Source organism: Camelus dromedarius, chromosome 2, assembly GCF_036321535.1.
Source record: "Camelus dromedarius isolate mCamDro1 chromosome 2, mCamDro1.pat, whole genome shotgun sequence".
NCBI lineage: Eukaryota > Metazoa > Chordata > Mammalia > Artiodactyla > Camelidae > Camelus > Camelus dromedarius.
In genome coordinates this window covers 119,061,856-119,132,207 of record NC_087437.1, presented here as the reverse complement: position 1 = coordinate 119,132,207, position 70,352 = coordinate 119,061,856, and the positions used below count along the sequence as shown (strand labels likewise).

General features: G+C 52.2%; 1 protein-coding gene across 1 annotated transcript; it reads left to right on the top strand.

Annotated features, from left to right (window-relative positions):
• The first annotated feature begins 20,157 nt into the window (after positions 1–20,157).
• RIPK4 (receptor interacting serine/threonine kinase 4) lies at positions 20,158–44,702 on the top strand. The gene is made up of 8 exons (XM_064476133.1): positions 20,158–20,361; positions 29,409–29,700; positions 34,086–34,234; positions 35,735–35,784; positions 37,910–38,068; positions 38,826–38,929; positions 40,294–40,555; positions 42,257–44,702. Exons 1-8 carry the CDS (start codon positions 20,180–20,182, stop codon positions 43,414–43,416), a joined length of 2,358 nt encoding a protein of 785 aa, XP_064332203.1. The 5' UTR covers positions 20,158–20,179; the 3' UTR covers positions 43,417–44,702.
• Positions 44,703–70,352: the final 25,650 nt, after the last annotated feature.

Here is a 70,352-nt window from a genome sequence, read left to right as displayed (position 1 = left end):
GCTCTTTTTATAACCTCCAAAGACTTGCCTTTGAGGTGGAAATGGAGTGGCGTAGCAGACACCCACTCAGCGGGCACTCAGGACACACTCTTGGGAACATGTTCCGGCTTGTCCTTCTTGTCCAAGAATGTTTTCCAAAAATACAAGGTTTTGATCTGGTGAAACAATAGGTTCCAGAAGACAGTAAGTCAATTGCTATTTTTTTGGAAGCAGATGAAATATTCTTGCCAAATATTTTTTCTGTGGTCGGATATAATTAGGACGTTAAAAGTAGGAAGTTTCGAAGGTTTTTGACTCATAGTAATAGGCTTGAAGGTGGCACTTCCTTTTGAATCTGAAGTCAAGGGATGACTGTGTAATGGGATGTATGACTCTTCTGGACAGATTGGCAGACAAGTCCTCAGCTGCTCATTGCAATTTAGCAGCTTTAATAACTTCTTTTAGGGTTTCACTGAATTGACAAGACTGTGACATCCACCTCCTTGTGCCGTTACTGTACAGTGAAGACTCAGACCGTGGGCATTAATGCTGACGTCAGGTGGGTCTGGGACCCTGGCAAATGCCCTTGTGGGCAAAATCCACAGCCTGGCCTTCCTCCCAGCTGCACCCGTGAAAAACCACTGTGAGCAATTCTCTAGAAGCACTTTTTTTGAGTTAATTATATTTAGATTTGACTTTTTTTAGGAAAGATTTAGAAATGCATTACTAACCGTTAAGACGAGAAAAAATGGAAGGTCAGAAATCAGAGGTTTTAGAAAGGTTTAGGATTTTTTTAAAGAGAATGGCATCTTTTTCTATGGTTATTGTTTGTCACTCATTGAAAAGGATTTTTTTTCTTTTTTCTTTAGCAATCTATTGCATTTGCTTTTGGAAGTCATGTAGTCAATAGCTTCATCCTAGCTTAAAAATTCCTTGACATCTTTACGTTATTGAAGATCTTTTTCTAGATAGGAGGCTAAGGAAAGACATTTTACCAGAAATCTAAGGTGTTAGAGGCATTTGTCTTGTGTCTCATCACAACTTCGGGTGACCTATGAGTGACACCAACTCTCGTGTTGACACATTTGGAACAGTCTCAGATTATGTAAGGAATCAGGGTGACATTGGCCTCTCTGGGTCCAATAGCAGGAAAAGAATTTAACACTTTCCTTCGAAAGTATTAACCCTTAGGAACGTTCCTGATTTTGTACTGATCGGGGGCAGCTTGAGGTCCTTACAAACTGCTTGGGTCCCGGATATCTTGAATACTGAATTAGAACGGGCCAGATCATCCTTGACTTCATCATTTCCACGCGGGAATTGTGCGGGAACAGCATATTTCAGTCAGGCCATATGTGACTGTGCTCTCGTGACCTACAACAAAGTCTGCCGCTGGCCTAGCTCAGCTTTCAAAACGTAAGGCCCTACTATACTTCAATAAAAAAATAAAAAGAAATTTAAGGCCCTGTTCATGGGAAACTTCTCATAGGAAATAATGAAAGAAGAAAACATTTTTTTCTTTTCAGTCCCACCCACATTCACATATACAATTCATGTTCAAGATTTTCAGTTACTATTTTAGAGCGGGTTTTTATTTTTAATTATCATTAGCATGTCTTTGCAAATGAGTATTTAACCGTACGTTAGTGCACATGGGTGGAAATGTCTCCTAAAGTACTTCCATGTGCTGATCACGATTACAATCCATATTAGAAATGTTTGCACTGCAATTTCCTTTTAAGTATTTCTGTCTGTGCTCAACTCTACTTCCTGCGCAGACTTGACTGGTATTTGCTTTTAGCTGCTATAGATTTTTCAGGAAAAAATATGAATTATATTATAAAAGAATATTTTAATAAACCATACTTTACTAACGAGTTTATGTTTAATTTTGGAGTATGTATTTGTTAGTGTTCCAGCAAATACTTCGCTGGTAAGAGAACTCCGCAGGGCTGGGCCAGAAGGTGCGGTGAGTCGGAGCAGCGCCGTGTGCTTTTCCTGGAGGCACAGGTCACTTGATGGATATTTTCAGACTTACATCCAAAATGACATGTCACTTTGTAGCCATGTAATGTCTATTCTGAAAGGGGTACGAATAACTCAAGTTTTATAATTTCCTTAATTAGAGTCTTCCAAAGCTGAGCAAAGAAAAACCGAATTCATTTTTTGAAAAGACCAAATTGACTCTTCATTTGCTGAGTGTCCTCATGATGAGGTTTTTAATGGTGGTTTTCATTTGTTGGCCACTGGCCCATGGTTTAATGCCAGGTAGTTTAGCACAGAGAAATGGATGGTTTCCATAGTAACTACCATTTCTCTCTCTCAACTTTTACCCCATCTGCAGTTTCTTGCAACGTGGGACAGTCCATTCTCCCTGTACCTCTGAGCTGGCGGAGAGAGCCCCTGCCAGCTGTATGACCCATCCTGTACCTTGTCAAGCAAGGAAAGGAGGACGCCAGCACTCATCCCAGAACATTGTTGACGAGACCATCCTGGAAGCGTCGGCCCGCTGGAGGCTGCAGGTTAAAATATTCTTTTTTTTTTTTTTTAACATTTTTATTGATTTATAATCATTTTACAGTGTTGTGTCAAATTCCAGTGTTCAGCACAATTTTTCAGTCATTCATGGACATATACACACTCATTGTCATATTTTTTTCTCTGTGAGTTATCATAACATTTTGTGTATATTTCCCTGTGATATACAGTGTAATCTTGTTTATCTATTCTACAATTTTGAAATCCTAGTCTATCCCTTCCCACCCTCCACCCCCCGGGAACCACAAGTCTGTATTCTCTGTCTGTGAGCGCCGACCAGGGCGGAGCGCGCAGCCGCACAGAGCAGCGGAGCTACCGGCGGCGCAGGTAGAGGGAGAGCGGCCCCCCGCCTTTCGGGCAGGAACACAGCCCCTGACCGAGGTGCTGGGAGGGGGCACGACCCGCCCTCCTACCTGGCCAGTCTGCAACATCTGACTGCGGCATCCGGAGGGGCAGCGACCCGCCCACCCACAGCAGAGGAGAGCTGCACCTGACCCAGTGTTAGGAGGAGGCGCGATCTGCTTGCCGACAGGTGCTGGGAGCAGCACAGAGGAGGGCGCCAACGGAGGGCCTCTGAAAACAGCAAGCTGAGCTTCCAAAACAGGACGAAGACAGAAAGACTTCACATTAAAAGCACACAGACTCCAGGAGAACACCGACAACCCCCCCCCCCCTTTTTTTTTTAAATCTGTTTTTACCTGTTCTATTTTCTATTACTCTCTTAATTTTTACTTCTTAATTCATTTCTATTTCTCTTGGGTTTTGATGCCCTGTTATTGATTAGACACAGGTTTCAAATACATCTATTCATCTCCCCCCCCTTTTTTTTAAAGGTTTTAAAAGGACGTCTCAACCCGATTAATACTCTGCTTCAACTCGCTCTTCTATTATTCATTATACACTGTTTTCAAACCCTCTTTCTCCCTTCTTTTAAAATTCTTTCTCTCTCTCTCTTATTTTTTTTCTTTTCTTCCTAAGTTCTATTCCTAAATAGGCATTAGATAGATAAAATGCTTAAGGTCCAAAATAGACAACTGATACTCCATAAACCACAGTGCCAGAGAGGTATGAGCAAGATGAAGAAGCAGAGAAACCTTTCCCAATTAAAAGAACAAGAGAAATCCCCTGAAAGAAAGATCAACGAAATAGACATCGATAGCCTACTAGATCAAGATTTCAAAAAAGGAGTGATCGAATTGCTGAAGGAATTAAAAGAGATAGTGTTTAGAGATATAAAATATGTCAAAAATGAAATTGAAGCTATAAAGAAGAGCCAAGTAGAGTGGGTAAACTCATTGACAGAGATGAGGAATGATCTAATAGCTGTGCAAAGTCGACTAGATAATGCAGAGGAACGAATTAGTGATCTAGAAGACAGGGCAATAGAAAGCACCCATTCAGAAGAACTACAAGTTAAGCAAATAAAAAATAATGAAAATAGCATAAGGGACCTATGGGATAATATAAAGCACCCCAATCTTCACATAATAAGGGTCCCAGAAGGGGAAGAAAGATCAAAGGGGATTGAAAAGGTTTTTGAAGAAATCATGACTGAAAACTTCCCAGACTTAAAGAAGGAATCAGCTATCCAAGTACAGGAAGCTCAGAGGGTCCCAAACAGGAAGAACCCAAATAGACCCACATCAAGACATATCATAATCAGGATGGCCAGAGTCAAGGATAAAGAAATGATTCTAAAGGCAGCAAGAGAAAAGCAAAGAGTAAGTTACAAGGGAACCCCCATAAGGCTCTCAGCTGATTTCTCTACACAAACTCTACAGGCCAGAAGGGAGTGGCAACATATATTCAAAGCCCTGAATGAAAAAAAGATGCAGCCTAGGATACTTTATCCAGCAAGGCTATCCTTTAGGATAGAAGGAGAAATAAAGAGTTTCACAGACAAAAAAAAAGCTGCAGGAGTTTAGCAACACTAAACCCATGCTAAAAGAAATATTGAAAGGGCTATTCTAAATAGAAAAGCAGCAGGATGCTACAGAAATGAGAAACACACAACTGGAAAGGTGATAACTCATGAATTACAAATCAAGTAAACACGAAATTATAAAAGAAGACATACAAATCACTGAGAGTGGGAGAGGGAGGCAGGGAAATAGAGAATATTTTTTTCTTTCTTTTTAAAATTTTTTTAACAGTAGGATGGGTTTGAGATCATGTTACTATCAGTTTAATAAAAACAGTTATAGTAATGGGTTAATAGATTTACAAAAAAGGGTAACCACAAGCCAAAAATTTACAAGGGAGTCACAAAAATTAAATAAAATCCAAGATAATACAAAGGAAAATTACCAAACCACAAAAGGAAGAAGAAAGGAACAAAGAGGATATACCAATTCAACTGCAAAGATAAGTTCAAAATGGCAATAAACACACATCTATCATTAATTACTGTAAATGTTAATGGACTAAATGCTCCAGTTAAAAGACATAGAGTGGCAGACTGGATAATAAAGCAAGAACCTTCAATATGCTGCATACAAGAGACCCACTTTAGGGAGAAGGACACATATAGATTGAGAGTGAAAGGATGGAAAAGGATATTCCATGCAAATGGAAAAGCCAAAAAACCAGGTGTTGCAATACTGATTTCAGACAAAATAGACTTTAAAACAAAGGCCAAAAGAAAGATAAAGAAGGACATTTTATAATGATTAAAGGAATGATACAAGATGAGGATATTACACTCGTTAATATATACGCACCCAATATAGGAGCACCTAAATACATAAAACAATTACTAACAGGGATAAAGGGGGATATTGATGGGAATACAATCATAGTTGGAGATTTTAACACCACATTAACATCACTAGACAGATCTTCCAGACAGAAAATAAACAAGGCAACAGAGAAATTAAATACTACAATAGAAAAACTAGATTTGGTGGATATTTTCAGAGCATTACACCCCCCAAAATAGGATATACATTCTTTTCAAAATATTCTGAACCACTGCTTTAAAACATGCCACAGAGCCCTGTGAGTAGTTGGGGTTTGCTGGAATCAGAATGTGTATGTGTTCAAGACCATGGACATCACTTTAAAAATCTTTGATACTAAATTATATGTAAGTAACGCAAATATCAAGGTTGCTTTGCGAAGCCTTTTGTTTTGCAAATTGAAGAGTTAAAGCCTTGGCTCAGAGAAGCCGGATCGTTTCACTGTTTCTACTGATTCCTTCCCCGTTAGCTCAGCGAGCTGTCGGTGGTGCACTGCGGCGTGTGTAAGGGTCGCAGCTCTGAGACAAAAGGACCTGGAATTGTGGTTTCTAAGATGACAGGACAGGACCGAGGAGAAGACAGTTGGGCAAGAGTCACGAGGCTGGTTGTGCTCAGGGAACACGGGTGACAAGCCGGAAGGCACACCCGTGGTACGTGCCGTGACCATAACTGTAACTGCAAGGGGAGTCTTCTTAATAGCCTGAAGCAACGGGTAGTTTGTGATGTACTGAATCCAAAAGAATCTCCACGGGGAGCTTTGAGAGCCCTTTGGCTTTCAAGCCTTTCATGGCAGGGACCTCTCCTTGAACGCTAACCCTGGGGTGTGCCAGGCTCTTAGGGAACTGGCAGCCCAGTCGCTGCCGCCTCCCCCGGGCGCCGGGGCGGCGGCGTTTACCGAGCTAGGACGCACTCGGCTCCCCTCCCTCGCGCGCACCTCTGTCCTTTCTGCACACTGTCGAGTTGTACGTGGACACACGCCAGTGACGGAAACAAACGATCTCCCCAGAAAGTGAAAGGATCTAAAATTGACCCAAAAATGTGGGAAAATGGGAGGCTTTAAAAAAAAAATCATTCATGTATTTTAAATGTGTAGTTAATTTAAATGTTTTTGAAGTATTTTTAATTTTTTTTTATTTTGGAGGGAGGTAATCAGGTGTACTTACGTTTTTTGATGGAGGTGCTGGGGACTGAACCCAGGACCTCGTGCAGGCTGAGCACACGCTCTACCCTCCCCACTGAAATGTTAACATGAGTTTACTTTAGTGTTAATTAAAATTATTAAAATTTAATTAAATTAATATACAAGACGAACTTACCACTATTGGGTCATAAATTGTAACAAAGCACCACAGTAATACTGATGTTGATAAGAGGGGAGACAGTGGGGGTGCAGGGGCGGAGGTGGGTGAGAATTCTGCACCATCTGTAATGTTTCCGCAGACCCAAAACTACTCTAAACACCCAAGTCTATTAATTTTGTTAAGACATACATATGTGTGTACATATAAAATAATGCATGTATGTCTATATGCGTACACGTGTATGTATGTACATATGGATGGGTGTGTGCATGTGTGTATGTATGTGTATGGCTGTGTGCATGTGTGTTATGTGTATGTGTGCGTGTGTGTATGTGTATATGTGTATGTGTATTGTGTGTGCATGTGTGTATGTGTAGTTGTGTATGTGTGCACATGTGTATGTGTGTATGTATGGGTGTATTGTGCATGTGTGTGTGTATGTGTGTATGTATGCATGTGTGTATGTGTATATGGGTGTGTGTGCATGTGTATGTGTGTATGTGCGTATGTATGGGTGTATGGGTGCATGCGTGTGTGTGCATGTGTGTATACGTGTGTATATGTATGCATGTGTATGTGTGTGTGTGTGAGTGTGTGGCATTAGTGGGAGATCGAAGTGGCGGAGCTTCTCTGGAGAACTGTTTGTCAGCATCTTTTAAAGTTAAACATCCGTCTCCCCTACAGTTTAGCAATTCCACTCCTAGATATTGACCCAAGAGAAATAAAATCATACTGCGGGGGGGGTGTCAATGTGGGTGCCCGCACCAGGCCGGGAGATGAGGGGTGAGAAGACAAGGGGGTTTATTGCCTTGTCCCCTGGTTTTCGTTCTCTTACTAATTCTCACTTTATCCACATGGCCCATGCCGTAACCCAGTCCCGGGAGTCTCCCTGCGCTCTGACGTGCATAGTCCCCCACCTTCCCGTCCCTCCACCCTCTCTCTCTGCCCTGTCTGGAATTGCTGTGAGCTGGACGCTGGACCTCTTCTGCTGATCTGCTCCACTTTTCCCTTCCATGTCTTCTCTCTTTGCCTTTTGTTGAAATGTCTAGAAGCGGGGGAGGGTTTAGCTCAAGTGGTAGAGCGCATACTTAGCGTGCACGAGGTCCTGGGTTCAACCCCCAGCCCCTCCTTTAAAAATAAATAAATGAATAAACCTAATTACCCCCCACGGTCCCCCTGAAATAAAATAAAATAGACAGAAACCAAGAATAAATTCTGAAGCAGAGAAGTACAATCAATAAAAAAAATTTAAAAAAAGAACTTTCTGGAAGATTTCCTTGGTTTAAAAATTTTTTAGTTCTATGATCATGTGTTAATGTCTAAGAGTTCTCTCTGGCTCTCTAACCACCTTCCTCCCCACCCCCACCGCCAGCCCTGTTCTAGCTTCACGGGTGCAGCATCTGGTTCCCCTGGGCTCACCTGCTGAGCCTGTGTTTAAGTCCACCATCACCCTCAGGTGTCTCTGAACTGCCTCTGTTTCTTCTGAGTCCCCCTTTTCTGATTGTTTTCTGCCTCTTGCGTTGGAGGCTTTCCTCAAATCTCTGCCAATCCTGAAGGTTCTTTGGGTGTAAATCTAGCCTCACCAGTCACTTCCCAGACGCCCAAATGCCGTGTGAGAATGTGGGGTCTTCTGTGTGGTGGGCAGTGAGTGTGGGGTACGTCTGCCTGACAGTGTCCTGGGGGCGCTGGTGCAGCTGAGTGGAGGGGACTCTGGTTCAGATACACAAACACACACACACACACACACACACACACACACATACAATAAAGAAAAGTGCTTTAGACCTTAGGAAGGAAGGCAGTTAAGGATAAAGTTTTATAAAAATGCACTAATTTTTTATGTGTTCTGCAGTCACACCTGTGAACTATTCCTTCTTCCCAAGGATGGGTCTTGTATTTGAGCCATATTCTTTCACAATAAACATTGACTTCTCTCTCAGCAAATTAAAAATGGGCATTTCAATAATGTCTTGTTTGTTTAAGCTTTAAATTACAAATGAAATGAGTGGTCACAAAGCAGAGGTGGGTCTGAAAATAATGCAATGACATTCACTGAAGTCCCTTTCCTCTGAGTTCCCTCCAGCTCTACAGCCGCATGTGCCTCCCTGAGTCAGCACATGGGGACATCACATGACCGTTTTCTAGGCCAGGCAGGCGTGCCTTGACTTCTGTCACCTTCCAGAACTTCCAATCAGGAGTCAGAACCGGAGGCACTTACTGAAAGCGTGAAAACCCTGATTTCTGCAGGATGGTTGTTTGTTGCACATGTAACTTGGACCTGCCGCTGTTTCTCAGCTTTCAAGTGCTATGTTATTACAGAAGAGTGAGTATGTTTTGCTGATCTTTAGAATTAATAGTGAAAAATAAAAAATGATGATAATCTCATTACTCCTTATGGATAGCAGTAACTGACCAGGTGGGGAGGGTGCTGGCATTTTAAGAGACTGTAAGTAAACTTGGAAGAATCTATTTCACCTTTTATTTCTAGACTGGCCTGAAGGTTCATTCCATTAAACACAATGCCTCTCATTTTGGTACAAATGGGAGTTTTGTGTTTATTTAAAAATAGTTGAGAGAAAGCAGAGGAGGAGAGACCTTTGCTGTTTGAAGGAACAGTCTCCCAAACATGCACTTAAGTTACAGTGAAGAATAGCCCGATTAGAGCGTGTTCGCATTAGCCACTGTCATTAATTTTGCCGATAACTCTGTGCTATTATTCCCTTCCGAGTCCAGAGCTCCTTAACTTCCACCCTCTCACACCGAAAAGCTCCACTCTCCACAGCACAGGAAGCCACCGCATCTGAGCATCACATTTGCTTTTTCCCTCAACACACCCCAGTCCCAGATCAACACCACCCCCAGCACGGTGACCGGAAAGGTCTCAGATTGTCTTTCTTTCTCATTGTTCTTTTTGTCCTCGCATGTTTTCCGCTAGGAGTGCCTTTCACATTTCCACATTTCCACATTTTAGAGTCACCAGGAATAACTCCCCTGTGGTTGGTCAGGCCTCCAAAAGGCTGCACATTTTGTTTGTCTAATTTTATTTTTGACATTTAGCTTTTTTTTTAAGCTAATTTGTTTCGTAAGTAAGTGAAATATTTGCACAGTTCCAAAGTGAAAACTTAACATAAGACACGTACGAAGATGCTGCGTTTCCATCCCAGGTCCTTGCATTCTCCCCACCTGCCTGTAGGTGCCCTTCAACAATACTTATGCCTTATTCTCCACTGCTTATTTTTAAACTAGAAGTAGATAGATAGATAGATAACATGATAAGTTGATGGCAGTTGATAGATGAATTATGATAGGTAGATAGCAGATAAATAGTTGAATGATGTTGATTGACAGGTGGATTGTGCTAGTTAAACAGGTAGATAGTTGATAAATTTTTTTAATTAAAAAAATTTTTTTGAGGGAAGGTAATTAGGTTTTTATTTATATATTTATCTTTAACGGAGGTACTGGGGATCGACCCAGGACCTTGTACATGCTAGACACACACTCTACCACTAAGCTGTACCCTCCACCAATGAATTGTTGGTTGATAGATGGCTGATAGTTAAATAGTTGAACGATAGCTGACTGATGGATGGATTATGGTGACAGGTAGTCCCCCCCATCCTGGATAGACAGTAATGTGCACTCTGCACTCCCCTCCCCCTTGCTGTGTTCCCTGCGACCCCCTCCCCCAGGGCTGCATCCAGGGATCGTCTTCCTCCTGCTTCCCGGCTGCCTGGTGCTCTCTTCCATGGGGACCAGTGGCCACAGTCCACCCAGTACCCCTCAGTGGGGGTTTGGGTTGCTGCCAATGCTTTGCTTTAACAAATTGTACAGTATTTGAACAGAAATGAGTGTCGTTACATAAATGCCTGTGACATGTTCTTTCACTGAATGTAACAGAATAGTGTCCTGCTTGTCCACGCCCACGGGGAAATGCACCAGATTGGACTGATGGCAGATTAGACTTTTGGGTGAACGCCCACAAAAGTAGCCCAGACTGAAAGAAAAAAGACAGTCAGAGCCGACACGGGTGTAGGGCAGGTTGTGCGGACATGGTTCCAAGGACATGTTTGCCCATTCAATTCCCACAGTCCTGGGAAGTTGAGACCCTCCTTCCACCTTCCTCCTCCTACAGAGGGAGAAACTGAAGGCAGACAGCCCAGCCGCCCACCCACCAGGAGGTGGCCCAAGCCATGGCACCACGCTGCCCACCGCCGTCCCGACCGAGAGACCCAGGAGGCAGAGCCAGGTCACCGCCACCCGTGCTGACGGCAGCGCCTGGTACAAGAATCTGCCACGTGGGTGAAGCACCCTTTGCTTGGGAGCCGGGCTGGCGCATCTGTAGGGCGGCTGGTCCTGATTCCCAAGCGCCCGCGGCTGCAGTTCCCAAGCTCGGCCCACAGGTGGCAGATGCTCACCTTGCGGAGAGGCTGCCTTGAGATTTTTGGCAAAGCCACCAGGGTGTGCGTGAGAAGCAGTACCCGAGAATTCCTGTCCACATAGACATCTTGGAAGGAAAAGTCTTGGCTGGCGTGGTCTGATCCGGAGCAGCGAGAAGAGAGACGGGCCGCGGCCTGGTGGGTGTGATCTGTGGCTGGGGGGGGGCAGAAGGCGGCCTCCACCGCCCAGCAGAGCGACTAAGCCCTCTGCACTCAGGAGCAGAGCCGGAGGCCAGCCCGACCTTCAGACGCCTTGCTTTCAGATCGTTTTAATACAGCTCAGGTTGCTTCAGAAAGAGAGCTTCTGATTTCTCTTCTTTTTGTCAGAGGACCTGCCTGGACAAGTGCAGTCTATGCCCCGACTGTTCACCTCACTGACCTTGAACAGTAGCTTCAGGCTTCATTGTAGCAGCTTAGAAATGGCTTAAAAAAACACAACAACAAAATAAGATCTAAAACTATACCCTGTAGAGGGAGGAGCTATCCCCTCCCCCGGTTTTCAAGGTTTTAGATTTCATATTTCCTCAGTATGTTTTGTTATCATAACAGGTATTGGAACGAAGTTGGTCCAGAGTTGGACCTTTACCTCTGTCTTCTGTCTTCAGAGCAACACGACAAGGTTGCCTTTTGCTTGTGTCGCGATTTTAAAATTCTAGGCCCATTTCATTTCATGGGCACTTGTGTCTTGTGCTGCAAACCAGCAACTTAATAAACAAAACTGCTGCCCATGTCAAACTCCCACCGCCTCTACTGAGAGCGGGTGTCAGCGTTACAAGTTCTCCACGGTGTGCAGTATTTCTTTCAGAAGTGGGTGTTTTAGGGGAGAAATTGACCAGATATTTGCAAGATTACTTGGAAGGAAAATTGGTTACCAACAGAAAGAGAGAAGAGAAAACAATGGAGGAACATCTTAAGAATGTATTTAAGTATCAACTTTATAATTAATTTAACTTAGCATATATTTATAACCACAGTTCCCAGACTGTGTGCCATGGCACCCTGGACCAGCACCGAGGACCCACAGGGGTGACGCAGGTCATTTTAATTTTGAAGGGAACCAGCGAAACCTACCAGAAACCATGTGAACTGCTTAACTTCAGCTAATTCACACATTTGATATTTGATTCTGCTATATTCTGATAATGTCATATCTTTGCAAAATTGGGCTTTGGGCAGTTGCTGTCACCAAAAGTAAGTACTGGATGAAAATCAGTGTGACAAGGAACAGAGGTGACAGGGTTTCATTTGATTCCCAGTTTTAAGAAATTGTGTAGTGCGCAACAGGCACAACTATCCCATTAGTACATAATTAGGCTTATTTAAGAAGGAAATACATTTTTTTACTTCAATTTATGTGGATCTTTTTTTTAAAAACAGCTATGTTGTTGTTCGAACATAAATCATTTAAAAAAATTGAAGTGAAATTCACATCACATACAATTAACCTGCATTAGGGTGATAAAACATACATAACACAAAATTTATCATTTTAACCATTTTTAAGCGTACAACTCATTGGCATTTAGCACGTTTACAATGTGGTGCGATCACCACTACTATCTAGTTCCAGAGCATTGCCATCACCCCAGAAGGAAAGCCTGAACCTTTTAAGCAGATGTTCTATATTCTCCCCGCACCCCCACCACCACCCCCTCCCAGCTCCTGGCAACCACTAATCTCCTTTCTGTCTCTGTGGATTTACCTATTCTAGAAATTTAATACAAATGAGCTGGTATAATATGTGGCATTTTGTGTCTGGCTTCTTTCACTTGGCATAATGTTTTCAAGGGTCATCCATGTTGTAGCCTGTGTCAGGGCGTCACTCTGTTTTATGACTGAATAATAGTCAATTGCATGGATATACAACATCTTTGCTCATCTGTTTCTCCATTAGTGGACACCGGGGTTGTTTTAACCTTTTACTATTTCAGATAATGCTGCTATGAACACTTGAGTACAAGTTCTTGTTTGAATTACTGTTTTCAATTCTTTCAGGTCTATACCCACGAGAGAAATTGCTAGGTCATATGGTAATTCTATGCTTAACATCTTGATGGCCTGCCAGACCATTATCCCATAAAGGCTTTTTGAGTTGTTTGATCCCAACCAACTTAATAAACAGAACTGCTGGGCACCTCTTGTCTAAGCACGCCGGAGAAAGAGCGCTGAGACACTAAAGGTGCGCGTGGTGGGGAGGGGGGGTTTGGGGGCTTCTGACTCAGGGAGCTTGCACTGTACTGCCCAGGCACTGGGGGGCTCTGGGGACAGCCCAAGCAGGACTCATTCCTGAATAACTGAACTCACCAAGGGTGAGTGTCAGCAGGGATAACAAAGCCCCCAGCCTCCCGTGTGGCTCCGTGGGGGTGACGTCAGCTGGAGTGGGGCAGTGCTGATATAGACTGGAAGGCCTTGGTGACACAGAACAGAAAGCGATGAAGGCAGGTGAGGCTGACTGAGGATTAGGGCCAAAGCATCCCAGGACTGGGAGCTACACATGCAGAGGGTCTGTGGAAGGAGGTGCCGGGGTGACAGAAGAACAAAAAGGCCCATGACCGGGACAAGGAGGGGGTGGTGTCAGCAATGAACCTGGACAGGTGGGCGGGACGGAGTCAGACACGGGCTTCTGCCGGGGGCGGGGGGGGGGGGGAGGAGACAGGCCACACTGCCCCCACAAGGCCCAGAGTGGAAGAGCCAGGAATTCATCAGCAGCCCCCCAATAAACGTGATGAGACGCTTAGCCACATGCCCCGTGAGCTCGTAAAAGAGGTATGTGACCATGTCTGGGACTTGGGTGAAGACCGAGAGATGGGTTGAGTGGGAGTAAACCAGGCATCAGCTGAACTTTCCAGACAGACAGGACAGTTTGTGCAAAGGCCCTGGGGAGCCTCAGTTAGAGGAGCTGGGAGAAGTGGGGTGGGGGAGGGGCCGCCCAAGACCAAGAGCAGTGGTGGAGACCAGAGGGTGGTGCTGGAAGGGGAGGCCCGTTTCTGTCCTAAAGCAGTAGGTTGGATTTATGATTTCAAACCATCAGCTATGGCTTGAAGACCGGAGAGGGGCTGTGAGGACTCTGCTCGGAAATAGCCAAACGGCTGTGGGACTCGGGCCCCGGAGCTGGCGTGGGCAGAGGAGTTCCCTTAAGAGGTTCTCAGGAGGGACGAGCTAGTGTCTTGGTGATCAGACTATGCCAACATTTCTGCCAGGGGAAGGCACAGGTTGAAATCTATGTGCTAATTGTCTAAATTGTTGAAAATTACAAATTAAGCTAAGAAAATGTTAAATACAATGTGCTCTGTCCTTCTGCTTTGACAAACACACCTTCACAACACCTTGGAGGGCCGGAGTCCAGCCCCTCCTTTTGTCCCACTCCAGCTTCGTGGCACACAGACAGAGGCCTCCCAGGCCCACCCCCAGCCCCACCCTATCCCCTGCAAACAGCTTCCCGTAGCCATGCCTCGGCCTTGGGGGATTCACATCAGCAGTGGGCCGCGCTCTGGAGGATGGACCCATGCAGGGGTTGAAAGGTGAGTTTGGGGGCATTTGGGCTGGGAATTCCAGGGTGGCAGGTGCCCAGAGCTTGACGTAGGAGGGTGGGTACCTCCTGGCCCTGTGTAGATGGGCAGGCCCAAGGAAGTTCAGACAGGGGCCTTTGGAGCAGGCCTCTTATCCAGGCCTAAGGTGGGGCTGTTGGCAACCAACTGGGTCTTGTGGGATGGAAGGTGAATGAGGTTCTGCACATACTTCTTGGTTCCTGGTCTTCAGAACAGAAGGCAGTTTATTCACAGAGATGGGGACTCTGAAAGGATGAATTTGGGGGATGAAAATCACAGGCTCATCTCACATGTGTTGAGGTGCCTTAGTTGTTGAGGTGGGGGCCATGCTGGATTTTGGGGTCTGGAGCTCAGAGGAGAGCACTGGCCTGGAGTTATAAACATAGGATTCTTTGTTGAATAGACAGGAACTGAGGCCTTGGGCCTGGATGAGGTCACCTAAGGATAAAGAGGGAGGGAGGAGGGGGTCTAGACGGGGCTTTAAGGAGCCCGGCACTTAAAGATGAAAGCGCGGAGCAATGTTATGAGTATAATCCAACCAGCAAGTGCTCGACCAGAGGGCCTCTTGATGCTGCGTCCCCAGGGCAGGGCCCAAAAATGGCCTTACAAGAGGACACCCAGGGAGAACAGAGACAGGACTGCTAGGGTCACAGAAGGCATCTCTCAAAAGGGAGATTGTGTAAAAAGGACATACTTGTTGAGAAAAGCCAGAAATTGGGAGTCAGTCCCCCCTCCTTCCTTTCTCGCCCAAACTCCTGGGGCGGCTGTAGAAATCCTTGCCTGGAATCTTGCTCCTGGTGTCCTGTTCTCCCAGATCACTTTTGCAGAATTAATGGAGGCAGAATCGCAGCAGCGAACCTTAAAATCATGCAGGGAATTCTCAAAAATAGCCTTGCAAGTTGCAGCAGGAGTGGCAGTTCCAGGAGAGTAAGGCCTCCATCCTGGGGAGGAGCCTGCCAGGCAGAAAGAGGGCAGGGCTGGGAGGAGCCGCCGGGAGGGGCGAGGAGGGGAAAGGGAGGGCCGGGGACGGGGGAGGGAAGAGGGGCCGAGAGAGGGAGAGGAGGGGGCAGGGAGGGAAGGACACCGCCCAGCGGCCAGGGCTCCACTGCCCCCTCCCCGTGAGCCCGTCCAGCCCGAGGACTTTAGAGGCGCTGGCTTCGTTCTGGGCCCCGGGAGCTCGGTCTGTCCCATATTGGCTGCAGGACCTAAGCCGTTCCCCTAGGAGAACTGTGTCACGGGGCGCGCTGCTCCGGCGACCCTGAGGAGGACAAAGATGAGTTTAAACCTCACGGAGCAGACACACACCCTAGAAGTACTAACAACCGGCACCGTTTCTCCATCACCTGGTACCTGCCTGCCCTGCGCGCGCACTGTCTCCTTGAGGTCCCACGTCGGCGGGAGCCCCCTCTTCAGGGACCCGCAAACTCTCCCGCGGTCGCGGCGCTGGGACCCTGCCCCAGGAGAGTCCTCGCATCTGCCTCGTCCTTGACCTCTGGGGTCGGCCTGTCCCCCCGGGGGACGCAGAGGCAGCTCCCTGCCCTCCTCCGGCTCGCAGGGTCAGCGCGCCCAGGGCTAGGTGACCACGCGGGGAAGGGGACATCACCTCGCAGCCGGGCACCGCTGGAGGCCCCGGACCGGAGGGGCCGCCTGTTGCGATGCGCTGGCGAGGGCCGAGGTGGGAGGAAGCAGATTTAGGAATTCTTAGGGAGAACGACCAGGAGAAGCCCTGGGGGCCTGCTCTTCTCTCCTCGCTGCCCCTCCCCTGCTCACCCCAGCTTCGCGGCGGGTCCGCTCCTATCTGAGCGTCAAGCCCTCCGGGCTCCGCTTACAAAAGTACTTTCTTCCTGAGGCCTGTGCCGTGTGCCTGGCGCTGCGCCCGCGCCGGCGCCCACGGTCTGCGCGCACGGAGCTTCTCGCGCTCCCCGCACCCCGGCCCGCACCCCGGCCCCCACCGTCGTGGTCGCGATGGTCCTCACGACCACTTCTCCAGCGCGAGATGCGTGCCTTGCACTATTACCCACCCAATATTTTTCTTGAAATCGGTCCACTGTTATTTTTACCTAAAATATATTCAAAGTGACTTTATGCTTTGATTAAAAGTTTTCATTGCTATAAAAATTATTGATACGTAGTGGGTTCAATCATTTCGGAGACTACGATTGTTTACAAAAGTATAGATGAAATTTCTTTGTTTACTAAGAAATGTGCAACAGCTCATTAAGATGGAAAACAATCCAGTATGCATTTTCTTATGTAACATTCTGTTAAGATTTATTGTATTTTAAAGCTAACAGGAAAAGCTTTAAATTTCAATTTTGTATGCTTAATCGCATACAGAAAATGGTATGTTAGGATTTATAAAAAACAACTTACAAGTGCTCAAACACCTACAGTTTAAAAATGACGACCTTTATATTTTGTGCCTTTTTAAATAAGGTAAATCATTTAAACAAACTGATTTTTGGTGTTCATTTTACATCTTTTCACATAGTTTGTCGCTGTTACTTGCTACATTTTTATGTTACATATTCGTATAACAAAATAAGACTAAATATTTTCTTTAGACTCTTTAGTCTCATAACTTAATGTAGTACCAAGTTTTCTCTGTCAAAAATGGTAAGATATCTTCTACATCTAAACTGTCTTCGTGGTTTCTTGGATGGCCATGGAGTAACCCCAAAGGTTTATCTCCTCACATTGTAAAATAAACAATGCTAAAATAATCATTAAAATATTAAAACATAGAAAACAAACTTATGGTTATGGGGTGGGGAACAGGGTGGAGTCAGGGAGGGATAAATTAGGAGTTTGGGCTTTTCAGATACCCACTACTATATATAAAATAGATATACAACAAGGTCCTCCTGTTTAGCACAGGGAACTATGGTCAATAGCTTGTAATAACCTATAATGATAAATTATATATATATGTATGTATATCTATGTATAACTGAACCACCATGCTGTGCAACTGAAGTTAACACAACATTGGAAATCATCTATACTTCAGTAACATTTTAAAAAATATTGAAACTTGTGGGAGGGCACAGCTCAGTGGTAGAGCTCTTGCTTAGCATGCACAAGGACCTAGGTTCAATCCCCAGTACCTCCGTTATAACTAAATAAATAATCTAATTACCTCCTCCCCGAAAATATTGAAACAGTAACTTTTTTTTATCAGTAATTTATTTTGGTGAAGTATAGTTGATGTAGAATATTATATAAGTTACAGGTGCACAATATAGCGAGTCACAATTTTTAAAGGTTCTACTCCATTTATAGTTATTATAAAATATCGGTTATATCCCCTGTGTGGCATGTTCTTGTAGACAGTTTTATACATAATAGTTTGTATAAAACTCTTAATTCTCTGCCCCTACATTGCTCTTCTCCCCACAGGTAACCACCAGGTTTTTCTCTATTTCTGTGAGTCTGTTTCTAGCTGTAAGTTACTTTTGTTTGTTTATTTGTTTTTTGGGGGGGGGGTAATTAGGTTTACTAATTTAATTTTTATTGGAGGTACTGGGGATTGAACCCAGGACCTTGTACATGCTAAACATGCCCTCTACCACTAAACATTTACTCTACCACTAAGCCATACCCTCCTCAATATAAGTTGCTTATATACTTGGAAATGTCAACCTTTCCTGCCAATGACCAATGACCATTAACATAAATAACAATTACTCTCCTATTATCAATCCCAGAGGGTCTCTAACCCACCTGACTTTAAGATTTCTGCTAGGGACTTTGTTTTCCTTTTACAGATTGAAAACCTGACCCTCAGAATGGGTTGAGTGGCCGAGATGAGGACCCCAGTGAAGTTGGAGGAGCAGCTGGGCCCGTCCACCCAGCCCTGGCCAGGATCTTTGGCCCCTATCCTCGCAGCTGGGGGCTGATTGTCAAGGCCCCTGTGGGCTCTGGTTCCGTGGCCCAGGAGCCCAACGCTGAGCCTGCAGCAGACACTCCATAAATATTTGTTGAGTGAAGCAAGCAGGTGATTAAATAAATGAAATTGGTGCGATTTATTACTAGACTGGTGTGGACTGTTAGTCACCAATGCCGCTGAACTTCCTGCAGTGAGACTCTAGAATATGCAGGGTGTCTAGAGAAAGGTGCCAGAAGCAGGACACATGACTCATTTTCTACTCAATTCATTTTTTCCTCCAAAATAATGACTATGTTTATGTATTTCAGGTTATCTTCATATATTTTGGATTCCACTTATTTTTTTAAATGTTAGTTTAAATAGTTCCATTTGTGACAAACCAACTTGAAATAACTATTTCCCACTCCAGTTGCAAGGAGATCAATTTTGATTTCAACATTATATCATAAAGGATGTGACTGCCTGATTTTCCCAGGAGGCGCTGGAACACGCACTGTCCTGTGTGATCCAGTGTGTGAGCACTTGCCAAAGAGAAGTCCCAGGAGAAAGTGGGGCTCGGTCACTGGCTGTAAAATAAGATTATGTGCCCAGTGGAAGGTAAGGTCTTTAGAAGCCAAGTCTGAGCTTCTAGTGTGGCTGCTGGCTTATATAGATGCTGGTTTAGATCAACCTCTCCTTTTCAGGTAACTAACACAAAAATACAGTTAATGTTATTAAAATGCTCCCTCTTGTCTCCCCCATCCTGCCCCCATTATTTATCTCATTTGGTCAAGAATAAGTCTTCCTTCACTGCACAGTCATACACTAATGAGTGTTTTTCAGGTGTGAAAGTTTGTAATTACACCTCTTGACCTCTGACCCAGGTATCTGTCCAAATGCATTCCAGCTGGGATTATTTTCCCCTACAGGTGGAAAAAACATCTTTCCTTTTCAAGTGATCTGTTCTACCTGTAAAAAGACACGGTTCTCTAGGAAAGGTTGGAAGACCCCCTGCGCTTTAGCTTTGCTGTTGGGGTAATTTTAAAATAAATCTTACTTTCAAAGTGGAAACTTCGGTGAAAAAGAGCCAGACATGAATCTCCAGGAGTTACGCCGAATGCAAAAAGCCATGAGCTGCCACTCTGTATGATTCCTATGTACTAACATAACCTATTTTGAAATAACACAATTTTTAGAAATAGAGGAACGATTAGTGATGGCCAGGGCTTGGGAGTTCAGTTATAAAAGGGCCACGAGAGGGCTTCTTGGGCCTTGGAACGTCCCCTATATTGACTGTAGTGGGGGATACACGAACCTACACAGGTGATAACATTTTATAGAACTTACTACTCACCAACAAGGACAAATAAAATTGGGGAAACCTGAATAAGGTTGGTGGATTGTACCAAAGTCAGTATTTACAGTTTTCTTGTTTTGCAAAGTTTTCCAAAGTGATAGCACTGGGGAAAAAGTTGGCAGAGGGAATTATTGTTTACAACTGCTTATGATTCTACAATGACCTGTACACGCACACACATTCGCACACACGCAGGCCAGCGGCCGCGCGCGGCGCCGGGTCCTTCCCATGCTGGGCGTAAGCGCGGTGAGTCCGCGCGTCCCTGGGTGAGTCTGCCCCGAGCCCGGGCCCGGGGTGGGGGCGGGGCTGGCGGGGGGCGGGGCGCACGGCGGACGTGACGTCAGCGGGCGGGGAGCGCACCTGGGCACCTGGGCGGCCGCGGCGGCGCGGGGCGTCGGCTAGACGCGCGCGATGGAGGGCGAGAGCCGGAGCCCGTGGGCCTTGGGGCTGCTGCGCACCTTCGACGCGGGCGAGTTCGCGAGCTGGGAGAAGGTGGGCTCGGGCGGCTTCGGGCAGGTGTACAAGGTGCGCCACGTCCACTGGAAGACGTGGCTCGCCATCAAGTGCTCGCCGAGCCTGCACGTCGACGACAGGTCAGCGGCCCGGGCAGGGGCAGGGGCGGTGGCGCTGGGGCGGGCGGCGGGGCCCGGCCTCGCAGCGGCGGGCCGGGGTCGGGGTGCTCATCCTCTCCAGCTGAGTCACCTCCAGAGCAGCCTCGGAGGGAGAGCAAGCGCCGGGCGAGGCCGCGAGCCCCCGGGGCGTTTGCGCCGCTTGCCGGGCCGGAGGGACGCGGGGGGTGGTTTGGCGAGCTCGGGGGCTCATTGCTCACGCCGGGGCCCCGGGCTGCGGCTCCTACGGGTGACCTCGGGGGCGGTGGGGGTGCGTTTGCCTAAGACGTTGTAAAGTGCCCGGTATTGTTACCTGGCTTCCGGTGAGCCGCGGGATTTCAGGGTCGCGGGCTCACCTAGCGCCTGGGACCCGCGCCCCTCGGAGGAGCGTCCGGCAAGCCCAGGAGGCACCCGGGTGCTGCGGTCAGCGCCGGGCTTAGAAAAATTGCCATGTGGGGATCTGGGCTTTGTGAGTTAGTTAGACTCCGTTCGACTTACTTAGTAATTTACTTTGGAGCACAAATTGGTGTAAGGCGGTAATTATCACTGGGCGCCGGGGCTCTTAAGCCTCGGCGCTCTCTGGCTTGGGCCTGGCGGTGCAGTGGGGTCTGGCGGTGCAGTGGGGTCTGGCGGTGCAGTGGGGTCTGGCAGGCGGCCCCGGGTCCCTGTTCCAGAGCCCAGCGCTTCCTCGCTGCCCGTTCGCCTTTTCGCTGACTTAATTTCGGCCGACCCTCTGGGGAGGGGCCTGGCACTAACCCGCTTTGTGGCCAAGCCACAGCGCCTCCTGGACCCCAGATTCCCCGTACAAAAGCTGGATTGCCACCTGCCTGTCCCTCCACAAGTGGGGTGCTCTTAATGAAGTTATGTTAATGAAGTTAACCTCCGCAAGTTAGTGAAGACAGTTGGAAAGAACAAGAGCTGCCCCAGTTAAATTCGGACCTTGGGCTGTGGTCTGTGCATAATTTTAGGGGTAGGGTAGAAGGATGGTCTTGAGAAACAGCTCTTTTTTTGGGAATGGGGGATGTTCACCATTTACGACTGCATTTTAAAAACTGATATATAAGCTTCAATTGAGCACATTTAAATTACTTATCCTTTGGTGAAATTTGCATCGTACTTGGAAGTTATGTGGTGTTTATGTTCTGTATGGAGACCCTCACTCCCACCCCTTATACAGTCAGCCCCCAACACAAGTAGACTCCTTTTAAATACTGCACAACCTTTGCTGTCTCAGAGACCTGGCTTCTGATCCGGCCTCCAAAGCCCAGCTTTCCCCTGGTAGGACGGCGTTGACGCTCATCCCCGGACGAGGGTGCAGTCATGGTTGGGAGGAAGCCCCCTGCCCTCAGCGGCTTTGCGTTTCCATCCTGGCCTATTGGTGGCTTTTTGCTCTAAGCTGCAAACCCAGTGTTTCTTGGGAACTTCAGTAGAGTGGTGACCCATGTCGTAGAGATTTCACTAACTCAAAGGTGAGATGCTTGTGAAATAAGCTCTTACTCCCCTCTCTGTGCTTCGGATTCTGGGAAGTTCTCAGGCCAGGAGGGGCGCTGTGGTTATTTTGATGAAATCCAAACCACTTTGAAAGCCAGCCAGTGGTTAGATCCTGAAAGGCAGCACTCCTGCCGCCGCCGTGTGCGTGTTTTTATGCTCTTGGGGACGCTCGCTTGTCTGATGGAGTCTTCTGGCCGATTTAGTCGTCAGCGGAGCTTTGCACACCAATGTCTTGTGTTGGAAGAGCGTAGTAAACAAGCGTGTCCCCAGGCTGACTCATGAGCCTCCATCCCCGGAATCTGTTGTTCTCAGCGTCCAGACCCTTGTTTCTTGGGTGGCCCAGTTGGAGGGAGGATTTCTCCACTTGAGGCGGGCCACTTAGGATCTTGCATAGCCTGGTTGAAAAGTGTTTTGTCCTTTACCTGGAAGGCCTTCTTGCCCTGCCCGAAACAGGCAGGTGGTGGCATGTGCTGGGCAGCTGGGTCCAGGTCAGCATCGCCCAACAGGAAGATGTTCACCTCTGGCACTTTGCCGGGCCGGGTAGAGCCGGCTGGAGTTCTGCGTGAGCAGCCAGGCCGATTTCTCTGCCTGAGAGGATGGTCAGACCCCTGCTCTTTGTAAAGAAAACTCTTCTAGGTTACTGATTGACTGCCTTTGGTCTGAGGTGCTCACTAGGCATCTGTGACAGTCCCGCTGTGGTGCGGGAGGAGCTGGTTGCGTTGGGTCTTGTGGGTCGCATCTCCACCCCGACGTGGTGGTGGTGCCACCCGTCCTGCCAGGTTGGGCAGGGTGGTCTCAGTGCCCTTTGATGAGCTGCCTGCCACCCTCACCCTTCTATCTGCAGGATGCTTCCTGGAGTGGGGAAGAGGATTTTCCTGGGGCTCCTGGGTGCAGCCCCCAGCCCTGTAGCCCTCCCTGCCAAGTCTTGTCTCACCCCCGCCATGAGGGCCTGGCCTTTCCTCTCCCAGGGTCTCCACCACTGGTTACCTGGGGACCCAGCACAGGTGCAGGTGTGGCTCAGACTCATTTTCACCAGCTGCTTTTCCCTCTGGCCAGACTGGGGCCTTCTGGCCCCTCGCTGCTTCACTGGCCCCCGTCTTCATGCCCCTCCTTGGCCACAGCAGGGCCTGATCCCTACCCCCAACCTCGGGCTCCTTGGAGTGGCAGGTGCCCCAGGCCACGTGTAAAATTACGGGGCTGCCAGTTCCCAGAGACTCCTTGAGGTTCCCAGGGGGCAGAGAAACGGCTTCCAAGTGGCTTCCATGGGCACTTCAGGGAGGTCACAAATGACGCCCTATTGGTTTGCATTCCCACTCCCTTATGGGCACGTCTGGTGGCTTTGGGGAGATGTGTGGCTGCCCTGGCTGACCCTCTTTAGGGGATCATGAGAGCTTAGGCAGGGTCTAGTGAGGGGGGAGCATTTCCATTTAGGAGAGAACTAAGCCCCAGAGGCCCCGTTCCTCCAGCACCCACTCCTGCCGGAGAGGAAGCCCAGAATGCCTGCGCGCCGGCAGCTGCTGCATGATCGCAGCAGCTAGTCGGGGCGAGCCTGAGCAAACCCCGGGTGTGCAGGGACAGAGCTGACGATGGACAAGCCCGGTTCTTGTCGGTTTTAAAAATAGCAGTGTGGGAACCCCTTGCAGGCTCCCTGGGAACAGGACTGGATTGGTGCTCAGTCAGAGGGCCTGGCCGAGAGGCATCAGCTAACAAATGATTAAACCATTTTTCCTGCTGCCTCTTCCCAAAGGTGGTTCCCAGGTTTCTCCTTCTGAGGAGCTCTCTGTTAGCAGGCGCCCTTGCCCGCTCCTGGTCCTTTCCCTTCTTCCCCCAGTTTCCTGCTGCTCCACTCCCCCAGGGCCGTTTTCTGACCCTTCCGAGGGACATGCCTCCAGGAAGCTGCCTTCTCCCGTTGGGTGTCTTTGGTCTTTGGAATTTCTGACCGAGCTCAGAGGAGAACCCTGTGACTTCTCCAGAAAGTGTCTTTTAGAAATAATCAGCCTGGTTTTATGTCTCATATTTCTTCCTACCCAGATACCCTCCCTGGGCTGGGGAAAATACACTTTGGCCAGCTGTGAATAATGAGAAGAAAAACTGAACTGATGTCAGTGCTTTTGAGAAAGTATCTTCAACAAGCTGAACCCCGATTCGATCCCATTAATGCCCAGAGATTTGGCATCTAGGACCAAGGTGGGTGGGGTGGGGGTGCTTTCCCCATTCCTGCTGGGAAACAGACTTAGCAACCCTTCCCCAAAGGGGAGAAAGGAGATGTGTTTGCAGTGATTACAGGAGCGATGGTGCCAGCCCTGCTGAATTGTGCCCAGTCGTAGGAACGCTTTTAGCACGTCACCATTTTGAGGCTGTTTAGTTAGGACCGATGTCAGTGGACTCGGGTTGCCTGGAGCTTCACTCCCAACCATACAGAGTGGGGTTTGATGATGATGCCGCCGACCATGACGAGACTGGGCGCCTGGGGATCCCTGCGCTCCCCAGCCCCCGCCCACACCTGGGCTCTGGGGCTGGTTTGAAAATCTCTCCAGGTCCTAAAGTAGTAATGGTCATCACAGTAACTGATCTCCAGCTCCGTTTGTGTTGTTGTCAGCGTGAACCAGAAACACTGCTTCCAGGGAAAGTATATTTAATAACATACTTGATGAAAAATGATGCCATTGATGAAAAAGCAGTGGTTTTATGTGTGCAAGGACTATACAGCTTTCTTCCGGCAGCTCCCGGAGAGGGCCCTTTCCAGGCTTAATTGAATTGCAGGTGCCACTATGTGTGTGGGGGTGGGGGATGGGGGATGAGGGCGGGGGTCCCAGCAGGGTGTCACAGGGGCAGTTGAAGAAAGGCCCAGAGGATGGGGTGGCTTGGATTTCAGCCCAGCAGTTACTGGAATGTAAACGGGATGAACATTTTTGTGCCACCCTTTCTGAACACAACCAGTACTGGCTTTTAGGGGGCCCAGCCAACCTGCTCCCCAGGCCGGTGCGAAGCGACTCCCTCTGTGTCCCCGGGATCCCCTTCCTCGCCCCAGAGGGGTGCAGTCACTGGCGGTGTCCTCTGCTCTAAGGCGTTTCTGACTGAGCTGTTGTGGAGAAGGTGATTTATCCCTGGAAACAAGACTTGTTTTCCAGGATAGCTGGTTCTCCACGAAATGTCTTGGGATGTGTGGTCAGTGGTGCTAAGCCTGCCTGGCCTTTGTTCCAAAGACGGCATGGGCTGACTTTTTTTTTTTTTTAACTGAGGTAAATGGGATTTCTTTTTGGTGGAAAGGGCCTGGGGCAGGGGAGAGAGCAGTGAACTAGCTGAACTCTGCTGGCGGGGCTGGCGGGGCTGGCGGGGCTGGCGGAGGGAGGACTGATGTGCTGCCAGCGGCTCTTCAGAGCCGCCGATGAGCTCAGCCAGCAGAAGTCACCTGGGTTTTACGTATTACTCGCTTTGGGCAAATGGAAGCAAACACTTTATTTGCCAAGAGGCTCAGAGCCTCACTTGCTAAGACCTTTGGCCTCAGTGTAATTGACCTCGGCCTTAGTGTAATTGCACACCTCCTCACCGCTCAGGCAGGTTGGCGTGGGGGCCTTGCTCTCAGAATGCCCTGACAGCTCAGGGCCTCTAAGCCTGTGGGCTGGGAGGGCGCCTCCCACTGTCTTCCGGTGGAAGTGGTCTCTGTCCGTCCTGCAGGATGCAGGCCAGTGCCACAGTGGTGCTGTGCACTGGACTTACACTGGTGGGAAGTGGTGGCACGCCAGCTCGTTAAATGAAAGGAACAGACAGATCACAAAACTGATTCTTTTTTTTCTTTTTTCAGTTTTATTAGCTAGAATTATTACAGTTTGACTGCACACACACATTATATTGCATGTAAATACATATATACAATATACTGCACATTTTTTTTAGTTTACATGTGTGTACTGATCATTGTTTCTAAGAATAGAGCATTAGCTACAAAACTGATTCTTAAAATAGAAACCAGAAGCAGCAGCAGTGCTGATCTCCCCGCAGCAGCCTGGGGATGAGCAGCAGCCTGGGGATGAGCAGCAGCCTGCGGATGAGCGTTGGAGTGCAGTCAGTGTGGATGGCCGGAAGTCTTCCAGGAGGAGGAGGAGGGAGGTGGGCCCGAAGGTGCCACGCTCTCTCTGCTTCTTGAGTGACTGCCTTTATGATGCTTGACCTCCGCATCCTGTCCTCTCTTCTTTCAGATGTCCTTCAAGACCGGGGGGCAGGTCGGGGTCTGCCTCCCTATGGTCCTGGAGCCCAGCAAGCCCTGTGGCCACAGGGGAGGGGCTGGCCGGCTTGGGCCAGGCCCCTGAGCCCGCAGCTTCCGCAGGAGGGTGGGAGCAGCCCTTAGGCCCGGGGAACCCCAGGGGCTCTTGTGAGCATCTTACTTTCCACTGAGTGCTAAGAAAGCAAGTATGCTCAGCTCAGCTTTATTTTCAGTAATGTCAGGATTCACTCCTGAGACCTGTCTCACTCGTTCCCGACCCCAGTGGGATTCTTTTGCTCCTTGAGCCTGTTTAGAACCACTCTTGTCCCCCACCCCACAATCCCTCCTGCTGCTTCCATAAATGGGAACCCCCCCCCCCCGCCTCCCTGCCCCGGGACTCCCAGTAGAGATCTGGGCTCACCTTTGCTACCCCTCTCTTCTCAGCCCAGTCGATCACCAGCCTTCATGGTTCTGCCCCCACAGTTGTGCCCTGTGTCCGGCTTCCTCCCTCCCCACCTCGGGCAACAGGGCCCTGGGGACCACCCTGAGTGCATCATGGCCGTGAGTGGCCCCTGGCCTGGGCTCCCGTGCGGGAGTGGGGCTCTGACCTCCTCGTGAGCCCTGTCTGCTGCCCTTGGCCCACTTGAGTTAGGGACCCTTCATTAAACTTCCCCTGGCCCCGCCTCTGCTTAAAAGTACTCAGATCTTCAACTACACTTTTGTGTGTAATTTTCCGTCTTCTGCCCTAGAAGGTAAACGTCACGGAAGTGGGGAAGGGGTCTCTTTTCTCATTGGTTCTGACGTCTAGCGGATGCTCAGTAAATAACTGTCAATAAGTGAATTTTAATCAGATGCAGATCAAAATGAAAATAAATGCTGGGAGCACTTAAGTGGGCGGTTCCAGTCTGTTGTGGTTGGTTTTAAATTGGGCTGAGAATGCGTTAGCTCTGTACCAGGGGATGTCGCGGTTGGCACTCTTGGCATAGGGGGCCGTTTAGTTCCTTGCCTTGGGGACTGTCCTGTGCACTGCTGTGCTGGGGGTCGAGCAGCACTCCTGGCCTCTACCCAGTGGATGCGGTGAGCAGCCCCCAGGTGTGACAACCACAGTGTCTCCAGGCAGTGCCCCATGTCCCCTCGGGGCCAAGCTGCCCCTAGGTGAGAACCACTAGTCTATACCCAGGGATCTTCTCGTGAGACACCCACCTCAACAAGGGCTCCCCTGGGGCTCCCGGCCCAGGTGCAGGGGCCGGGTGGGCAGGCCGAGGTGGCCCTGTGGGAGTTTTCCCAGCGAGAGCCCGCGCAGACAGAGTTGGGTGCCGTCTGCCGTGGACTTTGGTGGACAGTGTGGTGCGGCTCCCCTTGCTGCCGACCTCCTCCCGAGGAGATGCTTTTGTAGCTTTAAGGGCAGCCTTGGAGCATGTTGTGGTCCCAGGAGTTCAGATCCATAAGAAACAGGCTTGTTTTCTTGGTAGTTTCAGATTGATGCAAGTGCAGGTGGGGCGGGCAGGTGCACCCAAGTTCTGGAAGAGCCTTGGGCCCCTTGGTGGGTTATGGGCGGGATGGCTTGTGTGGGAATCTGCATTTTGGGGGTCCCTGAGGCCGCTCCAGCTGCTGCCTGCCTCAATTCACAGCTCCAACAGCTGTGTGGTTCTAGACTGTTCTTTAGGAGCTTACAAGAAAGCAGGTTCGCAGCACCCACCCAGAGCCCGTTCTCCAGGAGCCGGGCCGGGAATCTGCATTTCAGCCAGCTCCCGCGTGCTCTCTCTGGTGCTTGAGCGCAGGTCAGGCCCTGTCCTGTGGGATTCGGCTTCTTTTCCTAAATGCACTCAGACTTTGACCGGTCATGATGACACTGACCGAGGCCCTGGGTTCTAGTCCGTGAAGCGATGGGCTGCACCAGGAAGTGGCCTCAGACCGGGGTTGGCACACTTTCTGTGAAGGGCAGAGAGGAAATCCCTCAGGCCCTGCAGGCTGCAGGCTCTGTTACAGCTGCACGTCTCGGCCTCGAGAGCAGAAGCCCAGCCCATCCGGACGTGGGTGGGCGAGACTGCCTTCTGGTCAGTTTCTTTCCAAGACACATGAGGTTCCACAGGACAAGGCCGCTCTGCCCCTAGGAGTGTCTCCCAAAGAACTGAAAGCAGGGGCTTGAACACATGTTTGAGCACCTGAGTGTCCAGATGTACAACAGCATTAGTCACAGTAGCCAGAAGTGGAAACAGCCCAAGTGCCACCCGCAGGTGAGTGGGTAAACACAACGTGGTGTGTTCAAACAATGGAGTATGATTCAGCCATAGAAAGAGTGAGGTTTAGGGGGAAAGGGAGAGCTCAGTGGTAGTGCTTACTTAGCATGCACGCGGTCCTGGGTTCAATCCTCAGGACCTCCATTAAATAAATAAACTGAATTTCCTCCCCCCACCAAAAATTTTTTTAAGAGGAAAGTCAGGTTTTGATCTGTGCTCCAAAACGGGTGGACCTTGAAAACATAATGATGAGTGAAATAAGCCAGTTAGTAAAGGACAAAGGTGCACGATTCCCCTTGCCTGAGGTCTCCCAGGCAGGCAAATCCATAGAGGCGGAAAGTGGAAAAGAGGTTAGGAGGGGCGGGGGGTGGTACCGCTGGGCGGGTGCGGAGCTTTCCTGGGGATGATGAGAAAGCTTTGGGTGTAGAGAGATGATGGTTGCGCAACATTGTGAGTATGGGGATGTGCAGCCTGTGAACTGCACTTACGAATGATTAAGATGGTAAATGGTGTGTTACGTCTATTTTACTACCAGTTAATTTGGCTTTTTAACAAAGGAGGCTTTGGGCAGCGCCCTGCAGACCCTGCTTTAGACCAGGGCTCCGTTCATTCCCGTGCGGGCTTGGAGTCAGGAAGGCCTGGGCTGGGATGGGCTTTGCAGAGAAGGCGGCGGCGTTCTCTGGATGGAAACTTCGTTACAGCTTTTAGACAAACCTGTCTTCTCTTCCCTCATCCCAAGAGAAGGGCTTGCTGGCGTCAGCCCCCTCATCTGAGGCCGGAGCCCGCACGGGCTCAGTGCTCCCTGAGGCTTTTCAGATAATAATTGGAATCTCTCTCCTCCTCACTTATAATAACCCCGCGATGCCTACGTGTGTTTGAATGGCTGTGGGACTGAAGACGTGGGAAGGCCCAGGATTTAACTACGCGACGTTAAATTGAGCTCCGTGTGTGTTCGCGCTCACCTGCACTTGTACGTACCTGTACCTGCATTTTAGTAACTTTCTCAGCCGAGTGCAGCTGGTTGTCTCTTAGCCACGGCGCCTCGTGTCAGTGGCTGGGTGACCACTGCAGGTTCCTGACACCTTTACCTTTTCCAGGGAGCGCATGGAACTTTTGGAAGAAGCCAAGAAGATGGAGATGGCCAAGTTTCGCTACATCCTGCCGGTGTACGGCATTTGCCGCGAGCCCGTGGGCCTGGTCATGGAGTACATGGAGACAGGCTCCCTGGAGAAGCTGCTGGCCTCAGAGCCGCTGCCGTGGGACCTGCGCTTCCGTATCATCCACGAGACCGCGGTGGGCATGAACTTTCTGCACTGCATGTCCCCGCCCCTCCTCCACCTGGACCTCAAGCCTGCAAACATCCTGCTGGACGCCCACTACCACGTCAAGGTAGGCGCGTACCGGGACTGGGTGGGGATGCTCTGAGGGCAGGCGGCAGGTACAGGGGAGGTGGTGGAAACTCAAGGTCAGCGCGAGGGTGGAAGGGGGCGCAGGTCTGCTTGTGGGAAAGAGCTGGAAGCAGAGGCCTCTGCATGAGGACTCCCGGAACCCCCAGCCTTGCCAAGGTTGATATAGACACCACAAAGTGGGTAGCTGGCAAATGGACTCTTAGGAACATGGGTTGCTCCCCCAAGTCCTGCAGCAGGACTCTCGGTGCTGGGTGCCCTGGAAAAGGAGGTTGTGGGTGTGTGGATTCTAGCCTTAGTGGCTGTCCTACGGAATCAGGTTAGAAAGCAGACTGCGTGGGCTGTCTCTGTGTGGCACCGGGTCGGGGCTGTGTTTCCCCACCGTGGTTCCTGGGGTCGGGGTGGCAGGAATATCGGGGTGCTCTGAAACAGGCTGCAGGGTGTCATGGAGAGAGACTCTGAAGGGGTCCTTCTGTTCTCTTCATGCAGAGCCTGTGAACTCTGTTCTTCCTGTTGGATAAGTTTATAAAGTAGAAAAGTATGGGGGATATTGTAACCAAAACCCAGGGACCGGCTCCCGGAGTTGGCCCTTGTTAACGTTACCAGGTTCGTGTTTCTTTGAAGATGTCTCTCCCTTGGAGGCTGTCGTGTCCTTGTCGTGGGCAGCATGTGCCGTGGATTTTCCTACGTGGTGATGTTCACATGCTTGGGAGGCCCGGGTTCTAGGCTGGTCCACCGGCCGAGGTCGCCCATCCCTCAGGACAGCGAATAGATGGGAAGGGCCCGCTCACCGTGGCCCAGGTCCGCTCTGGCTCACGGCGTGGGATGGGCTGTGCTGTTCTAGGCTGCACAGCACTGCAGGCCCCCCTGTGGGCCTCAGGAGGAGGGGGACCTGAACTCCGTCTGGCCCTGCCCCTCAGCATCCTCCCCCGTGGAGGGGGAGCTGGGACGACAGCACGCACATGGCTGTTTCCTGCACCCTGACTTTGCCAGGCACAGCGCTCTGGCCGGTGGGGAAGTCAGGTTTCACGTCGGACACTAATTACAAGGTGTCCTTCAGGAGGTGTCGCTCACTAATAAGATTTTACCCAGGAGCTGGGAGTGCCGTCCACTAAAGTGAAGCAGGGAATTAAGAAAAAAGCATCAAATTGGTGGTTCCCAGTCCGCCCGAGTTCTAGCATGCCCAGAATCCTGTCTCCTTCTGGTGGGGTGCTGGCTCCACCGTTGCACTGGAACGCACCTGTCTCAGAGGCTGCTGCTGATCGCATCAGGTGCTCGGACAGGTGTGTCCATAGCCCCATCTCTCTGAGCTGTCTTTTCAGAGTCACCGACTGTCGTTGGCCTGGCTGGGCTTTTATTTCAACTCATTCCCTTTCCACTGTCCCTGCCACTCTCCTGACAGTCACGTGGGATGTCTGGAGCACGAGTCTGTCCCTCAGAGGACCGCAGTGCCTCTTCCTTCCAGCATCCTTCCCTGGAGCACAGCCCTGCCGTGGCCCTGGTGGGCAGGGGGGTGGCCCTGGTGCTGGGGGCCTCCATGCCTGGCACGTGGCAGTGCTTGGTGAGGGCTGGGGCCGGGGATATTTTGTGGCCTGTCACGGTCCTGTCGCCCACACCAGGACGTGGACCCTCGCCCAGGGCTGGCGCACAGCAGGGAGGCGCGTGCTGCTTGCCGGGCACCGGGCTGCTCCCTGCGGGGGCCGCCTCTGCGCGGGCTCTTGAGGTCCCTCGGCTTGAGTGCTTTCTCCTTCCTCCGCGTGTTGGCACCCGGCGTGGCAGGCCTGACGCTTTGTGGCAGTTTCAGGAAGTGGGTGAAGATTCCTTAAAGGACCTGGGGTAGCCAGGAACAGTCTCCACTGACGGGGAGGGGGTGACACTGTAGCTTTGAGGGGGTGGCACCCGGCACTGGCCCCAGGTTCCTGAGAGCCCTGAGAGGCTGGAGTGCACTTTTCCGTGACGAGTCAGTCACACGCACATCCCCCTCAAACAGAAAATGTGTTTCCATGACGTGTTTGATCCTCAGGAGCCACTCATTGGCTGCAGAGGCCGGTGGGAATCTTTGAGTTTCTGGGCAGTTTTTAGTTAGCAGTTATTTGAAGCAATAAAACTTATAATCTGGAATCTTGAAATAAGATAAAAAGTTGTCACTCCACGACCCTTTCCCCTGGTCCCTCAAGATGAGTTTTTGTTCTTAGGTAGGATGATTGGAACTGAAAATTTCACAGCAACCACCTATTTGCAAAATATATTAAAAGCACTTAATATGAAATTAATATTTGATAGTAAGTATACGAAATGTCACTGTTAAAATATTAATTTTTGTATCAGTAGTAAACCCTTTTTGAATTGATAATGAAGTAACTGGATTTAAAATCTCAAGCTGCTTTTGTGGCCCAGTTCGGCCGCACCAGACTGTTCTCCAAAGAACAGCAGGGGTCCTGTTCTCAGTGGTCCAGAATGGCCTTTCTCGCCAAGGCGGCCCTGCCCTGCCCGGGCCCTTAATTGGTGTCATCCGGCTGGGCCTGGAGCGGGAAGGAAGGGCTGTGTCTTGGGGCCCCTGTGAGCACTGGCTCTGGGCACCAGGGCAGATGCTCTGTTTAGAGAACTTGTTTGTAAATTATAGGCGTGCGCTGTTCACAGGGACTGCCACAGTGTCCCACAGTGTCCCACTGTCCAGAACCCCGGGGCACACAAGGCAGGCCCTCTGGGCAGGACGGGTGAGGAAGGGCAGGTGGAGAAACCCTGTAGGCCGGAGGGTTGGTGGCCATCAGAGAGCCCTGATTTCTGAGCTTGCATTTTGATGCCAGAGCTTTTGCATAGAATTTATGCTCATTTTCTTTTCACCAAGTGTATCCTGAAGCAGCTGGCTGTATGTGAAAATGAGAGAAATAAAAAAAAAAAGGCTGCCACTCCAGAGAGGGGAGTCTGCAGCAGTGCCAAGATCCCTGCGTCCCAGGCTATCCTCATTTGTGAATTTAAACGGGTCACGCTGCCAGGAGTTTGGTTCTGAAACTTTCCCGCTCATCAGCCTGTTTCAAGCATTATCTCATGTTGCTCTGTCCCCGTCCCCGAGCCGTAGGGTCAGGGTGATGGGCTTGTTTGGAGAACTGGCACTTCCCTTCCTGGAATGGAAAGCTTCTCAAAGACCTGAGAAAAGACAGCTGCCGGGGGCCCAGAAGCGGCCAGGCTGCCTCAGTCTCGTGGGCCCACTCTCATGCTGGCTGCGAAATGGGGTCCAGGTCCTGTCTGGCAGGCTTTCTTCCCTGCCACCCCGCCCCCCACAGATGTGGTCAGACACCTCTTGAAGGACCGAACCCCCAGTCATAGATTCTCCGTGTTTGGTGGTGATGATGCCAGGCCTTGGGCTCACCTGGTAGGCAGGTGTGCCTGGAATTAAAGGCCTGACTCAGCCGCATTTCCGATCACTCCAGAGGTGTGTCCTAGGAGGATCCCAGAGTTAATTAGAAGGCTTAGAAAGATCCACAAGCCTTGCAGGAAAATTTATAAAGAGGCCGTTTTCCACGTGGATCCTGAGCCCCTTAATGCCCATGAGTGTGGCCTAATCCCACACATGGCCTCACTGCCTCCAAGGGCTCTGGTTTACCCCCGGAGGTGGGGAGCTGGGGGGTTGGGGGCTGTGACAGCCTGACGTCCCTGTCGTGGGTTTCCCTGAGCCTTCAGAACACCTTGGCCTAAGGAGACAAGGAGGCGGAGGTGTGGGGGGCCCGAGCTGGGGGGTGCAGGTGCCATGGAAGAGATGTGTCAGACCTGTTGTTTGGCTGCTGTGGGTTCGGAGCCAGCAAGTGTCTGTTTGCATGATGTTCCAGGTGGAGGACAGAAGGACCCACCGAGGTTGTCAGTGTGTTTTGCTCACTTTAAAGGGCTTCTGAAGGCACATTTCCCTTTAAAGAACATGCTGCCACCTGCCTTCTCCCCAGCTGCGGGACTGCACAACTGGTTTGTCTGAACACCTGAAAACTCCAAGGCTTGCTTCCTGCCTTTGTGTGACTCGGGCAGCCAGCCGCCAGGGCAGACGTAATGCCCGACAGACAGATGTAAGGTTGTAATTCATGAGTTCCCTCTCCCGGTGAACTCCTTTAAAGTGTAACCTTTCCCCCTGTTCATCACGCTCTTAATGGCTCAGGCTTGGTTCTTCTGAAGCCGGCTGTGCCTTCCTGCCTGCCCGGGGGCGCAGGTGCTGGCTCTCAGGAGTTGCTTCCTGAACGAGCCTGTGCAGCCAGGTTAGGGGACTGCACCGCCCAGCACTGCAGAGGGGACACATTGATAAAACGTCCGAAAGCGGCCACCCGGGGTGCCTCGCTCGGGCAGCCACACATGACGAGCCTCGTTCTCACTGCTGTGTTACAGATTTCCGACTTCGGGCTGGCCAAGTGCAACGGGCTGTCCCACTCGCATGACCTCAGCATGGACGGGCTGTTCGGCACCATCGCCTACCTCCCTCCAGAGCGTATCCGGGAGAAGAGCCGGCTCTTCGACACCAAGCATGATGTGTACAGGTGTGTGCCGGGCGGGCGGCCCCGGGCCCGGCAGGTGCTCTGCACCCCGTGCCTCCTGCTCTGCCCGCTGGTCTCCCCGAGGCTCCTACTGCCGTCAGATACGAGGTGCAGTCCGAGCAAAAGGGCTGTTGGCTGGTGGGTACAGGCTGCCCCAGGTTGACAAGAGAAAGTCCTCTGCTGTAGGCGCATCGGGCCTCGCGTGGAGAATGTTAATGGTTGGTGCGGTTAGAGCCAGGCCCGCCACCAGGTGGGCAGCTCCTGTGCTGCGAAAGCTTCGGTGTTTTCAGGAAACATGGACTTTGTAGCTCAGCTCCTGGAAGAATGGCTGCTTTAAGTGGTCTGTGTGTCTGTCTGCGTGTGGAGTCGGGCTTCCAAGTCCAGTCCTCTCTGGCCCAGAACTGACACTTCCTAAGGTCACTTGCCTGGGACAGCGCAGACAAGCTAGAGGCCATTCACTTACTAGTGTCGGGGATCTCTGTGCTGGTGAACACTCATGAATCACTGGTGCCTTCCTTCCCCAAACTGCAAAAGTCTTAATCCCTCCACCTTCATGGAGAAGAAACGCGGGAGGGCGGGTGCGAGCACGCAGTTAAGACCCTCGTCGGGGTTCTTGTCCCACCTGGGTGACTGTCACCCTAAGCTCTGCCTTTGTGTCACCGCCACCCCAGAGTCCTGGCCGACTGGTTTGAGCACAAATGCTGTGCGTGTGCATAGCTAAGTCCTGAGCTGTACGTCTGCTGGCAAGCAGTGCACTGGGTGCTGGTCTTAGCTTGTGGGGTGTGGGAAGGACGAAGGTCTCTGTTTATTTCAGAGTTGAGAATTTCAACTTTAGAAGTTGCAGATTTCAGTGAACCTTCAGTGGGGAATTCTCTCCTCTTCATAAACAGCTGCTCTCAACCCTGTACAGGCTGGTAGCTCAGTGTTTGGACTTCTGGTTTTGTTTTTTATAAAAACTTCCAGATTGAGCTCTTTCTGGGTGTACCCAGGGTCGTTTTACATATTACATGCAAGTCTAATTTCCAGCAACCAAAAAGGGCTCTGGGAAGCCCAGCTGGCCACCCCTGCTCTCTTCCACGCACTTTGATCAACGGTCCTCGGATGGCATCTTATTGGGCAGGTTATATGAGACGCCCAGAGCTGCAGTCAGCATTCTGATGCCCAGTGTTTGCGAGAAGATGGTGCAAATGAGGCCGACACGGCCATTCTCCCCCTGAGCTGGTGGTCCAGGGACGGGGCGGCTTTCTTCTCAGGGTCCCTTCCTGCTGCTCGGACCGACAGCTCTCTGGGTGGGGTTTTGTCTGTCCTTTGACATCCAAGATTTCACCATGCCTTGTTCCACGGTATGAGTATTTGCCTGTTTAAAAAAGTTCACAGAAAGAATCGTGGTGTCCCCTCACCTTCTCGAAGTCTCTGGGGTGGTTTTCCTCATGCTTGTTGCTGTGTGCGGAAGCCTCTGACTTCATTTGAGGACCTGACCCTGACATGCCTGTTTCCTTCCAGCTTTGCCATCGTGATCTGGGGTGTGCTGACGCAGAAGAAACCGTTTGCAGGTGAGTGGACGTGTCTGGGGTGGAGGGTGGCAGGGTGCACCCGTCTCTCCCAGAGCAGTGGGGGGCGTGATTTGTGGTCCTTTCTCTGTGTGAGAGGTGCCTGCACACCACAGCCCCACGGTGGGAGCTGCTCTCTGCCGGGGAGCCAGCGGGCCATCCTGCAGGATGCAGGCTCCTCTGCCCCACCCAGCAGGTCTGCATGGAGAGCCAGGACCCACCTCATCACAGGCTTTTCTAGGTGCCAGCAAAGCACCCTCATGGTGCATTTCACATGCAGGAAAAGGCACGGACCTGATGGGGTCTGTTCAGGGACCGTGTTAGGTATCAGCCAGCTCTGTTCTGTGTGTGCGATATAATACACGTAACGTGATTTTGTCTGTGTCCAGGAATTTTTTTTTTTAATTTTCTCATCTTTAATTGTACAGTACGTAGAATATACAAATTACTGTCTTAACTGTTTTTAAGTGGATGGGTCAGTTGGGTGAAGCCCACTCACGTGTCAGGCAGCCGGTGTCCAGAATCGTGGGGTGGGTGTTGACAGAGGAGTTTCCTCCCCTCGGCCAGGCAAGCACCGTTCTGATTTCTGTCCTCCCAAGTTTCAGTCCCTTGACTTGGTTGATTGGAAAAGTTAAGTACTTTTTCTCCTCATTATAGAAAGATTTCCATTTCTTCTACAGGCATTTCTGAGCTACTCACTAGTTTCTGGTTGGACCAGAAATGTCTGAAAATGCCAGTCAGAGTCAGTGTGTGGCCCCAGGGCTGCTGGCCCCGGTGCAGAGCAGGAGCCAGTGCGGGGTTTGTCCTGCCGCCGCCTCTGCGGAGGTCCGTGGTCTGGACTCGCTAGCGCCGTGGCGGGTGGGCCAGCCTGCAGCCGCTCTCTGAGGGTTTCAGCGCCGCAGTCGGGCTCAGGATGGGAGCCTGGGGAGCCGAGGCTCCCGTGCCTTATCAGCTTGGCAGGCGGGGTGGCCAAGGCTCAAGGAAGCAGCTCGTGAGTCTCTCCCGCCCGTGTTTGCCAGCAGACGCTGCCAGGTGCCTCGGGTCCTTTCACTTATTCAGAGGACCCGTTGGAAGTCTTGAGTTGTGGTGGAAACCATGTATAGGTAATTATTGCACAAGATTTAACGGGAAAGTGGAACAGAACATCGGAATAGAATCTTGGCAGCCGTCCGTGAACTTTGGGCCAATTTTCCACCCCTGCTGACTGGCGTCTGCTGCCTCTTGGGAGTCCCCGGCCGTGGGCGTGTTGGGAACAGAAGCCACAGTCCAGCTTGGTGGGCGGCGTGGCTTTAGGCTGAGCGAGGTCTGTCCACTGAGGGTCACCTTGGGCCCCTCGTTCTGTAACCATGACTGTGATGAGGGGTCCACGCATGCTCATGCAGGGGTTGGAAAGGAGGACAGGTGGGGCCCACGTAGTGAATTGCAGGGGGGAAGACCCCCGTCTGCACACCCCAGACCTGAAGAGGCCGGGAGTCTCGCACCGTCCCTGGGGCCGGCTCCCTGCGGAGCCCAGCGGGAGCCCTGTGCTTCGGGGTAGGAACTGAGGAAGACTTTTTCGCCATTGCAGGGAGATCAGGCCACTTGGGGGCTGGGGGTGTGACGCCACGGTTTGTAAGTGCCACTCCCTTTGGTTGTGCTGTGTGTTTTTTGCTGGTGTATCGCGTTTGATTCGGCCCTGATGCCTTGGGAGTTTTTCTGAGAAATGGGGAAGTAATGCAACATCAACTTATTAAAATACATTTAAACACTAAGAAAAAAATGGCGGGGGTGGCAGGGCAGGGCTTCTTTGCCACCTGTCTCGTTAGGTAGTTTTCTCCTTTGCGCTTGGTTTTCCTCTGAGTTCGACGCCCAGAGAGGTCTGCCCTGTGATACGAGGCCGTGACTCCGTGTGGCCCATCACAGTTTCTAGAACCTGGGGAACAGAGGATAGACGTGCCCCGCGAGGGGAAGGATTAAAGAAAGCCCCGTGCTTTGAAAGGAAATGCGGCGTCTCCGCGGCGGGTGCCGGTGAAGACGGAGCATGTGGTGCGCCCCACACTTTCCCACAGTCGGCGCTTCCTCCCGAAGATAAGAAATCCGGCCTCCAGCCCCGCGGAGCTGCCCTGACTTGTGCGCCTTCCCTTTGCAGATGAGAAAAACATCCTGCACATTATGGTGAAGGTGGTGAAGGGCCACCGCCCGGAGCTGCCGCCCATCTGCAGACCCAGGCCGCGCGCCTGCCGGAGCCTCCTGCGCCTCATGCAGCGGTGCTGGCACGGGGACCCCCGCGAGCGGCCCAGCTTCCAAGGTGAGTGCCCGGGACCCCCGGAACAGTGCTGCTTGGCTGTCCTGCTGCTGCCCCAGGTGACAGAGCTGATGGCCGGGACTGGGGAGGCTGTCAGGAGACGGGCACCAAGGCGAGCCAGGCAACCAGGTGGTGGTCACCTGCAGCACCTGCCTGTGGTCAGCTCCAGCTGTCCACCCCGGCATCGCCTGCCGCCCCCAGGAGCCTGTACTTGGTGTTTCCAGTCCAGGTGCAACAACGCACCTTTTAGGGATGACGTGACCACTGGCCTGAGGCTTTCTTTGCGTTTCTCTTGGGGCACATGTACTGTTTGGTTAGCAAAGTGCTCCTGATGTGGCTGAAGTTGATCCCTGCCTTTGAAGCTCGCGGGGAAAACAGTGTGGACGAGGTGGGGGCCCCGCGTTAGGTGCTGGCGGCCCAGGCTATCCAGCTGCCACTCTGATGGCTCTGACCAATGGGGCTCCCCGGAGGAAAGCTTCTTTGGGAAACAGGAACATAGTGGTTCTTCCTTGGAGTCTGGCCAGACCCTGCATGTTGTTGCTGGATGGGGGTCCCTGCTTCGGCCCAGGCAGAGGCCCCGGGGGTTTGCTGTGAGCTCAGGTGGGGCTGGCAGCGTGGGGGGCTGCAGTGCTGACCCGGCAGGAGACTGGGTGCCTCTGGTGCTGCCTCTCTGTCCTCGGCCGAGGTCGCACGTTTAAATAGAGCATTCGTGGAAGTCCTCGTCCAGGTGATACACCCTTTTGTGTTTTCTCCACAAAAGAAATTACTTCTGAAACTGAGGACCTGTGTGCAAAACCCGACGACGAGGTGAAAGAGACGGCCCGAGACCCAGACGTGAGAGACGCGCCGGAGCCCGCGGGCGAGGTGAGGGGCTTCACGGGGCCTGGTCTCTGTAGCATCGGCTTCAGGGCTTGAGTCTCTTCTCTCTGCAAGCGCTCCTGCCCGTCTGGCCCGCTCGCCCCTGTCTGCCTCTGAGCCCCGTCCTGGGCCGGCCGGCCTCGTGCTTGCTGCCTGGGTGAGCCAGCTGCGGGGCCCTGTCCCAGGGCAGGAGGCGGGTCCAGGGCACGCTGGTTGCTGATCGGCCTCCTGCCCACCTGCGACCTGTCCCACCTCCTGTCTGTGGTTTCAAAAGAGCAGTGGGGCCCGTGCTTGGCATTAAGTGCTGCCGGCTGGATGCTCTGTGAACCAGGGGAGCCAAAGGCCCTGCTGGGCCAGGCTCGGGGTGGGCCTGGGTGTCTTTGCGCCTTGAGGTTGGAGATCTGGCCGCCTCCTAACTGCTCGTGAATGTTTTGCTCTGTAAGTGCAATGTGGGTCATGTGAAGTGTGATAAGAAATTCTAATTATGCTCCCAGGTAATAAAATACCTCCCAGGTAATAAAACTTGTAAAATGGAGCCTGATAAACTAACTTTATAAAGTGTCATCTGGCCTTACGGCTGGGAGAGAGCGAACCGTTTACTCGTTCACGGTGTGTCTGCTTTCTGAGCACGAAGGGGCGTATGCGTGAGGTCGGAGGGCAAAGGCGTGGGAGGAGGGGACCTGGCCCCAGATGAGGAAGGGAGGGGCCAGCGAGTGGGTGTGACTCGTCACCAGGCCACCCAGCGGGAGCAGATCCGCAGTTCCCAAGACGGGGAAGAAGTGGGGACAAGCGGGCACAAGTAGGGAAGAGTCATGAGCCACACTCAGATTCTGAACCCTCACCAGAGGTCTGCCTTCCCCGCAGCCTGTTAGGAGAGAGCCTTTAACAGGGCCCGTTAGGACGCACTGGGTTGGAGCTCCGTGCTGGCCCCGCAGCTGGGCCCCCACCCCAACCCTGGTCCACAAGCAACCCCCAAGCCAGACTCTCAGGGTTCAAGGGAGAGTCGCAGGTTGTCGGGGACCCAGTTCATTTCTTTCATTTCCTACCAGCGCTGACCTGTCCTGGGCGGCCCCAGCCAGCACTCAGGTTTCATCACTTGGCAGCTTTTTCAGGTTTTGTCTGGATGACACTGTGGGCCTCACCAGCAGCATGATGCAGAGCGTCCCATTTTTGTCACTGTCTTATCTTAGAAGTTCCCCCATTGGGCGGACACAGCTCGGGGTCTCCGGCTCCCTGGAGCCACGCATATGGTAACAGGAGTCAAATTCCCAGTGTGGCTGGTGGGGGGCCCTCGGGTTTCCCCGCCATCCTCCGCACCCCCGTTGGGGCCCCGGAAGAAGCCTCACGCCCGGCCTCTGCTCCTCTTGCAGGCGCCCGTGCCCGCCCCGCCCAAGCGTGCCTCCACCCCGCCCTTCGACAACGACTGCAGCCTTTCCGAGCTGCTGTCCCAGCTGGACTCGGGCATCTCCCAGACCCTCGAGGGCCCGGAGGAGCTCAGCCGCAGCTCCTCCGAATCCAGACTTCCTTCGGCGAGCAGCGGCAAGAGGCTCTCGGGGGTGTCCTCGGTCGATTCCGCCTTCTCCTCAAGGGGGTCGCTGTCCTTGTCTTTCGAGCGGGAGCCTTCAACGGGCGGTGAGCAGAAGACCCTTCCCCTGGGAAATAACAAGCTTAATTATGGGGCTGGGGACCAGGCAGGGCGTGTGACTGTTAAAGATCAGGCATCCAGTTTCTTGACCCGACAACAGTTCTTCCTTGTTTTCTCCATCCCTTCCCTCATTGGTTTTGGGTGTCAGTGCAAGCCCAGAGATGCTTGCCAGCAGGCAAGTGTCACTTAAGTGTACAGGGAACAGGCCACATCCCCTGGCTGTGCAGGAGGGTCTTACCTGTGCCAACACCCAGTGCAGGGGCTGACCTCAGGTCTGCAGGTTGAAGAATCTGGGTTGCATCGAGGGAGCCAGTGGCTGTATCGAACCCCACACCCTGGAGACCTCTCTGTCTTCTGATGTCAGCCCTGTCCCCCCTTTCTCAGGCAGTGCTAGGTGAACGCCCACTTTCTTACTCCTGGGCTCCCCGATGACTGGAGCCCTGCATGATGGTGGGAGAGTCATCCTTGGAGGCTGTAACTCCCTGGTCCTGTTTATACAGTTTGGGTTTTATTTTCTGAAGGTGCCTCTTCCTGCCCCACTCCAGGCACTGGTCCTGACGTGTGGGAACTGTCGCTCCCTCACTGCCCCTGCGAGGGCGAGAAGGGAGGTCTCCTTTCCAGAAAGAGAAAGGGATGTGCGCCCCCAGGGCCACCGCGCAGGGGCGGCCAGCAGGTCGCGGGAAGGCCGCAGCCCCCAGGAGGAAGAGGAGTTGTTTTTTCTGGGGGATCAGGGGATTCCCCCTGGAACGAGGATTTCTGCTAGATGCCATGGGCCTCCTGGGATTTTGGAGTGGAGGGTTTGGGATGAAAGAGGGCACTTCAGGTTGAGGGAACACCTTGCAAAGACACAGGTAGGGAAGGCTCAGCTGGACTGGCGGTAAGCAACCAGCAAGGAGGTTGAAAAGAAAGAAGTACATCTCCCCTGTGGAGAAGAGTGTAGAACTTCGTCTCAGGGCCTGATACCCTCAGTGACATGTTGTCTTCGTGCTTAGAGCAGATCAGTCACAGCCCAACTCAGAAGCCAGTGTGAGAACCCCAAGTCCAGATGGGGTGACTCCCATTTCCTCAGTGCACCCCCACCGACCCCTCTAATGCAAGGCCCCTTGAGAATGTTTCACAGAAGGGCATCTTGTTTCATGCAAATTAACACCCAGACAAGGTTGTGGGATTTTTTTATGTTAAATCAAACCTTTCCATCATGAAATGGGAGGCTCAGTCCTTCAAGGGTTATTCCAGAAAACACGCCTTCGTGATGTTGCTGGAACATGTGGCATTGTTTGTAGGTTGGGCAGGGAGCAGACTGTGGGCTCTGGAGGGGTGCCCCGGGGTGGGAGCTGCCAGCCCTCTGGTGGGTGGGGGGCTCCTGCCCAATCTGTGCGCCTGCCTGCCCGCCCTCCCTCCCTATTAGCCATCACTGCCATTTCTGAGCAGCAGCAAGGACCTGAGTTACACATCCTTTAATCACAACCCAGCGGGATGGCTAGAATGAGTTTTATCTTGCAAATTGACAAAAGAGCACCTTGGGGACTTTGATTGGCCTGCCCAGGATCTCCCCAGTAGATCTTAAATTAAATCAGAGTGGCCAACACAACAGTTGAGCAATTTCAGTAGACCACGGGGCAGCGTGGACCACGTCAGGACAGCAGCCAGGCCTCGAGACCTGACCCGCGCCTCTGCTCTCCCTGCAGATCTTGGCACCACTGACATCCAGAAGAAGAAGCTTGTGGACGCCATCATGAACGGGGACACCAGCAGGCTGATGAAGATCCTGCAGCCTCAGGACGTCGACCTGGTCCTGGATGGCGGCGCCAGCCTGCTGCACCTGGCCGTGGAGGCCGGGCAGGAGGACTGTGTCAAATGGCTCCTGCTCAACAACGCCAACCCGAACCTGACCAACGGGAAGGGCTCCACCCCGCTGCACGTGGCCGTGGAGAGGAGGGCGCGGGGTGTCGTGGAGCTCCTGCTGGCCCGGAAGATCAGTGTCAACGCCACAGACGAGGACCAGTGGACAGCCCTGCACTTCGCAGCCCAGAACGGGGACGAGGGTAGCACACGGCTGCTGCTGGAGAGGAACGCCTCCGTCCACGAGGCAGACTGCGAGGGCCGGACGCCCATGCACGTGGCCTGCCAGCACGGCCAGGAAAGCATCGTGCGCATCCTGCTGCGCCGCGGCGTGGATGTGGGCCTGCCGGGGAAGGATGCCTGGGCACCGCTGCACTACGCCGCCTGGCAGGGCCACCTGCCCATCGTCAAGCTGCTGGCCAAGCAGCCGGGCGTGAGCGTCAACGCCCAGACGCTGGACGGGAGAACGCCCCTGCACCTGGCCGCCCAGCGCGGGCACTACCGCGTGGCCCGCATCCTCATCGACCTGCGCTCAGACGTCAATGTCTGCAACCTGCTGGCACAGACGCCCCTGCACGTGGCGGCGGAGACGGGCCACACGAGCACCGCCAGGCTGCTCCTGCACCGGGGCGCCCACAAGGAGGCTGTGACCGCGGAGGGCTGCACCGCCCTGCACCTGGCATCCCGCAACGGGCACCTGGCGACCGTCAAGCTCCTGGTGGAGGAGAAGGCCGACGTGCTGGCCCGGGGGCCCCGCAACCAGACGGCGCTGCACCTGGCCGCCGCCAGTGGGCACTCGGAGGTGGTGGAGGAGCTGGCCAGTGCCGACGTGCTCGACCTGTCCGATGAGCAGGGGCTCAGCGCGCTGCACCTGGCTGCCCAGGGCCGGCACACCAAGACGGTGGAGACGCTGCTCCGGCACGGGGCCCACGTCAACCTGCAGAGCCTCAAGTTCCAGGGCGGCCACAGCCCCGCCGCCACGCTCCTCCGGCGAAGCAAGACCTAGCCTGCTGCCCCCTGAGATGGGGCCCCTGTGGGTTTCCTGTCCCAGCATCGTGTTCTGCTGCAGGGACAGAGCGATGCTGCACGGGTAGCCTGGGGGACACGACCGAGTGGACCGTCGAGTGGCAGGTGGCTGCTGACTCTTGCTTGGCACCCGCATGGGCTTGGGCGTCATGCTCCAGTTGAAGTTGGTCCGGGCGCACCTGGCTGCCTGCCCATCAGTGTGCCCAGTGTCAGAGGGACTCTGGGTCGCAGGCATTTCATCACGCCCCTCTGTCTGATGCTGGTCGCTCGGTGACAGAGCCATAAGTCCGCCCTTCTTGAGCGGGGCCACCTGCGACTGCTCAGAGCACACTGTCGGGGAGGCGGGTGCGGGAGGAGCCGTGTCCCGTATCTCCATCTGCAGCGGCGGGCAAAGAAGCCTGTTAAGAAAGTTTTCGTGGGATTCTTGTTTCGTAGAATATCTTTAACAGGGGAGCAGGGCCAGCTGTTGCTTTCGACCTGTTTCAAAACGTTCCTGTCGCTGGGTAGTCTAGTCGGTGAGGAGTGAGTGTCAAGTGATCAGCTGGTTTTTAAAACACAAAACCAGTCCCCTCGCCAGCTCTTTTATGTCCCAGTTTGTCCATCCGCCAGTCCTCGGGGGCGTCTGCGCACAAGTAGCCGACAGCGCTGCCTGCCCTTGTTTGGATCCTGTTGCAGAAAACCTTTGAACTCTTAGGAGTCAAATGTGCACACGTCGTGGAGCATCCACTTCCGCCCCACCTGGGACCCAGAGCAGTGTTGTCTGGTCAGAGCCCCAGCCGCCGCTCCTGTCATTTTCTTCCCAGCTCATTTTTGGTAAGGCGGTGGCTTGTGCTGGGCGATGCTGTTCTGGGATCTCTCAGGGGGTTTCTGACCCACTTTACAAACACTACACCGCACAGGGGCCTCAGCTTTTGGGATGTGACCCCCGAGTCGGCTCTAGGAAGCAACCTTACAGCCTGGGACATGGAAGCCCTGCTCCTTTGTTGTGGGAGCCAGTTTGCGGCAGGACCCAGCCCACAGGCAGACCCGCCCGTGGCCTGCTGTGTGAAACAGAGATTGATGTTAATGTACCGTGTATGTTAACGTGAGTCTGTGGGCAGGATACATCTTGTCTATGACAGGAGACATCCAGGCTGCTTAGAACTGGCTATGTTTTAATACGCCTGTGCTTTTAATATGTTATGCTACTGTTACTTGTAGAACATGTGGAAGGAAAAAGTTCTGTTTGATGTCAATAAAGCTAAGTTCTCTTCCTACTTTTTGGAAGCTGGTGAGACTACATTTTCATATAGATGAGCTCGCATAATCTGATTTCTGGAAACCAGAGTTTGAAGCATTCACATAAGGTGTTGGAGCCACCCTTCGGCAGGGCAGTGCGTGTGCCCGGAACTAACCCGTGATCTGGGGCCAGAGGAGGTGGACGGGTGGACCCGGGCTTCCTGCCTCCTTAGAACGGGCCTTTCCACACGTGTGAACCCGCAGGGAAGTGATCTAGTCTCGGTGGAAGAAGCCCCCCCCAAAACAGCGTCTTTTAAATTTCTTTTTAGGTGTTTATGATCCTTATTTTCATTTAACTTACATTTTGAAATAATTTTCAATTATAGAAAAGTTGTAAGAATAGTGGGTAGAACTCCGGTGTGCCCTTCGTAGACTCCCCGTTCATTTACATTTTATCTCATTTGCCTGATCGTTCCCTTTTCTTTCTGTTCTACCCAACGTCCATCCCCCCAACGCACCCATTCACCCCCTCATCTACCCCATCCATCTGTCCACCCCAACCCCCCCATTCATCTGCCCATCTACCCCCATTCATCTACATATCCCCCCAACCCACCCATCCATCCATCCCCCCAACCCACCCCATCCGTCTCCCCAACTCATACCTTCCCCACCCATCCATCCCTCCGTCCCCTGTTTATCATCCATCTGTCCATCCATCTATTCCTCTATCCCGTGATCCAGCTATCCCTCTCATCCTGTTTTTCATCCATTTATCTATCCATTCATCCACCCCCATCCCCTATCCATCTGCCAAACATCCATCTGAGTAGGTTGTAGACAGTGTGCCCTGTGACCCTTAGATACTTCAGCGTATTCCCTAAAAACAAGGAGTGTCTCCTATGTAGCCACAGTATATCCATCAAAATCAGGAAATTAATGTTGATACAATTCTATCATCTCTTCTACAAATCCTTTTCAAGGATTTACTGATTATCCCAAAAGTGTGCTTTATATTAAAAACAGCCAACTCACAGCAGCGCCGGGCCTCCCCCGTTCCCTCCCCAGCCCAGGACTGTGCTGTGTTTAGTGGTCCTGACTCCTCAGGCTGCAGCCCTGCTTCCTTCCTCTTGTCATTCATGACCTTCCAGGACAGACAGCCAGTTGTTTTGTAGCTGCCCTCAGTTTAGGTTTGTCTTAATTCTCCGGATTTGATTTAGGTTAAGCGTTTTTGGCAGAAACACTACAGACATGGCATTGTGCACAAAGTACAGCTCACCTTTTAATTTTTCATTTGTCAGTATGTGGTCATGGATCCCTATTTGGTCAATGGATTCTGCTTCATTATCAGTTATTTTGATGTTCAAATTATCCCTGATTGGCCAGTTCACACTGCCTCTTGTGCCCTTGGACACATCCCCATCCTTCTTTGAGCACTTCTTTTCCGACACAATGAGATGGTCCAGCCTCATCTTGTACTCCCTTCACCCCAGCCTCAGAAGCAGCCTTTTCTCCAGTTTCCTTTAGTGAAAAATGATGTTTAGAAGCCAAGGTCTGGGCATTAGATGTGCTCATTGTTCCTGGAGTGTCGCTGCCTCTAGTTCCTCAGGAGACGGACCTGGGGAAAGTGTGTGTGTGACTTACACGTATATATACGCACGTATCTCCGTCTTACTGAGAACCGTGATTTCACGTTCAATTACGGTCCAACACCCCAGGGCTTACTCCAGCTTGTCCACATTGTGTCTGCATCCTCTGACAATGCGATCGGCCCCATCGTCCTCAGTGTATGTGCCCCTATGTCCCATCCCCACGTGTGGAGCAAATCTCGCTGCTCCGGCTGCCCCCTCAGTGTCTATCCCTTCACGCAGCCCGAGCCAGCAGCCTCCTTTCTGCCTGTGCCCAGCCACGCACCCACTGGGCTGCCCGGCCTGTGGGATGAGGGTTCTTTTAAAAAGCCTTTTTTGCCAGGAATCAAGACCTGGGAACTTTTATGTCCTAATCCTCTGCCATTCAGCTCAAGTTTCATTTTCTAGTGCATCCCTTCATCATTTTCCTTCCTGTCTTGAGAGAGTTGAACATTACATTTTTCCTTCTTCACTTCCCAGGAACTTCAGGCTTTCCCCTCTTTTTTCTCTGATTCTTATACCATGCTTTTTGATTCAGGAGCATCTTCTGGTTTGAGGACTGTGTGAACTTTTCTCTTAGACATTCTGCTTTAGGGAAAAATTGCCTCTTTGTTCCTGGGAGGAAACGAAAGTGAGACTTGAACTTCATTTGCTCTGCTGTTGCTCTGGGGCTGAGGGCCCCTTAGGACGCTGCCAGATAGGCCCTGGGCAACATCAGAGAGGCATGCCAGCCTTTTCTCAATAGCTCTGAGCTGTGGAGATGGAAGGTTCTGGAAGACAAGTGGTTTTTCCAGGGGTTGCTGGGGCAGACGGAGGGGCAAGGCAATGCCTTCCAGCAGTGACATCCAGGTGCCCACACAACCCCGCTCACTGCAGCTGGGGGTGGAGGTCAGAACCAGGGGCAGCTTGGCACCGAATGTTCCCTTGTTACCAGAATACCCAGGGAGGGGGCCGCCCAGCAGAGGTCTCAAGCCCAGCCTCAGAGACATGGTCCCCTGGGCTCAGGTGCCTCCTGACTTGATTACTGTGACCACGTCACCCTTACAGACACACCTGCAGCCACACTCAGAGAGGTTGGACACCTGACCGTGAATGGTGCATCCCTCCTGTTTCCATGGTTTCGCGACTCCGTGTCCTACAGATCTCAGGGCATCGTAGGCCTGGTGCAGGTTCCTCCCAAATCCCCTCTGGACAGAGGCGGTGGCCAGCCGGCTCCTGGTGCTCTCCCATGACAGCCGCTGGCACACGTGCCTGTGCACCTGAGGGCTCCCTAGCAGACAACTGGTTTACCCCTTGACAGCTCCACTCCCCAATGTGTGTGAGCCAAGGGTCTCCATCTCCTTCCAGGTCACAGGACCTGATCCCAGTTCTCCGGGGCCTCTGTTTGCTGGACGCATTTCCCTGTGCTAGGCATTAGTGACTTACTTCAGAAGGGTGGGCGTGGCGGGCAGGGTGATTAAGGCCCCTGTTGAGGCGGCAGGAAGGAAGCGGGCGTTTGCAGAAGCTGACATCCAGGGCAGAGTCCTTGCCTCTAAGCTTACACTTCGGTGCCAGGTTCTTGAAAACTTTGACTCTTAGCGCTGGACAAGCTTTCCTCCCCGCTTGGCCTCCGCCTCTCCCCCCTTCCCTCCCTCCCTCTGTCTCTCTTCCTCCCATCCCTATCCTCCCTTCCTTCCTCCCTCTTTTCCTCCTTTCCTTTACAATTATCCTGTGAGGTCGGGTGGTCAGGATCCACCACACGAGGACCTGCACGACCTTCTCAGTTGCTGGAGCTCCAGGCCTGTTGCGTCCATGCACCAACATCGTGGTCAGGGGACAGTGGCACTGGTGGTGACTGTCGAGTGAGGAGAGGCACTGGATGGGCAGTCTTCCACGCAGTGGTGCTAGGCCCCACTAGCAAAGAAAAATGTGCTGCTTTGTGCTGCCAGTGTCAGGAATGGCTAGATCCAGGCGTTCACACAATGTCACCTTTCCCCCAATGTTGGTTTCATTACTGGGCAGGGAGGCCCCTTGCAAAAAAACGGCCCTGACGTCTCCAAGCTTAAATCACCTCAGCTCAAAGATCCCAGTAGACAGAGAGCTTCTTTCCCTTAATAGCTCCCCTTTCCTAAACCCCAGATTAAACATCATTCAGAGGAACTTAGACCCTCTGTAACATTTTAATGGCTTTGAAATAGTTGACGGCATCTCACACTGGAAGCTGGCAGCCTCTTCTCTCTTGGAGGCGCTTCAGATAGCGGTACATTGTATCATTCCTGGCACCTCAGACGTAATATGGTGGCTCCTCTGCCCGGCTGCGCCCCTTCCTAAGACCAGGGAACGAGAATGTTCTGGTCGACAGACTGGGTGGGGCTAGTCCATCTCACCCCTGAACATGGGGTGGTAGTTTCCTAAAGGACTCTGGCTCCTGCTGGAAAAGGTGGGCTAGGGGCTGGGGAGTGACAGCCACAGGCGTTGTCATGTAGGGACCCCTACAGAGAGCCCACACGGCAGCTGGACCACCTGTGGACCTGGGTTGGGTTGGCATCTTCTCGGGAATCAGACAGAGGGGTCCCTGATCCAGGCCCTTCTCAGAACCCTGAGAAAAGGGTGGGGGTGTCCTGGAAGGACCATCGTCAGCCTGGCCGTGGAGACGTGCCCAGTGGCTTGTGAGCCACAGCAGATGGATCAGAGAGAGAGTCTTGGGGCCACTCACTAGATGCATCAGAGGTGGGGGAAGACCCCAGCTCCCAGGCTCTGTGAAGCCGCTGCACCACGTCTGGAGGAGGAGAAAATTCACCCCTAGTCCTGAGCTCTGCCCAGAAGAGGAAGCCCAGAGCCCCACTCCCTGCTGAGAAGAGTGGGGTGTGATGCTCCTAAGCCAAGTTGCACCTCCGGCAGTGCCCACCTGAGGGAAAGGGACGAGCCACCGAATAATGGTAGGAGCAGTCCCCTTGCTCAGGTGACCGCCTCTGTGGGCTGGGAGAGGGAAGAACATTCCAGAGCCTCCCAGGCAGCTGCTGTCGGCCCTGATGAGGAAGCGTCACGCACGGAGTGAGTTGTCTCCCTGGCCAACGGCAAGTGCCACTGTCTACAGTAACAGTGTTTGCGCTGAAAGAGGGAAGCTCACATTTAGACAAGTGTTCAGCTGGCTGCCGGACGAGGACGAAAAGACCATGCAACAGGAGACGAGCAGGCTCAGGGCAGAGGCACCCTGCTGGTCGTGTCACAGCTACGCGTCTGTGCAGGGAAAAGAATGAGTGAACAGCCGTGTGTAGCTCCGGAAAGATGCTCCCCCGAGTGTGAGGGCTGCTGCCCCAGAGAGTGGGGGTCCAGGGTGCGGGGGGAGGATGCACTTTTTTTAATGACACATGTCTGAGTCGGATGCTGCTGCTTGGCACAGAGCCTGGAGGTGTCATCAAGCAACCGAGGAGAATGTCTCCTTCCTTCCTTCCTTCCTGAGTCACTGCCTGGGCCGGCTGGGCCACTGGAAAAACCAGCCCCAGGTGAAGTGGCACCTGGCAGGGACGGTGAGTGGAGCCGGTGGGGAGGCGGCCCCACTTGGGAGAAGGCTGCTCTCCGGGGCGGCCACTGCCTCCTGTGTGGCCCCAGGACCTCCTTTTCCCTTGGTCTTTCCTGGGCGGCTGTGGGGAGAGGCCCGAGCAGTGAGAGCCCTGCTGACCGGCCAGCCAGCTCCCGGAGAGCAGGCGTCTCGCTGCCTCTCTGCCTCTCCTTGTGCCTCTGGGAACAAAGCCCACCGAATGCGTTGAATCTGACACTAAAAATATCAGTCTGCAGGGGTGAAGGCAGCAGACTCTGAAGGGCATAGACAGACACGAGGACTGCTCAACATACCAGGAGCCCTTAGACCCGGACCTCTCCCCGCCCTGCCCCCTCTGCATCAGAGATGGGACACATTTGAACCAGATGTGCCTGGATCCAGTGCCTCCAGGCCTATCTGGGGGGGGGGCGGATGGGGGAAGGAATTCAATGCCAGGAAATGAGGTCTATTCTCCATACTCTCAGGGGAGAACTGTGCCTTCCCGGCCCCTCCAGCACCCAGCACCTCCAGGCAGGAAGCGATCTACAGCCCTGGCAGGTGAGGGTCCCCTCCGCCATCATCCCGCAGAGCCGTCTGCTCACTGATAAGCCCCACCCGTGCACACAGGGCTTCCAGACACCTGTTACTCATTCATTCATCTCTGGAAGATAAATAGTGAGCCCACTAGACACAAAGAGTGCCCCTCACTGGACAGATAAAGCAAGACACCGCCCCCAACCAGCCCGACAAGCAGAGAAAACGATCAGAGAAAACAAAATATGCAGCAGGAGAAAACTTAAAAATTTACAGTTACCTCAGGCCAAAACAGAAGGTTTTAAATAAATGGAAACCAGAACAGGCGTGTGTGTGTGGGGTGTGTGTGTGTGTGTGTGTGTAAGTAAACATTTAGATAACAGAAATTGAACATTTTTTCAATGTGATGAGAGAAATGAAACTCTTAAAAGAAAAGGTCAGAATCCTTCCCAGAGGCCCAGCATCCTGATGATAGGAGTTCCAGAAACAGGGATGGAAGCAAACCTGCCCAAAGTCAAGATGCAAAGCTCAGCTAGAGAAGGGCCACCATCGGGATGGGGATGGAGACGTGGTCCTGAAAGCTTCTAGGGGGTTGGGCGGGATTCTAAATCAGATGGCATCAGGCTGCTAGACAACAAATGACCAGCAAGGAGACAAGGGAACGATGCCAACAGCATTCCATGGAAGGTGGTTTTTGAATCTAGAACTCCTGTGAGTTTTCTCCTTTAATTCTCAACTTTCTGTTGGTATTTCCATCTTTTTATCTCCTGGTGCTACATTCTGCATGATTGATCTCTAAACGAAAGTTGTGCCTTCTAGCTGCTGACTGGAGCTGATCTTGTGCTAAGTGGCCTGTGTCTAATCTGCAGTTAACCTCTCCATCGAAATGCTTATTTCACTCACTATGTTTTCTATTTCTAAAAGTTCTGCTTTATTCCTTCTGAATCTGCCTTTTTTTTTTTTTCCAGTAGTACCTGTGTTCCGTTTCTTGTTTTACACCTATAATCATTTTAAACATGCCCATTTAAAGCTTTTATCTGGTAATTCTATTACCTGAGGTTCATAGGGATCTCATTTCTGTTTATTGGGTCTGCTGGTGGATTGTGTCCTCGAGTTTTACAATTTCAGATTGTGAGCTCATTCTCAGGCGGGCTCTACCTGTGGGAATCTTTTGTGCCCGGGCTGAGGATGTGTTTTCCTGAGAGATTTTGTGTTTGCAAGGTTCTCAGCTGTACTGCCAGCCTGTGGTGGTTTTTATGCTAATTTCAGGGCTCTGTGGGTCACAGACTATGCAGATAACATACATTTGAGTCTCATGCCTAAAGAGGACAGGCCCTTCTTTACAAGTTCTCTGGGATTTTTTTGTTTTGTTTTGTTTTGTTTTTTGATTTTTTTTAACCACTCATGGTGTAGGCTAAAATAAATATACTTGGAGGTCTTCTCTCTTTGCTGGTAGGTGGATATGTTCCTTCAAGGGTCTCATTTATAGAAGCTGCCTCACACAGGCTCCCTGCCTTATCTCATGTCCTGGGATGTTTGACCCAAATCCCAAGCTATGGAGACCAGAGCAATTTCACAGTTTGAAGCAGCTGTGTTCACCAGGCTGGTCCTCATTCCTCTCTTCTCTTTTGGCCCCTGGAAATTTTATTCCCTTTCTTCCTGGTACATCTAGCTTGTTGCTTAAAAGGATTCTCACATTTCGTGCAACATTTCTAGCTGTGTGGTAGGAAAGTGTTCATGTTTGGTCCACCCAGGAAAGGGGTGGGTCCAATCCTATGGACCTAGTCATAGTGATGTATAAACAGTGAATTTTGATTTCATTGTGGGTGAGGACATAACTACACCGGGTGGATGTGGGTGTGGGTGGAGTTGTTGAGAAAGAGCTAAATCTCCATCTTCTACCAGTCAGCAATGAACATTAAACATCAAACAGAAAAGACAAAGACACCACAGTGTAAGCATGTGATGGGCTGAACACAAAAGAGAGAGCTGAGAGATTTGAACGTGGCCGCCCCGCAGTGAGAACTGCATCTGGGCGGTGGGCAACGAGGAGGGCAGGGGACAGCTGTACGCCGTTTCCTTGTCTTGAGTGTTTTACTTTTTCACCCTGTGGATTTTTACCGATTTGACTTTTAAAAAACACACAAACTCACATGAAAGAGTCTGAAAACACTGTCTACACGGGTTTGTTTGCTGAGGGGAGGCCCCAGGGGGCTTGGGGATGAGCCAAAAGTCGCCCTGGGAGACCTCTCTGAGGAATCCCAAACTGCAGGAACCCAGGGGGTCTGCTTCCACCTTTCAGGGCAGCTGCCCTGAGTTTCAGCATCAATTCAACAAGCTCTCTCGTGGGGGCAGGGGGGAGGGTGTAGCTCAGTGGCAGAGCGCATGCTCAGCATGCACAAGGTCCTGGGTTCGACCCCCAGTACTTCCACTTAAAAAAATAAATAAACGTAAGTATCTCCCCTCCCGTTCCCCACCCCCTAAAAAGAACCCAAAACAAAACAAAAAGAGGCACTCTTCAGCATCTCCTAAATACCAGTGTCTGAGCTGGTATTGAGAACCTCCCAGCTATCACAAGGGAGAATAGAAGATGCCCAGGAGTGATGTCCCAGCCCATCAACCGTCCACTGAATGAGACCTGGTCGACTGACTGTAATTAACCCCATAGATTTTCCTTTGCAGGCAAACAACCCCTCAAAGGCTCGTGGCGGCTTCTGGGGAAGGTGGCGTGACTGGGGAACTTTCCTTCTCATCCCTTTAGCCCCGAGTAGGAATAATGGAATAATCGATGTTTACCTGGCGCTGAGTAACTGGGTGGGGCTTCCCCAGTGAGCCTGTTTCTCCTGCTGCCCTCCCTCCCTCCACCCAGACTTGGGCTTTGCCTCTGTCTGTGGGCGGCCGGAGCCTTGATCTCCCTCAGAGGCCCTAACCGGGTTCCCTCTAGCTGCCCCGGCACGTGGACAGCCTGGTTACTTCGTGTGGCCTTGCTGCGCCGTGGCAAGCAACTGGGCCCCACCTCCGACCGCACGGCCTGCAGCCTGGCCTAGTGGGCATTGCCCCAGCTCCTCGGGCGAGTGGACCACTTTCCATTCCCTTCCTGGAGACCTTTACCGTCATGGCGGCCCCTGCAGGGAGAAAGCATGGCGCCCCGTCCGGAGACCTTGGTCCCAGGCCTGGCCTGCTGCTCCCGACCATGTGCCCTGGGTCAAGCTGTGAGGCCTAAAAGCTGAGGGTCCAAAGTTCCATGAGCTCTGAAGACCTGCTGGTGGCATTTACCCAAAGAGCTGCAAACAGGGACTCAGGTAAGTGTAAGCACACCCGTGCTCAGAGCTGCACGTCCACAATCAGCACAGGAAGCAACCCCAAGCCCATCAGCAGGTGACTGGATGAACACGCTGTAGTGTCTACACACAGCGGATATTACCCAGACATAAAAGGAAGGAAGCATGGGTGCCTGCTACCACGGGGATGAGCCTCTAAGTCACTGTGCTTTGGGAAAGATGACGGACATGAAAGTTCTGCTGATTTTCCATTGCTGTGAAATCAATATTGATATGAAATTCCATTTCGAAATTCCACTGATCTGAAATCAATATTCCAGTGATTCATGGATATGAAAGGTCCCATCCAGGCAAATGCAGTGACAGACCAATGAGAGTCAGGACTGAGGGGTGGGGCTGGGGAGAAACTGCCTAGGGGGTCCAGGTTTTGCTTTGGAGGGAGGGAAACGCCATGGCCACACAACATAGTGAATGTCCTAGATGCTCCTGACCGCTGACTCTGAAGTGGCTCGTTTAATGTTGCATTCGTCACTTCAATAAATGGAAAAGAAATTGATTCCTCAAGAGAAGCAAGCCCCACGGCCACCAGAACCTGCTAACAATGTGGGCAGTGGAGCAGCTCACCTGAGGACTTGAGCCGGTGTCCCCACCCCGACCCTGCCCTCTGCCATTTCCATCCTGGCTGGCAGGGCTCCCTCCCCAGGTGACTCTCCATGCAGAGGACACATCTTCCTGGGAAGGGGACAGCTCAGGCCATGGGCCCTGGAAACCACATTTCTGCAGGAGTGCTTCCAAACAGCAGAACAAAGACACTTCCAAGAAATCACAGGAGGTCAGGGCGGTGTGAAGCATTGTGGGTGCGAGAGGCTGGCTGGAGTTTCCTGGCTATGACTGGTTGTGGCAGGAACGATCTTCACGCCCTGGCCACGGCGAGCCGAGGTGGAGGGGCGGGGCTGGCACACGCAGGAGCGGGTGGGGGCTCTGTGGGCTCTGCTGAGTTGTTTGGCCCAAATTTGACCCCTCCAGAGGGCTTCTCCCAGCTCCAGCCGAGCCTGGGGAGCTGTGTGTATGATGCTTGTCTGCTCCTCCCAGTCCTGGGTGAATGGGCAGGGGCGGGGGCAGGCCTGATGCTCCCTGTGTCCGTCAGGGCTCTCCAGAGAAAGCAACAATAGGATGTGGAGAGATACAAAGTAGGAGATTGATTGTAAGGAACTGGCATGTGTGACTATAGAAGCTGGCAAGTCCCAGTCCCTCAGGGCGGGCCAGGTGGCTGGAGGCCCAGTTCAAGTCTGAGGGTGACCTGCTGCAGTAGCCCTCTTATTTGGGAGAAGACAGCCTTTTGTTCTATTAAATCCATCAACTGATTGGACGAGACCCACCCACATTATGGAGGGCAGTCTGCTTTACTCCAAGTCCACCAATTTAAATGGTACTCTCATCTGAAAACACCCTCAAAGTAACATTCAGAATAATGTTGGACCAGATGTCTGGGCACCACAGCCCGGCCAAGCTGACACATAAAATCAGCCCATCACATTCCCTTCCTCTTCCCAGCAGCACTGGGTGCTAAGGGCCACCCAGCATCGCCAGGCTCAAGCTCAGGGGACCTAGGGTGCTGGCTTCCCCAGGGGTGCAGGCTGTTCTGGCACCCCACCAGGGGCCTGGCCAGGCTTCCTCTCTGGAGATGGAACATCAGAAGGGAAGAAGTTAATACAGACAAGCACATGGCCGCTGGGGACGCCAAGTCACAGGAAACGGCTTCTGCCTATCTGAGCACATTTCCCCTTCATTTATCATAGCCAGCGATGCCTGTTGGGACCTGCCACAGGAAATTATCTCCTCGACCTACCTGAGCACAGCCTTCCTGGGGTGGCTCCACCTTCCTGGTGGCCTCCCCATTGTCCCCACTCACATCCTGGCTCTTACTCCGCTTTCAGCCCAGGGGAAGAGCTCCCAGTGCCCCTTGGAGGAGGCTTTCAGGGTCTTTCTGAGTCAGGGCATTGCAGCCAGGGGCCGACTGTCCTGACCTTGTTGGTTAAAACCGGGGCCAGTGTCACTGCTCCCAGGGGATGAGGAGGAGCTGGGCGCCCTGTTGGTCCCGACTAAATGGGGATGGGAGGTGGGTGCCAGTGCTGGCCTTTCATAGATGAAAAGACTGAGGCCCCAGGGAGACAAAGTTACTGCCCAAGATCATTTTTTCATGTAAATATATGACAAATATTGCATGAAACACACTAGCACTAAAAAGTTATCCATAGCTCAGTTTATTAAATTTTTTGTTAACATTTACAATTCTCAACTTCACTAACATTTCATTTGAAATTTTTATTGAAAAAAGGAGTCATCATTTCTAACATAAATATACCCCAAATATTGCATGGGGCTTACACCAATTGACGAACGATTTACGAATATTTATCATTTGTACTTTATGACTACTTACACTGAAAAATGGTTGTTTATCTGAAATTAACATTTAGTTGGGTGCCTTTGAATGTCATCTGGCAACCCCACTTATACAACACCTTCCTAGCAATTGTTCGTTGTTTGACAAGTATAAAACTTTTTGTTTTTTAATTTTTAATATTTTGGGGTTTTTTGGTTTTATTTAAGTATATATAGTTGATTTACAATGTTGTGTTAGTTTCAGGTGCACAGCAAAGTGATTCAGTTATACATGTGTATATATATTCCTTTTCATATTCTTTTCCGTAATGGATTGCTACAAGATGCTGAATATCGTTCCCTGTGCTGTACAGTAGATCCTTGCTGTTTGTCTATTTTATATATAATAGTAGCGTGTATCTGTTAATCCCCAACTCCTAATTTATCTCTCCTCGCCCTTAAACTTTGTTTTTAAGTACTTCAGAATTTGGATTTCTCTCGTTTATTCCACAGGTGTTACTGCAGCCCACAGGTGCCATAACTCTATTAGCAAAGACATTAACATTTCTTGCGGTACAAAGACACCATGCTTCGCCATTTGCAAAACTAGACATAAAACAAGGGGAACAGGATTCTCTTCAGCTTGGTAAGTTGCTTGTTTTTTGTCTTTGGCCACCATTCTGGGGCCAAGGACTTTAGGGGAGGTGCAAGGTGACAGAGTCCCAGGAGACATGGCCCCGTCTGCAGAGGATGCCAGCCCCCCAAGAGCACTGGGACAGGGACAAAGCCCCCGGGAGTGGAGTCAGACCCCGGGAGATCTCAAGGAGGGAGTCAGGAGAGTGCGGGCCACACAACGGCGTTGGCCGGAGCCCCCTAGGTTCCTGGTGGACCGTATGAAGGGCGCGGCCAGGCTGGCCATGAGCATTCAGCTCCTCCCTCGGCCAAGGGCACCTGTTTCCTGCCCAGCGGCAGGGACTTTGGCCTCTTCCTTGCTCTTGGCACGAATTAGCTCATGGGGTTAATTCAGGACGCCAGCCGGGAGTGTCCCTCTGAGAGGCTCAGGGGCTCCAGGCCTCCTTCCATCTCGCCCTCTGTCAGCAATCAGCAGCCTCTAAAGGACTGTGACTCTCACTCCCAGGCCTGAAGCCCCCTCAGACCCCTTGTTGGCCCATCTGACCCCCGGGAAGGCCGCTCCCTCTGGCCTGTTTCTGGCCCCGTATCTGGTCACCACCCTGGACGTCACTGCCAGCCCCTGAGGGTCCAGTGGCCCCACTTGCACATCTGTTCCCCTCCTCCTGGGCCTTCCTGCCAGGCTGGCTGCCCCGCCCTCCTCCTCCTCCACCCAGTCAGGGCAACTTTCTCCAGGAAGCCTCCCAGCCCCGCGTCCAGGTGTGACGGGCCCCCCCGGACCCCGTAGGAGGACGCCCTTCCTCACTGTCAGCCTCAGGGCCTGACGGGCTTGATTCTGTACTTCCCTGTGCGTCTGCTCTGAAGGAACCAGTGACGATGTCTCCAGACACCTCTCCCCAAATTACCAAAGAATCTCGTAACAGGCGGTACCCTCCCCTGCCCCGCCATCAAGAGAAGGGTCTTGTCCCCTCTGGCAGGTGCTGGGCAGATGGACGGAGGACATGGTGGAAGGTTGGGGCGGCGAGGAGAAAAAGGAGGAGAGAAAGAACAAGTGATTAGATGAGGCCAAGTCGAGACCTGATCGTTGGCCCATAAGATGCTCTGAGGGCTTCTCCTGCGTGCGGAGCAGCAGGGTGGACGGCGTATTCAGTGCGTGCCTCCCGAGTGTTTCCGCGTGCCCGCGCACCTGCTGAGTGGCTTAGAGGTAGGCCTTTAAGGTCGGAGAGTTCCAGAAGGAGAACCTTTACACCTCCAGCCCTGCTGCCCAGGTCCACTCCTGCGAGGGCGAAATCGGGGGCAGGCTTCCCCTTGACCCCTCCTCGCTCATCCCAGGGGTGCTGAGCCAGCGTCCATCTCTGCCCTGGGGGCTGCCCGGCCCCTGCAGAGGGTCACCCAGGAGTCAGAAGGAAAGGGAGTGTGAAGACAAGGAAAGTGGCCCCGGGCAGGGCCGTGGCCCCACCCTTGGGGAAAGAGTTAGTGAGGAGCCCAAGGTGTGCAAACAATAACAAACAGGCCATTAGAGGGAAGGGCCAGATGAATGCTCCTTCCCACACCCCACCCCCAGGGCTGAACTTTCAACCCTACTGGAAGGTCCGCCTCCACTGCAGGTGTCCCGTCTCCATAGGAACCGGGAATCAGTTCACAAATAGAATGGCCCTGTGGGAACTGGGAGCTGCGGGCAGGTCAAGGGGCAAAGTTTTCATTTATAGCACCTTGGTATGAAGGTGTCAGGCCAGGTCTCAGCCAACTTCTACCCAAAACGATGAAGCTGGCCTCCTGGTCCTTTATTTAAACGTCAGTAGAATGGCTCTTGTCATTGACAGTGCTGTGGTTAGGATGCTTTTGGCCATGAATAGTAGAATTTCTAACTCTCAGAAGCTAAAGCAATGCTTTCTGTTGTCTTATAAACTGTGTTGGGAGGGCACTGAGTTGGTGAGGTTTTCTTGGCTTTCTCCACAGTGGCAAGATGGCTGCAGGGGCTCCAGGCATCACATCCTCCTAGGACAACACCCAGTGCAGGGAGGGGCAGGTGGCAAAGGGCTATTCTCATAGCTCTTTTATCACCTCATCCAGAAGCCCTCCGTGACTTCACCTTCCTGATCATTGGCCAGACAGAGTCACCCAGCCACTGCTGGACATTCAAGCACATAAAAACAAATGAAGCAGGGGGCAGGGTGTCTGGACCTGAAGTGTCCAGTCTCTGCAGCTGATGACCTATGTCCCTTTCCACCCCTCCAACTCACACACATGCACACACTCACACACGTGTACATACACTACACATTGACTCTCACACACACATGCTTCTACACCCACATTTGGTCCGCGCAGTTCCCGTGAGGCAGGACTGAGCCCTTCGCAAGAGTAGACACACGAGCGAGGCTGCCCCCCAGGCCCTGGGGAATGAGGGAGGAGTGGGCTCTGAGATCCTGCCCTTGCACTTTTCCTGGAACAATCTGGAAAGAGGTGCCCACCAGAGTCAGTGGTCAGGACCTAGCAAGAGCTTCAGGACACCTGTTCTTCCTCATGAACACAGCCCCCTAGATGGGCCCCTCTCCATCCTGGGGGCTTGAGTTTGGGGCTGCTGGGCCCTGCGTTTCCTGCAGCCAGTCTTCGGAAGTGCCCAGAGAGGACAACGTCACATTTTGTTAACAACCTTGCAGACGCTCTTCTTAGCAGATGGGTACATATCCTTTACATTTCCAAAAAGAAAGGGTTTGTAATCCACACACTGCCTTGTGGTCTCCGTTTTCCTTTTGGGATGATGTGAACACTCTGCCAGGGGGCATGCTTCTGCAACTGACGGTGGCTGTGTCCCCGCCGCACACACGTGCCTCGGCTGGTTGTGCTCACCCTGGGCCTTCCTCATTTCCTCGTGGGCGGCAGCCTTTGCTTGAGTTATGGGGGCACGTGGCAGGGCTGCCACCCACACAGTCCTCTCACACAAAGGTGCCTGCCCGGGAACTGGCTCTCAAACTGCTTTTCTCAATCACTGTTCCCATCACAGCTGCTCTCACCAGAAATCGCGCTGTTACCAGGTCCAGACTCTGTCTTCTTGCTGCCCGACAGGCTAGTAAATCAGGAGACGACGCATTGGGGCAAGGAATAATGACTTTATTTGGAAAGGCAGCAGACTGAGAAGATGGGGGACTAATGTCCTGGAGAACCATCTTCCCTGAGTTAGAATTCAGGCTCCTTTTATACTGAAATGGGGAGGGGGTGTGGCTGGTGGTTGCAAACTCGTTGGTGCCCACCAGACCCTGGCGGGGACGTGATAATGCTTTGGTTTGCAGTTGTCCATGTAGGTCTGGTCACAATGTTCCTGTGAACTTACATGACAAATGTCATTCTCTGTTCTGCAACTTTTTATCTCTGTATGAATGGAAAAGTGTTCTACCGTTGAAGGTCAGAGCCTTGAGAATGGGCTACATATTTCAGGCTCTAGGCCACATTCTTAAGCAAAAGCAATAGAACACAAAGGTCTAATATGGAGTCAGATCTGTTCTTCCCTGTTGCAGCATCCTTTGAAGGGACGCAGGCACTTCTGAGTTAACTTACGAGCTGCTGGGGTCCCCCCATCCTCGCCCCCTCCCCCTCCCCTCCTCCTGCTCCCCCTCCCTCCTTCTCCCCCACCTCACATCAACCCTGTCACCTCTCGCCCCCTCCCACCAGATGTCCCAGACCCCGGCTCCAGCCTGATGTCTCTCCCCGGCTCAGGAACTCACACAGCACTGAGACTGACTTGATCTGTCTGCCCAGGAGAGGGGACAGGTCACTATAGGGTGGAAGGGGACAGGGCAGGCAGAGAGGGGACGGGAGGGAGAAGGGGACAGGGGATGGAGGAGGGGACAGGGAGTGACCACAGTGGAGGACAGGGGCTTGTGTGAACCCTGCAGCTCCATGACCCTGGAAGTCTGTTAGCTTCTCTGGACCTTTTTCCTCAGAGAGCCCTGGTGCAAGGATGCCAGGGGGCCTCCTCTCCCCCCAGCCCCACGGGCCCGGGGGCCAAACTGCCTGGTTTGTGAAGGAGACACAGGGACCTTCCTCTCCGGGGACCCCTGGAGGGGAGGGTGCAAAACATCAGAGGCTTGGCTCTCGCCCCTGGCACGCACCTGCTCGCCAGACAGACTCCACCTTCTAGGCTGCCTCCCACGCGGGGTCAGCCAGGAGCTCAGGCTCCAGGGACAGCAACTCCCGAGGGGGAGGGGGTGGGTCCCCCGTCCCTGTGGGAGGTCCTGGAGGAGATGAGCCTCAGATGCCAAGACTCAGTTCTGGCTGTGGGGGCCCCTGGCAATGGAAACAGTCGGGTGCCAGGTTTCCAGCTGTCCTGGAGGAACTTGATTCTGTGACAGGGAGCAGCCCCTCGGGTTGGGAGGGGGCCGGACACCCTGGGAGGTGGGTGTGCGGACAGAACCAGGGCCAGGGTGGCCGGTGGTGGCTCCAGATCCTTCCCGGCCCGAAGACCGTTCCTAGGACCCAGGCAGCGCACAGGCCTGGGAGCCCAGCAGCCGGAGCAGACCCTCCGAGGCTCCGTCAAGAGGTTAATTATTCACACGGCCCAGGACCCAGGGCTGCCGCCGTCCACCCCTCCCCTCCCCGCTGCCTGCAGAAGGTGCCCTTTTGGACTCAGGCGCCGAGGAGGAGAGAGCAATTGTTACTGGAATCATTAAAGTATTTTCTGTGAAATCGATGTTGGTTGAAACAAATTAGAAAACACAGAAAAGTATGAACTAGGAAAGAAACACCGCCTGTGAGCCCACTAACCAGAGATGAGCTCTGTGAAGAAGTTAGTGTATTTCTGCCCAGGTTTTCACCCCTGAGTGTAACCCCCCTGCTCCCCACGGCCTCCCCTGCGGGCTGAGGCTGGTGCCCGGGACGCAGGCCCCGCTGCAGAGGGCCGGCCAGCCCCGCTCCTGGCTGCCTCCAGCCCCTCTGAGCCCTGATAAAAGGAATGTTCACATGCTGAGACATAGGGAAGGCATCCTGGCTTATACAGGAGTTCACATGAATTTGATGTTGACTGAAACAGCCTGTTTATGGCCCATCGAACATGCACTGTCCATCTTCTTTAATTATTAAAGGAAAAGCCACATTGACCAGAAGTAAAGAAGGCCCATGTTAAAATTAAAGATGAAATGCCGCTCTTCTGAGGAAGCCTGAGCTGGTCCTCCTTTGCTGGTAAGACCCCCTTCCCAGGTGGCCGCACTGACTCGCTGTGTGTGTGTGTGTGTGTGTGTGTGTGTGTCTGTGCTGATCTGTCTGTGTGTGTGTGTGTGTGTGTGCTGATCTGTGTGTGTGTGTGTGTGTCTGTGCTGATCTGTGTGTGTGTGTGTGTCTGTGCTGATCTGTGTGTGTGTGTGTCTGTGCTGATCTGTGTGTGTGTGTGTGTGTGTGTGTCTGTGCTGATTTGTGTGTGTGTGTCTGTGCTGACGTGTGTGTGTGTGTGTCTGTGCTGATCTGTGTGTGTGTTTGTGTCTGTGCTGATCTGTGTGTGTGTGTCTGTGCTGATGTGTGTGTGTGTGTGTGTGTCTGTGCTGATCTCTGTGTGTGTGTGTCTGTGCTGACGTGTGTGTGTGTGTGTGTCTGTGCTGATCTGTGTGTGTGTGTGTGTCTGTGCTGACGTGTGTGTGTGTGTGTGCTGACGTGTGTGTGTGTGTGTGTGTGTGCTGATCTCTGTGTGTGTGTGTGTGTGTCTGTGCTGATCTGTGTGTGTGTGTGTCTGTGCAGATCTGTGTGTGTGTGTGTGTGTCTGTGCTGACGTGTGTGTGTGTGTGTCTGTGCTGATCTGTGTGTGTGTGTGTCTGTGCTGACGTGTGTGTGTGCTGACGTGTGTGTGTGTGTGTGTCTGTGCTGACGTGTGTGTGTGTGAGTGTGCTGACGTGTGTGTGTGTGTGTCTGTGCTGATCTGTGTGTGTGTGTGTGTCTGTGCTGATCTGTGTGTGTGTGTGTGTGTCTGTGCTGATCTGTGTGTGTGTGTGTGTCTGTGCTGATCTGTGTGTGTGTGTGTGTCTGTGCTGATCTGTGTGTGTGTGTGTGTCTCTGCTGATCTGTGTGTGTGTGTGTGTGTCTGTGCTGATGTGTGTGTGTGTCTGTGCTGATCTGTGTGTGTGTTTGTGTCTGTGCTGATCTGTGTGTGTGTGTGTGTGGCTGTGCTGATCTGTGTGTGTGTGTGTCTGTGCTGATGTGTGTGTGTGTGTGTGTGTCTGTGCTGATCTGTGTGTGTGTGTGTCTGTGCTGATCTGTGTGTGTGTGTGTCTGTGCTGACGTGTGTGTGTGTGTGTGCTGACGTGTGTGTGTGTGTGTGTGTGTCTCTGCGGACGTGTGTGTGTGTGTGTGCTGACGTGTGTGTGTGTGTCTGTGCTGATCTGTGTGTGTGTGTGTGTGTGTGTGCTGATCTGTGTGTGTGTGTGTGTGTGTCTGTGCTGATCTGTGTGTGTGTGTGTGTCTGTGCTGATCTGTGTGTGTGTGTGTGTGTCTGTGCTGACGTGTGTGTGTGTGTGTCTGTGCTGATCTGTGTGTGTGTGTGTCTGTGTTGACGTGTGTGTGTGTGTGCTGACGTGTGTGTGTGTTTGTGTGTTTGTGCTGACGTGTGTGTGTGTCTGTGCTGACGTGTGTGTGTGTGTGTCTGTGCTGACGTGTGTGTGTGTGTCTGTGCTGACGTGTGTGTGTGTGTCCTTGCTGACGTGTGTGTGTGTGTCTGTGCTGACTGTGTGTGTGTGTGTGTCTGTGCTGATCTGTGTGTGTGTGTGTCTGTGCTGATCTGTGTGTGTGTGTGTGTGTGTCTGTGCTGACGTGTGTGTGTGTGTCTGCTGATTTGTGTGTGTGTGTGTCTGTGCTGATCTGTGTGTGTGTGTGTGTCTGTGCTGATCTGTGTGTGTGTGTGTGTGTCTGTGCTGATCTGTGTGTGTGTGTGTCTGTGCTGATCTGTGTGTGTGTGTGTGTGTGTGTCTGTGCTGATCTGTGTGTGTGTGTGTGCTGACGTGTGTGTGTGTGTGTCTGTGCTGACGTGTGTGTGTGTGTGCTGACGTGTGTGTGTGTGTGTGTCTGTGCTGACGTGTGTGTGGTGTGTGTGTGTGTCTGTGCTGACTGTGTGTGTGTGTGTCTGTGCTGACGTGTGTGTGTGCGTGTGTCTGTGCTGACGTGTGTGTGTGTGTGTGTCTGTGCTGACGTGTGTGTGTGCGTGTGTCTGTGCTGACGTGTGTGTGTGTGTGTGTGTGTGTGTTGAAACCTTGAAGGGACACATCCCTGACTTGCCGAATGCGCTTTGTTCTGACAAGACGCAAAGCTGTGCTGGGAGCCCTGCTTCTCCGGAGCAGTTTCTCGGAGGAGGCTGGGAAGCAGGCTTCCGGGCTGGTCCTCAGTTTGGCTGAAATAAAACTCTTCTCTATTCTTATTACGATTGTTTACTATTTTCGCTGACCCCCGCCCTGCACCCCAGACCCCAGGCCGCCTCTCCACACAGTTGTTGGGGGCTGCTGCTTTGCGGGCCACTTGAAAGGTGAGTTGCGTACATGTGCGGGGAAGAGCTGTCGTGGGTGATGGGTGCGCCCGGTGCCTCCTGTGCTCTGCCCCAGCTCCCAGGTGCAGCTGGGTCTGGGGGACCCACCTCCCTTCGGTGCAGCCCCCCGCTCACTTTCTGCCCCCGCTTCCCCTCTTGAAGCCCACCTGGCGTCCAGGAGTCCCCGGGAGGCGTGGGAGTCACCCCCGCACGGTGGGAAACAGGGATGGATGGGCAGGGCTGCCCCCTGTCCAGCCTCCCCTGACAACTCCGAGGCCCCCTTTCTTCTCAGAGGCCCTGGGGGACCGCACTTTCCAGGACCCTCTCCCCCATGTCTTGAATTGGCTTTCTGTCTCCTGTTCCCTCCTCGACCCCCTGCTCAGGCTCCCTGGGTCCCCTGCCTAACTGAACACCTGCACGTAGTCCTCCTCCACGCCCTGCACGGGGGACCAGGCATGGGCCACTGCTCCTGGCCAGCCTGCACGGGCTCCTTCTGGAGGACACAGGATGCCAATGAGGAGCCTGGAACTGCTGAAAACGGAGGAGATAGTTGACCAGAGTGGCGGATCGTCTGCGAGGCTGGGTCAGCCGTGACCCCACAGAGCTCAGTTTTGGGAGTAGACGATGTGGCTTTGACACTCAGATGCCACCCATTTCTAACGTGGCCAAGTGTCCAGCAGGCTGAGACCTCCGCCAACTCAAGGCAGCTCCTGAACAAATATCATTCAAAGCATAGCCATGATTTCTGAGTTACATCAGTTCAGGAAGGATGAAAATACATTAGGAAGGGTGGAGCTCCGCGGTAGAGCACGTGCTTAGCACACCAAGGTCCTGGGTTCAATCCCCAGGACCTCCGTTAAAGATAAATAAACCTAATTACCTCCCATCCCATAATATATATAAATATAAATACATAAAAGTCTTAAATAGAAAGTTCTGGAAGGACAGCCGGGCCCCACCGGGCCTTGCCAGTACACGTTTTCTCCAGAGTCACCGGCAGCCTCTTGGACCATAAAACGTGGGCACAGCTGAACCCACCGGTGCCATCACAAACGGTAAACGGCGCACTCAGAGCCAGGGACTCGCTACCTCTAACCTTGAATGGACACTGCCCGTCCCTGGGGAAGGTCACCTGCTTTCCACCTGCAGGGTCTCCCCAGGCCTGTGCCCAGGGAGCCAGGTGCTACTTCAGGGTCAGTGACCTGCTGTCCTACCTGGAACTTGACCCAGACTGGATGCAGGTGGGACCCCCATCGCTTTCCAGACAAACCATAAAAAAGGTGTCGGCCCTTCCCTGTCTTAACAGTCTCACCACTTCAGCTTTGGCTCCGCCTGGATTTTGTGCCCTGGCTTTGCATTTTAATGTCTTTGTTTTGTCTGCCCAGCCTATTTTATTGCTACAAACCACAAAAACGGGGCCAGCGTGCCTGGAGCAGGCGGGGCCTCCCCTCCTCCCCGCAGCGTCTTCCCACTTCCCCCTCCTCCCTCTCCTCCCTCTGCTCCTCCAGCAGGAAACGGGCTGTGCTAGGGGTTGGATTATGTGCCCCCAATTGTGCCCCCATTTATGTGTCAGGGTTCTGTACCACACCCCGTACCTCAGAATGTGGCCTTACTGAGGTACGGGGTCTCTACAGAGGTGACCAAACGAAAATGAGATCGTTAATGTGAGGCCCTGACCTGACAGGATTGGCGTCCTTATAAAAAGGGGAAGTTTGGGCAGAGACAGACCCATGCAGAGGACGACCACGTGGAGACACCGGGAGAAGGCGGCCACGTGGCTGGGTGATGCGGCCCCAAGCCGACGACACCAAGGATGCTGGCGAACACCAGAAGCTGGAGGAGGCAAGCAGGCCCCTCCGCAGTAGAGCACGTGCTTAGCACACCGAGGTCCTGGGTCCATAGTTTGTTTTCTAGAGCCTTCAGAGAGAGCGTGGCCCTTGACTTTGGAGTTCTGGTCTCCAGAACTGTGAGAGAATACGTTTCTGTTGTTTAGGCCCCAGTCTGTGGCCCTGTACTGAGGCAGCCCTGGAAAACAGCGCAGGGAGTGAACTCAGCAAGCGTGGGGACATAAGCCTGCCAAATACCCCCTTGAATGAGGGAGCTGTCACGCCTGGCTGTCCGTTCTGTCTGTTCTGTCTACGAAGTTGTTGCGGGTCACTCAGGACTTTGAGAAACAGGGTATTTTCGAAACTCAAAAGGTTTACTGGCTAAAAGCTTGTCTTGCAATATAAAGAACCCCTGTGCCGACCAAATTCATAGACCTGTTTTCTCCATATCATCCCTGATTTAGTTTTCTCAGAAATAAAAACTGTATGAATGTAAGTGTCACGGCATTTGGAAACAAGGATCAGCTTATCTCCTCTCCCAGGACTTAGTTGCAACCGTGGTCCTGCCCCACCTGCCCACGGAAGCCATTCGGAGCTGTGGTGGGCGGTCCAGGGCTTACCACCCGGTTTTGAAAGCTTCCCTCTGCATGGGGCTGGCTGCCTGGGGGAGACTGTGGAAGTCACAGCCTGTGCTGATGCCCGGAGTGGAAAATATGATGGTATTTATTGATTCTGGCTACAGGTTAGGGCAATTTTTAGCAGCTGGCTGGCCAGCAGGAGGCCCCGGGGGCAGCCCCTGCTTTGGGTGGGAGGCAGGGCCTCCCCTGGAAGCCATCCAAGGAAGGCGGGGAAGGGAGATGCCCGCATGTGCTCACACCTTCCTTCGCAGCCTGAGTTCTCCGTGAGCGCCCCCTGCGTGGGCTGGGTCGCCTCCCTAGCTGTGCTTGGGAGCCCCCTGGAGGCTGATGAACTGGCAAGTGAACAAGGGGGTTTGGACCCTGCCCTGCTCTGATCCCACACGGCGGGTGGCCCAAACCTTGGGAAGGATGCTTCTGTCCTGTCTGGTCCTGGGCTCTGACCCCCAGGAGGCCTGACGGTCAGGGCGAGGGGCTGAAGGAAGCAGGCTGAAGCCCTGGCTTTGCCACCCCTCACCGCACATGAGGACCACGCCACACATCCTTCAAGGGTCTTGTGAAGTGGACACAGTCTTAGCCCTCGAGTAAGTGGCCCACCAGTGTTCACCTTCCTGAGGGTGGGGTGGTCTGCTGGCTGGCATCAGGCTCTGAGGGTGGGGCCGTACCGTCCCCAGGGGGGATCTTGGCATCCCTTCCCTTTTGCAGCGGGTGTGGACCCATGTGGGGCTTGCCCTCCTTTCTCACTTCCTGGGCTGGAGGGGACCTGAGTCAGTCGTGGAAGCGGCAGAGGAGGCCGCCTTCCGCAAAGAGACGTGAACACCAAGCGGGACGAGTCGCCTCCAGGGAGGGCGCGGCCCAAGCTCCCTAGGACCACAGGCTGTCTGTGCGAAAGGGGCTTGAGATCGTCTAGCTAGACATCGCTGAGGATGTCATTTGGCAAAAGGCGTGGAGGATGAATCCTCTTGGTTGAATGCACTGCAGGACTTTTCAGGGCCTTGACTGCTCAGCTGCTCAGGGAATGTGATAAACAGGGGTGTGGCTGCAGCCCTTCCCAGGTGTATCTGACTTCAACTAAAAGTCAGGTTTATTAGGGTGCAACTGACACAGAGCAAAACTCCTTCTTAGGGAGTAGTTCTACGAGTTTTGAAAAATGTACACACTGTGTTACCGCTAAGGGAACCCAGAGTGGAACATGTCCACCCCCCAGCCCCCCACCCCTTTGCAGTCAGTCTCCTCCTTCCACCCCAGCGCCTGCAACCAGGGATGGATTCAGTCTCTGCTGAATGACTATAGGTTGTTTATCCGTCTACCAGGTGATGGACCTTTGGGTTGTCTACAGTTTGGGGCGATTGTGAATAAAGCTGGCAGAAACATTTGCACACAAGTTTCAGTGTAAACACTAGTTTTCATTTCGCGGGTATATACCTAGGGTTAGAATTGCTGGGTCATTTGGTAAATTTATGTTTAACTTTGTAAGAAAATTGCCAACTGTTTTCTAAAGTGGCTGTACCATTATGAATTCTTTTTTTTTTTAACTGAAGTATAGTTGATTTACAATGTTGTGTTAATTTCTGGTGTACGGCAAAGTGATTCAGTTATATATTTTTTTTTTCATAATAGGTTATTATAAGATATTGAATGTAGTTCCCAGTGCCACACAGTCAGTCCTTATTGTTTATCTGATAGATAGTAGTGTGTATATATTAATCCCAAACTCCTAATTTACCCCTCCCCCACCCTCTCCCCTTTGGTAACCATAGTTTGTTTCCTATGTCTGTGAGTCTGTTTCTGTTTTGTAAATAAGTTCATTTGTGTCTTTTTTTTTTTTTTTTTTTTTTAGATTCCACATTTAAGTGATAACATAGCTGTTTGTCTTTCTCCGTCTGACTTGCTTCACTTATAGGATCATCTCTAGGTCCATCTATGTGGCTGCAAATGGCACTATGCATTCTTACCAGTGGTTCATGCAGACTTCATTTGTTCCGCAGGCTTATCAGCCCTCGGGGTTGGGTGTCATCTCTTGCTGACTGTTGTTACAGCCTTTCTAGTGGATGTGTAGTTGTAGCCCAGTAATTATCGGAGGTAATTTGCATTCCTCTAATAATTAATGACCAGATGTCTTTACGAGGGCTTCTGAGCTTCTTTGCTATTCATTCATCTTGTTTGAACACTTTTTTTTCCCCTGCTGGGCTATTTCATGGGAAATGCTTTCCTGACCCAATCTCTTCATGTTAAAGATGAAGAGGAAAGTGTGCACCAGAGAGGGTGTGCGCTGAGCCTGAAGGTGCTCAGCAGCAGCAAGGCTGGGACAAGAACTCGCACGTGGCTCCCTCCCTTGCAGGGTGCAGAGGAGAAGAAAACCCAAAGTGACTCAGTTTTCTCTCCCTGCTCAACTCAAAAATGAAGTACCCTGATTCATAAGGAAAAAAGATAGCTCAGGGAGTGGCCCTTGATCTCCTGTGGGAGCTCCTTGTGTGACTTCACGTTAAACATGGTAGATGGAATATACACATTTATCAGCTCCTTTAGAAAAGCTTGTAAAACACCGGCATGGCAAACGTAAGGAGTCAGCTCACAAGAACAAGGGGAGTGGGGGCAGCAGCAGGTGTCCATGAAAATGTCCCTTCACCCTTCTTTTTGGCTGACAGAACCCCAGTTTTGGCTGCAGCAGTCATGCTCCCAATGAACTTGTTTCCCGGAGCCCCTGTCCCTGGGGAGGTCCATGTGACCCTGGGGAAGTGGAAGTCTGCTGGAGATCCTGGGGCGTCTCCTTCCTGACCTTGGAGCCACTGCTTCTCCATCGTCTTTTCTTTCATCCCTCCTTGGAATGTAGACATGATGCTGGAGAGGAGCGATGCTCTCATGACCATGAGGGAACCACGAAGATGAAAGCTGCATGGTGAGGATGGCAGAAGAGAAGGACAGGAGGACGCTGGGATGGCGATAGCGCCGTGGGGCTGCCGTACCAGCCTGGGGTTGCTTACTCTTGGTGAGAAAACTGAAGTGCTGTTTGGTTGTGCCATTGAACGGGGGTCTGTTACGTGCAGCCAAATGCAAGCTGTACGTGAGGTATTGGCACCACAGACCAGTGAAAAGTGAATCAAAATCTCTTGCCAAAATGACCCCCAACCTACGCAAGCAACTCACATTTCAAAACCCCAGAACGGCTGAAGGACTGGAGGCACCAAAGATCTCTGAAGGCTGGAGTGAGGGGTTGGTTGAACAGGGTAGCGGTGAAACGGTGGACGAAGTCAGAAGAAACCCTTAGACCCTAGGGTCTCCCCCCTCATCCCACTGAGGCAGACACTCTCTTGCCCCCGCCGAAGAGAAGTGAGGGTGTGTACACTGCAGAGAAGTTACACCAGACAGCCTCGGACTTGGTGACTCGGGCAAGAGCAGGAAGAAGAGAAAGTTACCTAACAAATAATACAAAAAAATTTTACTGGAACTGTAAGACGTGACTTCCCGGTTGAACGAGTGAATCAAGATGCCAAACAAAACATGAAAAAAAGGCACATCATCTTGAAATTCCAAAACATAGGGGATTTAAAAATCCTAAATATTTGTGTAAGAAAAACAGTGGGATGAATTCGAAGATCAGTATTTCTCAAGAGTAATCTTGTAAAGCAGAAAATAATGGAGCAGTGCCTTCAAAATCATAAGAAGAAAGTTTTTATCTAGGATTCTTTATACAAACCATCAGTCAAAAGGTAGAATAAAGGTGTTTGAAAATATATAAGATCTGTAAGATTTAAAAATTG

Excerpts from the sequence above, each read along its gene's own strand:
- RIPK4 (XM_064476133.1), top strand. The coding sequence starts at position 20,180 with ATGGAGGGCGAGAGCCGGAGCCCGTGGGCCTTGGGGCTGCTGCGCACC. Across the intron at positions 20,362-29,408 it reads AGCCTGCACGTCGACGACAG|GGAGCGCATGGAACTTTTGG; the intron begins GTCAGCGGCCCG and ends TACCTTTTCCAG. Across the intron at positions 29,701-34,085 it reads ACGCCCACTACCACGTCAAG|ATTTCCGACTTCGGGCTGGC; the intron begins GTAGGCGCGTAC and ends GCTGTGTTACAG.